At 35.5% G+C, this 72089-nt stretch overlaps 1 protein-coding gene across 1 annotated transcript; it reads right to left on the minus strand.

Annotated features, from left to right (window-relative positions):
• Positions 1-11298: 11298 nt before the first annotated feature.
• On the minus strand, positions 11299-43766 carry ZNF804B (zinc finger protein 804B). Its single transcript, XM_027450746.3, has 3 exons — positions 43572-43766; positions 21229-21359; positions 11299-18853 (listed from the first exon to the last, which is right to left on the minus strand). The coding sequence occupies exons 1-3, from the start codon at positions 43764-43766 to the stop codon at positions 15166-15168; spliced, it is 4014 nt and encodes a 1337-aa protein (XP_027306547.3). The 3' UTR covers positions 11299-15165.
• Between the last annotated feature and the right edge of the window lie 28323 nt (positions 43767-72089).

Raw genomic sequence — 72089 nt, forward strand, 5'->3', positions numbered from 1 at the left:
TAAAGCTGGAAGGGAAGACAATAAATATCTCTTCGGGTGAGGAACCTTTTCTATAAGAGAACCTACTTTTTACTGTTATGGGGTCTTAGTACAGTTTCTAACTGGCAGTGTGCAGAAACTGCAGGTTCATAGTCTTTGCTTCATTAATTTTCATATTTCAGGAATCCATGTTTCAGATGGCTGAATTCTGGAAACTACTCTTCATCATGTCTTTGTTTGGTGTACTGAGCAGTAAGGTTTCTGCTGAAGCAGATATCTGCTGGAAATTAGAAAAACTCAAGGTTTGGCCATGACCTCAAGTGAACTAAATAAAGATTTTCAGATGGTCATGGACAGTTATAAATTTTTTGATCAAGAAATGAAAAATATTTGTGATGTTTTTGAGAAGATACGCAGAAGTGTGGGGTCTTTTGAACACTTCTGGAAATAATCTGTTGGCCATTCTTTGGATGGATTTGCTTCCTTAAAAAATCATAGATCTTTAATTTTAACTTTCAGTGCATTTGTAAATGTTGAAAAAAAAAAAAAGTTTAGATGCTTTAGGTGAAATTTCATTTCATGTTGAAACATCTGAAACTAAGAAATTCAGAAGTGTCATTCGGACATCACTCTTTGTGTCACCTAATTTTCCATTATTTTGCAGAATCTAAGGAAGATTCTTTGCTCTGCTTTATGCATCAAGCTCAGAGTTCACTCAAAGTTTCTGTATATAGTCAAATCCCTCTAATGATTGCCTAGTGGTAGAAAACAAAACAAAACAAAAAAACATTCACTAGAAATGTTTTCTCAGTAGAAAAACATTCTGAGAATTTAACAGCTTAAGCTTGCTTTCCTCTTTTTAAAAGAGGTTTCTTAATTCTAGAGTACCTTGTACGTATTGTTTAGCATCAATGGACATTAAAGTATTCTTTCAATTCTCCAATGCGATAGTACTAGGTCAGTGACTTATTTCCTGCCAATCTGTACTGCTATTTTTAGCACAAATACCCTTGAACACAGTTTAAAACACATTAGACATTTGTTATCCCTCACATAATATGCATGAACATGATTAATCTGTATTTAATTGAGACTAAAAGAGAAACAAAAAGCAACGGAAAACACTCTGTTCATCCAGCAATTTATGTAAACCAGCATTATTTAAACTATAACACATCATCTAATTTATCGTTGACGTTGTAGAAAAGTGTATGTTTATACTTACCCACAGATATATTAGATATGTGCATCAGTCTGATGTACGACTCACAATGAGCTGTGAATCAATGCAGAAGTTCACTGAAATATGTGGAGATTAGCAGAAGGAAAGGAGCTAACCAAAGGCTGCACATGATCAATTAGCATAATGCAAATTTTATATTTACAGTATGTATAAATTAGATGTCATCAAATGTATATTGAAACAAAACAAAACAAAAAAGTAAAAGATTCAATTGCAGCATCTTATTTCTAGCAGCAGGAACTTGATTTTAAAAACCCTGAGGGCCTCAATGTGAGAAAAGCTGACATTTTACATAGATCTAAAATGCTGTATACTTTTGCACTGTGGCAACTTACACTGGGGAGAGAGAGATCACACTAGAGGATGTCTATGTTAATGATTAGTCAGGTGTAAGGGATAATCTCCTGAGGGACTCAGCAAGGAAAGCAGAGATCTAAGCTGATTAAAATGAATCAAGACTGTAAGAACAGATCTTAGCTAAGGTTACAGAATGTTACTAAAGCTAAAGTTACAGAATGCTTGAGATCTTTGATTTCAAGCATTACTAGATTGTGAGCAAATCTGTTCTGCACACCTATAGTGGCAGCAAAGCAGACCAAGCTGCTAGCATGAAAACTATTGGATAGCATAAGAGCCTGGACCTTTCCAAGATCTATACAGCCCTTACATGCTAGAGTATTTAAGTTCTCCCCATCATGTTTGACAAAAGCATCCATAATATGCCTAAAATGTTAAAGCCTCTCTGATGTGTGACATCCAAAAAAATAATTAATTTGAAGACACATCACTGAGAACCAGAAAACCGGTATTGCATTCTTTATATTTGTGATTTGTGATCAAATCACTCAAAATATGAAATCAGCGTGAGGGCAGAAACTTGCTTCAGCTGCTGCACAGATATATTTACATATATGGTGAACAATGAAACCAGTGTTTATGTTCTCCAGGCTCACAAGTGTAATTGTAATAATTTAATGGAAATTGCACAGACTCTCTTGCACAGCTATGGCTTGAACCTTATTTTAGAGCTCATCATCTCATCTACATATCTTTGCATTACAGGTCTGGAAATTATCCTTCTTACCTATTTCAAAACAGAGGACTTCAGGTTATTTTCTTCAAAATATCACTATTTTGAGATCTTTGGCAGACCCAGACTGGTAGTATAATCCCTGAATTTATTGCTTGGAATTGGGCGGCTACAAGCTAGAACTAATGGCATAGGACTGTCAAGCAATTGTTTTAAAGACTACAAAAGGAAAGACCAATTTTGCATACAATGAATGTACTTCCTTTGTCATTTCTCCAGAAGTTTAAGTGCCTATTTGGAGAGATATAGCCAGCTCATGTGGTGTAATATATGTTCTGAGCACATTGCAATGAATTGTTAGGTCCTGATGGGAACTACCTGAGAAATTTTAATCTTCAGGCACTAACTGTAACAGCTTGATGGTTTATGTTTTGAAGATATCCATAGCTAAATGCGATATCCAGCTACTCTATCTGTTCTTCCAAGAGAAGCGTTCTGATCTTCCCCCTGTTGTATGAAAGGCCTTTTGGCATTCATACCATCTAGTGTGATCAGCTCTTTATGTTGCTAAAATGGCTTTTCACATACACAAATGACACAATTTAAAGGTAAAATCTGTAGTTATTTAGCTCTTAAAGCAACATTTTCATGTCAGATTATCTCATGGGTTTGAATGTACCCATGGAGCAAAAAGTCTGTGTTGAAAAGGAAAAGCATCTCCCATAAAGCACAGATATGGCAAGCAGCCCTGATTGCATACATCCTCCACCAAAGGAAATTTATGTGGATGTGAGGGCTGTCCTTCCCTTAGATTGTGTCTTCATGGTCATTTAAGCATGGCAACTCACATGAACTAAAGAGGGTTAAACTGAGCTTTCTGTCTTTTGAACAGCAATTTTCTTTCATAGAGTGCTTAGAGAACTCCATGCTGTTTCTCACTGACAAGCCAGGCTCAGCCTTAAAGCCTTTTCCCATGCAAGGGGACCAGCACAGCTTTCCCTCTTAGAGCATTCTTCTTGTTGGCTCCAGCCTGGCAGCTTTCCCTGGCTTACCTTACTGCAGGGTGAGCTTACTCCCAGGACTCCTACCTTCCCTGGGTGCTGCTTCTGCCATAACATTTTCCAGTACCATCTGTTCCCCAGTGAAGGGTGTGAGACTTCCTGTCTAAGGTCTGTATTGCCTTTTATTCCTTGAGGTCTGCAATATATCCACAAGAGCAGAGAGCTGGGCTGAGAAATGTCCTTTGCAGTGTTGTTTTGACCATATATTCCTTATGAATTGATGATTCATGGGAGAAGATCATGATATATCATGTTAGGCCTGTTTGAGACTATAACATTAATTCACAGAGTTTTGGCATGTCATTTGCTCAGGGTTTGTACCAGTTGCTTTAGAGGTTTGTCAGAGAGTAAAGACTGATATGAATAATATAATTTTCTGTAGTAATTGTTTTTTATCAGAAAAAAAATCTTGTTGAAGGCTCTATTATTTTGTTCTGCCATTTTCTTTCTGTGCTTAGTGTTTTATCTGTAATTGTTACTACAGATCTTTTTTGGACTTGCCTCAAGGATAGTCCCACATATTTCTTTGGCAAAACCTTAAGAAAAGTTTCATTGCTGCTTCTTTCATTCATTTCCAGCTGCTGAAGTTCACTAAAAACAGACACTCTATTGAATGTTTATGTGACATACAGAATACTAATGACCTACTGTTTAATACCAGCTAAGAGCAAATTAAAGCCAAACAATCTGATGATGAGGAAAGTATCTCTATCTGCATGGGGAGAAAATACAATGGAAAAATGAAATGCAACAAATGAATCTAGTTTATATTTTGGTACTGTGTGCAAATGTATATAAGAACTTAATTCAATTACCATATGAACTGAGAAAATAATGTGAAGTAAATACTGTGTTTAAATTTAGCCTTTTTCAATTCATTTCATAAATTGCTCATGAGCTGCTTAAAAATATGCTTGTCACCATGTATTTATTATTCACCAAGTACATTTCAGCAAATAATTATATTTAAATCTCATAATGTGCTGCAGATAAACCTACCTATATTTGAAATGTCTGTACTCTTTTGAATTCAGTCATGGCAGGTATTTAATTGGCAACTGCTATAAATTAATGAAAATAAAGATTTTCTATAATTTCCATCTTGTTCTGCTCCTTAAGCAGGAGCAGTACCTGACTTAGCATGAAGCGACAAAGCTATAGTGGCTTCAATTTTGACTTTCAAAAAGTTCCGGATGGCCAACACATAACAAAATGTACCTTACGTTGATGATCTATTTTGAATACTAAGTTGTATGCACATAGCCTGAGCTTCTGTGTGGATGCATCCTGCGCTCAGTGTTGAGAGGAAAACACTTAGCCAGGGTGACTCCAGTGATCCTGAGGAAAGCGAGGTGAGCCTGCTGTAAGGGTGCATCTCTGTCCCTCTTCAATGTGTAGGCAACACAGCCTATCCATTTTATGTGATCCCATTCACATGAGAGGAGTCTTTCATGCTGTATGCAATGAGTTGATCTTGTGTTATTTCCATAATGCAGAGAACTTTCATTGGCAGTTCTGTTAATGCACTCAGGCATATTTATCACACATACTGGAGGTGAAACTGTACCTTGGCTTCTAGTTTGGAAAGCCCTAAGCACTGGGTTATAAAAAGAGAAGAAAGCAGATCCTAATACTGGGGCAGTTTTTAGGCAACTGTGTATTTCAGCCCATGCAGAGTGGCACAGGTCTTCTGCAATGCATCACTGAGCTTCTAGAGCCCATCACTCTCAAGCCAGCATTTGACTCAATGTTAAATTCTCCATAAATAACTACCGAGTACACAGTAAGTTTCCTAGTCCTGAAAACTGTTCAGCTCCCACTGAGTTACATGATGAATTAACTCTGGAATTTGTGAAGGTCGTAGAAATTGCAAGGACGAGTCAAAATACTTTTCTAACAGGAGCTGACAGCTAGGACTGGGATGTGTTTCATGCAACGTTTTAAGTTTTCCAGGCTGCCAAGGAGACTTTCACAGAACATGTCTGATCATGTCTCTATCTAAGAATTTCTAAAGCCAATTTCCTGAGAAATGCATGAGAACTCTTTGTAAAAAAAAAAAAAAAAAAAAAAAAAAGAAGTTACATATTAAACCATGTATTCTAACCTGAACACCTGTATTGCCTATAATGCAAATTAAGTGGCTAAATCTCTTTGCTGTACTTTGAAAATATACCATTGGCATTAGACTGATGCTGTTCTCTGCTTTCCACTGTAGATGAGTGACCTTAGAAAGAAAAGATCAGAACATTTTTAATCCAAGTATTTATTGAATTAGCAACAGGAGAAAATATTCTGTTGCTTTCAACGTTCATGTTACAAGGTTTGCCATGATCACAGTGCTCCAACTGTGCAGATAGAAAGGATTTGTGTTGCATGGGTAATAGGAATTTTACAGCATGATTAAAGTAGTTATGTATTTTACAGTTCTAGAAGGATTTTTTAGGCATATATTAATATATATTTGTAGTACTGAGACATGCTGAGAATGTTTAGGGTATTTTTTACATTTTCAATTTACAATTCATTGTAGCTTGACTTTTTTATTTATTTCTTTTTCTTCTATTTATTTATTTTATTTTTCTTCCCCTGCAAATATTTGCAGTTTTTGAGTCACAAGCAGTCTGTATTGCCTGGAAATGCCATACCACCAGGCATATCCATGTGTCCAGAGATTTCAACAGTGGTCTTTCCAGTAGTTATATGGAGAGAGTATCTAGACTTGTAGCTAGGAAATTGTTTACTGATGCTCTGCAGTGTGTTCCCTATATCATCTTCTATGGGCATTCGGTTCAACACAGTACAGAAAATGATGTTTTTCCTGTGAGACTGCTGCCTCAGCTACACCAAAATGTTCTTCTCTGGGAAATTTGCTAGTTCATTCCTCAAAACTATACCCAGATGTCAGTGTTCTGGCAAAGACATTCCTCTGTCTTGAGTCAACTTACTCCGCTAAGAAGAACCGTATTGGTCCTTTATGAAAGCAGCCACTCCAGTTTCTTAGGGCAGATATATCAAACATTATCAAATATGCTGAATGCTAATTTTCTAAATTATCCTTTGCAGTTTTTCATTCCTTGGCTATTTCAATAGAAAAAAAAAATATTAAAGTTACCTCTCTGTAGAAAAAATACTGATGAAAACCCAACAGATTTTTCAGTCTGGGAATTTCTTAATATTACCATTTTTTCCACTCAACAGATTTTTAACTAATCATTTAGACTACCATTTCACTAAGAATACAAAATTTCTTGAGCTTCAAATGGGACTGTAACTCAGTTTCCCTATTCTTAAATGCAAATGAAACAGGTTCACCAGGTGAAAGTGTCTTATGCTTTTTGCTTATACTTGCTTAAAATTAGCCCATAACCTGCTGTTTCAAATATCCCCAGTGTAGGAATATGTGGATGACATCAGTCAGAGTAAGAACTGGCCTAATGTTCACTGAAAAGCTAAACATATTTTTTGTGTATTTTTTGAAACATTTGTACAGTTATTCATTATTTTTTTATTATTATTATCTTGCCCTGCTTGTCTCCAGACTTGACTGGGAGCAGATGTGGAAAAAAATGTATAATTTTGGAAAATGTTACAGCCTACCAGGAATAAATAAAAATAAAAATAAAAATAAAAATAAATAATAATAAACTTACCAGAATTTTTTATCTTAATTTTATTGATGTCAGTAATTCAAAAAGTTATAAAGTAATTCAGAAAGTTATAAAATAACTTTCCTCAGTGCTTTCTGCACTCTCTGGAATCAGCCTACTCTTTGTCAAACAAATTCAACACTGCTCTTCAGGCTTCGCGTGTGTCTTCTGTTTTACCTTTATCATTCACAGACAGCCCTTGTGCTCATTTGCTTCCTTCTGCTTTTCCATTTCAGCACCCCCACTGGCCCACAACATTTGAGAGCCTCTCTTGTGAAAAGCTAGTGGGGGCCAGCAACACTGAGATGAAAGATAAAATTATTTTCAAATCATAAGCTCCGATAGCCTCTAATAAGATTCATTATTATACTTCACCTTAACCCATATAATTTCCTGTAATAATCACATAAGAACTGCTTATCTAACACATTATTTAAGAAAAATAAAACTAGGGAATTCAGCATTTGAAAAAATACAGTTATAGAACAGAACCAAGAGAGAGAGACTCATAGGGTGAAAGCTCTTTGCTAAGGATTAAACCTGTAATATGTCAGCAGTAGATATCAGTGCTATAATTACAGATGATATTAGTAAAACAATTAAGTGTTTTAAGTCACAGAAACCTTTCAAGAAATTACTAGTAAACTAAAAAGCAGGCCAAAGGTCATCTCATTTAATTGTCAATTTTTTTTCACAATCGATTTCTAAAATGTCTCAGGAAGAGAGATATAAGTGAACCCTGAAATCTCTCCTCTGTACTGCAGGTCTTGGTTGCATGCTATGGATAAGATAAAAAATCCAGGCCTTCTGTGTGAGCAGGAAACTTGTCCCAGCTGAGAACTAGCAACTTTAACAATATTTAGAGTTAAATGTTCTCTCAAAATGCTTAAGTTTTTCAAACTTGGACATCCATCTCTAGATCCAGCTGTTTTCATTTGGAACCTGAATTAACCTTATGAACATGTAAGCTTGTGAACACTAGCTGCATCTCTACCTTTAATCCCATAGCTGCTCCAGTCCTGCAGAAAGCAAACTCACTCGAAAATGGAACAGGACTTAAAATGGAGCATTTCAAAAAGGATCGCTTCCCAGACAGTCTTGTGTCAATACTGTATTGCTTTATGAAAAGTGTTATAGCCAATAGTTGTGTATGCCCAGTGAAAAAAGGAAGACTTGATTCTTTAATAGGTGTATTAGCATGTATGCACAGGTTTCTTTATAGCATAGAAGAGAAGACGATCCCATCTTTCAGAAACTGTAGCTCAATGTGTACTGTTTTTTTGTGGTTTTTTTTTTTTTTTGCTTTCTCTTTGAGTTTTGCATACCTGTGGTCATGCACCTCAGCTCAAACATTTCTAGTATTTTCAGCTTCTCTGATGAAGGTAGGACTTCCCACTTCATAGTAATGTAGACAGTTCACAGATAAGCATTTCCTCAGAAACTGACACTTGGTAAATGTGAGGGACAGGAAAAGAAGGGAACTTTTATGTTAGCATCGATTAAAGAGATTTTATATGATCTGGTATGATTGAAAGCAAAGAATTTCTACTACTACGGTAACAAAAAAAAAAAAAGTGGAATGATTTCCTACATGTACATCCTCCCTTTTCTGATTTACATGTGGCATTCTTTGTTGGGGTAGAAGTTTCTATTAAACGCAGTTGTAATTCCTTAAGAAGACACACCCTCATCCCACAAACATGCATACACATAACAATTTCTATTAAATTCTGTAGAATTTCTCACTAGGGTTTTGCAGAACGTAGTTGCTCCATAAATTACTTGCAAAAACAAGAAAGTAAAATATAATTCAATAATTTTTGTTCATACATTGCTTTATATCGAAATAGTTTACAGCTGTCTGAGACTAACTGGTTCAATTCATTCACAGTGATTTATTTATTAATGTTGTTGATTTGCACAACAAAAACTGCTTGGAGTACACTGAACTGTTATATAGAAAGTTGATAAATATATTTAATTTATTGATTTGCAAATGGCAAATTTATTTCATCTAAAAAGTTTATCGGTTTATAAGAATGAAATATTGATTTTTGTGTGCAGTATAAGTTTTAGATGTGCACTTAAGTAGACACAACAGAACTGCTTACATTGCTTTGTGAAAGTCTATCTAGCTTATTGTCCTTATTGTTATTTTGAGGGGTTCATGGATAGGTTATAAAAATGAATTTTTCCAGATTCTTCTTCTAAGACAGTCATGTATCTACTTTTTGACTTCTCAGTCAAAAGCACTTTTAAACGGATTCACAAAACACTTTTAATCAGTAGATCTTTAGAATAAATACTCATTACCATAACTGTAGATTTATTTCTGCCTATAATTTCTGCAATTGGCTATTTACATGTATGTTCTGTGTTTTCTGGTAAAGAAAGCAATGTGTTTATTGAACGATAATGAGAAGTATTGTAAAACTCCTACACATGTATAGATGAATTGAATGGTGAGTTAAGGCTGAGACTGATGGTGCTGCAGACAGAGAGAGAATTTGTCCTGAAATGTTCATGAGTTAATTCCTCTTAGCCCTGGGGCTGAGAAACCTTCAAGCACATCACATCAGTGTTCCCCAGTCTCAACAAGTCAGTTCAATGACTTGCAGATTCCCTGTTATCCCCTCACACATTATTTGTGTCATTGTACTGAGTTTCTAGTAAGAGCAATGTTAGGAGCTGCACTTATTCTTTATGTCTACATAGAGTTTATATTAAGATGCCTGTATTTACATAATAAGGCTAATCACTGAAGTGAAAGACTTCCCACCAGAGTGAAGGAATGATTTTGCTGATATTGCATGGGCACACAGGTTTTCAAACATCATCTATGAAGAAAATAGGTCTAGTAATTTTACAGACTCCCTTCTTGTGCTGCTCTTCTCCTTTCTTCCCCCACTGTATCTCAATCCTATTCCCTTCTACAGCTCTGCTGATGTAATTGATCATGGGACTAAACAGTGAATTGTAACACTGTAGGGACTCCATCTCAGCCAGACCCAGTACAATAGAGTCTCTAAATACCTGCTTTATTTAGTTTTCCATTATTAAGTCAAATAAAAAGCATATATGTTTTCTCCATAAAGACTCTCCATCGAGTAATAAGATACATTTCAGTTCTGGAAAACATTAATTTTTGATTTTCAATGAAGTAACTGTCCCAAATGTAGGTTTGGCCTGCATAGGTGAATCATGGTATAGACATACACATAAAAACAGGTTAGGCTCAAACTATTAAGTTGATCAGGAATTCAAGGTTTAACAAAGGGCGACATTTACTTGCCCAAATTATGTATGTAAGATTTCCAGAATAAAATGAGCTTTACTTGATGAAGAACATGCTCAAGTGAGTGACAGTGTATGCTTATTTGAATGAGCATGCACATTGCCATTTGGGAAAAGTAGCTAGCTTGACCACAAATAAGAAGGTGTGAATAACTTTGTTTCTTCACATATCATATCATACTCAAAAGCAGTATCACATTTTATTTTTTTTATTTTTTTTCAGCAACAGGCAGATGAGATCAGATCTCAACAGGAAACCTAAACCTATTGTAACAATTAATGCTGTTAATGTTGATTTGCTGAGATTTCAAGATTTTATTGAATGTCTGAGTCATCAGGTGGGACTGCATCACAGATTAATTTTGTCCCAGATATTAGCTAAGTTATTTCTAGCTATGCTAATAGACCTGAAGGAATATGACATCTGCCACACAACAATCAAAACACAGAGTTTTATCTATTGTGTATACCCATGCAAACTCATGCTATTCCATTACCTCAACCTTTACACTTACCTGGAGACATGAAACTTCTGAAACTATCTACTGATGACTATATAGAGTCTTAAAATTATTACTAGTAAAACAACAGCAGCTGGGAGGCTCCAAAGCTAGTAACTATATGAGAAGACCGAAATTCTTCCATCACAGAGCTTATAGTATAAATGAAAGATAGAAGAAAAAATATACAATAAACAAACTGAAAGAATACAAGGTAAAATGGAAATCATAGACTAAAGAGAAGATAGTTATCATAACAAAGATAAGTTTTAAAGAATGTTTAAAAATTGAATAAAGAATAGAGTGGCTTCTGGGATCCTACTGTTAGCTTCTTTACCAAAGGACATTCTACACAAGCAATAAGAATCATAACTCAAATGCATTATGTGGGGAACCTGACAAGTGAGTTTTGAGTGTAATTCTAAACTGATTAGTGTATAAAAATATCCAGGGAGATGTTCCTTTAAAAGTGCTTGTAAAAAAACACATAGATAAAATCATTTTTTAAAGGAATATTTATTTTCAGTTCAATTTAAACAACTGACTTTTGTAACACATACTAAAATCTTTAGGAAACATTCTAAGAAATTCAGAATTATAGCCACAGGGATAAATTAAATGCATTTCAGTTTTGCAGATTAAAATACAGAATATGTTTGCATCATTCTGCATTTTATTATGTTGCTGCCTTTTGGTATGCTTTACATTAAAAATACATGACTGACACTCTTTATACCAGTAAGCCATTTTATTGGAAAAAAAAAAATATTATTGCATTAAACTACATTCCCAGGAATTATTTGAATAACCTAAAAAAAAAGCCGCATTGCATGTACAATAGTGCAATTCACTTAGCTACTGTATAATATAAAACACTTTATACAGAGAATACAAAACAAAATTACTAGTTTACATATTATACTAGCCAGAGTATTATCCAGTTTTAAATATAAACTTAACACTTTTAAAATCAATCTGGTCAAATGACATTTTAATGCAAATTTGAGCAACAAATATACATATTAAATGTATTCCAGAAGTGCCTCAGTTATGGGAAAAAAAGAAAAAAAAAAGAAAAAAAAAAAAGAAAAAAAAACTGTCATCATTGTGGAACTCAAGAAACATTAGTTATTGGAATTTTACAGTATGGATGACCTATTTTCTTGGATTATGGATGAAGAATATACAATCAAGCTAAAACAGTTATTTAACTTTGAGTGTATATATCTTTACCACAAGGATTCTGTAACTCTTTTAAAAGTTAGTATAACTAAAATCAGAATTGTATCATGGCTCCATCCATCAGGCTCAATTACGCTTTTAATAATAAACATGATGCATGTTTAAAGAATATTACTGATGAAAAATAAAATGTCAGCAAGTAGAGCAAATACATCATCTCAGCTGTGCTGATAATTTTATTACATTTCTCCAAGAAAATCCCTTCTGTGTATTAAGAAATCTATTGGACATTCTCTTCATTGATAGTCAATGACTGCTGTTTTACTATTGAGTTGTTTCAGTCACTTCTTAATCTCTCTCTTTTTTTTTTTTTTCCCCTCTACACCTATCAAAATCCCAATTCCTATTGTTCCATGAATTAAATTCAATTTTTATTGTCTATTCATTTGCCTTACCAGATCATCCTTGCTGGTATACATAATGATGAGTAGATATCCTATGATTTGTTTCTGTCCTAGAATCCCATTGTATTTTACATACATTAAGGGTAATGTGTATGCTTCCCATAAATGATCTACTTATTAGGATGTTGTTAAGTTTCATTTGATGAGCTTTTTGCTGTAGGAATTTCTACAATATTAATGTTATCTGCAAGAAAAAATAATGAAAAATATGTATTAAATATGAGAACAGTCTGATTTCTTTATCACTTTTTTCCTCTCAGTGTTAACCATTTATGATCCAAACGTACTAGTACAGACAATAAAAAATGTCACTTTATCTTGAATGGGAGAGAAATTGTGCCAGCAAATTGGCTTTTTTTTTTTTTTTTTTTTTTTTTATTATTTATTTATTATTTTTTTGTGGTTTGAAATGCATCTTTGAGGTTGGTATTAGCCCTGAACTGGTGGTAGGGGCTGTTCAGTTCAGTCAGCTTCTTCTAGAAGACAGGTTGACTGTGTTCTACACTGTTTCTACAGAATTATAACTATTTTTTCCAAATGATCCTCTGAGAGTATGAATTCACTCTGAGATGAATGAATTCATTCTGAGTACTAATTTTCAGAGCTGATAAGTTGTATTCAGTGAGCTATATTTGATTAACAGAAAACAGATTTCAAAAGTATGTAAATAATATGTAAATTCAGATTTTCAGCAAAAAATAAAAAGTAGAATTTTAAAACCGTGGCGATATGTATTTTTTATGTTAAAACAAAACAAAACAAAACAACACATATCTGACTTTCTTAATTATGAAACAATAATTTTAAATTTAAAAAAATCCCGACAATTAAAATAAGAAAAATTAAACCATAAAGATAAGTAACTCCAAATTATCATGAACCAATTTTGCTAATTAAATGAATAAATCAGCTGGGAATGCAACCAAAACACATTTGATAGGATCTGGTTTCACCAGCCTATTTTTCATTACAAAATATTTTGCTTCTATTTAGTCTCCAGATTTTTTTTCTAACAGTTTTTCTTTGATGGCTAAAATGTTAAGCAACCAAAGAAATTTTGACTTTGAAAATCAACTACAAAGCAAGCTATTGCAATTTGTAAACACATTCAAAAAATTTGGCATAATACCAGTTTATGCTGAAGCAGCTGCTTTTAGAAATTAAAACACTTCTATTTTACTGCAATGGATCAATTTAGTTTGATTAAAACTAAGTCAGAAAATTGGTCCTAAGTTGTATTTTAAATACTGAGCCTAATTGCAATTCTCAGCTTCTTCAGATAGCTGAATGTAATGGAATAAAATCTTCCAAACATTTACAATGTGGTTTATATCAATTCTGAAATCTATTAGTAATTGTTCATTACATCATTGCAAATGAATTGAAATTATTTCAGATGTTTCAAATCCAAATAAACAGGTATTGTCTGTCAGACACTTCAACGTCCAATTATATTGGGAGGCAGGTCCATAGTCTAGCCACAATTATGATCTTAATTTCTTGCTAAATATCCCATATTATTTTAGTAACATTATAAAAATATCCAAAGTATGCCATTCAAAGAGATTTCAACTACGCATTACCCTGAAGGTTAGATGCAAGCAAGCCTTCAGTTTGCAAATTCAAAATTTGGGAAGCCATGCTAGAAACTTGGCATGTTTGCTTAGATTCAGTATACCTTGTACTTATGAGAACTGTGACATGCTTGTTCATGAGACTTGACCTGGAAAACCAGTTTCTGCTCAAAATTTTATTTCTGTATTTTTATGAATTTCATTGTGATGTTGTAAAACCAGACAATGTTATCTGTGAAAGGGGTGAAATATATTTACATGTACTTTGGGCAAGACTCTCTCCAGCACGTCAATGCTTTGTTGGCAAGAAAGAATTACCTTGTGGGCCAGTGACGTCCAAGGTTCAAGGCCAACACTATCTGAATTGAAATTCTGGGCTGCTGCTCCCAAACCTGACATACCTTGTGCAACAGCCACAGCAAGCAATGCCAGAGAACTTGGTTTCATCATTTTCCCTCTCCTGCCTTCTTGGAAGCCTGGCTAGGGAGAAAATTATCAGTCTGTGCCAGCAAAGAACCCCCTACACTAAGGAAATATTTTTGTTATGTGTTTGTGGCCAGACTACAGTCCAAGTATTATATCCCAGCAATAAGATCACTAAAGTAACTTTGAGATGTTGTGATGACCCTGTTCCTCCAATGTTAACTCATCACCTGCCATTATGAGACTCTCCAAATTATGACTGGGAAAGAGAACAAGGTACACGTGGTCCCAAGTTCTATTTTTTTGGCTCATTCTGAAAGGCCTTAAACAGATCAAGCGTTACACCATTCCGTTTACATGTTCATAAAAGCAAGCCTTTGAGATGTGTCAAGATTGTACTACCTTAAATTGTATTGCTTGAAAATCACCTGTCATTGTTGATGTTCTTTGTCCTGTTCTGCCTGGTTGATGTGGTCCTACTGACACTCACAGGCTTCACTTCAGTGTATTCTTTCTAAACTTTCTGCAGAATGACATTAGCTGGACCTTGTATTTCTTGAGATGGTATCAGGAAAGGCTTTATAACTGCTTTTATACTGTGATATGAGAAACAAATCAACATTCATATGCAGCCAGAAAACACTTGTACTTTAAAATATTTGCCATTGTGTACAGTAAAACAGTAGATTTTCCCTCAGATACATGATTGAACACTGGATATCTTTTTTCTTTAAATTTGTTTCTGGAGCCATGGTGCAATTGTTTGGGCTAGTTTAAATAACTAGAAACACCAAAAATTTCTTTTATTGTAGGTAACTGTTGGGTCTGGCTAGAGCAAGAATGATGATGGGGATCTTGACCTTGGAATAACGGATGAACAATGGGATTTGGGTGTATAGCAGGAGGTGTGGCTGCATTCATGTGTGGTGTAAATAAGGCTGGGATGTAAGCAGCATGTGGCAGTATGGGGAAGTTCAGTGGGGAAGGGTGGGTAGGGGTGGTGGAGACCAAGTGCAACGGGTGTCCTGCCAGCAGAGCAGGGTGGGCAGGAATGAGGGCTGGTGCTAACGGAGAAAGTGATATAGGGGTGAAATGTGCCTGAGAGAGGGGATGGAGGTGTGCCAGGGAGAGATGGCCACCATGGGGATGTACAGATGCTGAAACAGCAAAGCGTTGCAACAGTGTATGGTGGATGGTGGTGACAGTAGCATGCTGCTGAACAGGGATGGTGGGAACTGCTGGTGTTGCAGAGAAGGCAGCTGGTCCTGGGGCAGGCAAAACTTTCAGGTGTTTTGACAGAAGTTGTTTCTGCATATGCTGCTGGGCTTGCAGCTGCAGCAACCTGTATTTGTCTACTTCTTCTGGTGAGAATGTTATAGGCTGCTGTGTGAAAGGAGGGGAGATGGATTTAGTGTACACTTCCAGTTCATTTACTGTGTCATTGTAGTTCTGCATAGCATTATCACAAAGAGAGTCTGAACTGCCTTCTGCCTGGTTAGAGTCCATGTTTACATCATGTAGTTCTTCTTTGGTCTCTGTTGAATTAGCAACAACAGAATATCTTTTAGAGGAAAAAGCACCAGGGAAATCATTTGGTACTGGGTCACAGCTTTGTATAAAGGGTTGAACTTCATTAATGAAGAGATTGGATTTTTCCTTTATTGCTGTGCTCCTTTTTACGCTCGGGCTCTGATAGCCTGTTCCTATTTGAATGATGTCTTTAAAAAGACAATGATCATAATCAGTCCCCGTTGAACAAGCAACATTGGTTATCTCTGAAGCTTCAGATTTGTTTCTTTTCACACTGCATTCCAATGGACTTTCATTTTGACCTATGTCATTTTTACCTGTGCTTAGCAGTTTCTCTGGCAAAGGTAACATTGCCGTGTCACCTACCGATGATGAAAACTGAACTGCAAAGTGACTTCGTGAAAGATCCTTTAATTCCATACCACAAATGTTTGAAAATCTCTCTGAATCACGCATTTGTTCTTGGGTTTTCTTGGACTGCACTCTTTCCAACAATAACTTGGCTGTCAGTGACTTTCTTTTTCCACATATGTCTTTTTCCAAGGTTTCAGAAGAGCGGGTATCAAAGTTTTTTGTCTGGCTGTTTACATTCAGAAATTCATAATGTGTAGTTCCATCATTTCCTCTTTTCGTGTTAGAATCTCTTTCTGCGTCCTCTTTTGTTTTATTCTCACAGTTATCAGTCTCTTTTGGGAAGAACCCTGCGCTACTACCTCTTGATATTCTGCTGCTAGATGAGCTCTCGCTGCTTCTTGATTCTGTGGTGGAAGAACTTTTGGAGCCATTGTAGCTTCTACTTCTACTGTGCACTCTGCCAAAATGCTGGTGTCTACATTTGCTGTGTTTAGATCTATCTCTGCGGTGTAAAACTTTATGTCTTGAACATCTTTGATATTTAATTGTGCCCCTCTGTGTGCAATTTCTACTTCTGTGACTTCTAACATGGCAAAGATAATTATCATATGCATCATCAGAAGTAAAAATACAGTTGTGCTTTCTGTGTTTACATTTGTGCCTTTCAGCTGTCTTGCTTTTCCTTTTGCAACAAAAAAACAAATGATTTCTGCTGTGATTATTTGATGTGGGACTAGAGGAACTGCTCATATAAGTACTTGTACTGCTAACCGAAGTGTCAGAATAGCTGGAATGTCTGTCAGAGGAGGACTTTTGAGGAGATGGAAATCTCCAGCATCTTGTAAAACTTCCACTTTCTTCATTTTCTGAATACCTGCTGTTCGAACCAGATTTATAACTAAGGAAACTTCCACTAGAATCTTTTCCACTGTCACTTATGTCACTGCTGCAGCTGGCCACATCTTGAATGGATCTGCAGTCATTTTGGTTTTCGTGATTTTCTTCAGAATAAATTAAATGACATTTTGCAGCTTTAGTCTTTTTAATCCTAGACATAAAAGCAGAAAAGGAAATGCTTTCATTTCTAATGCTCTGTTTTTTTCTTTCACAGCTATGGAAATGATGCTTTAAAGATCTTTTCTGTGGTGTTGTATGAAGACCTTTTTCTGTCATATAATCCTTTTCCGAGACATCAAGGTAAGCAGGCACTTTGGGTATATTTTCATTCAAATAATCTGAAATATACTTTTGACCATTTTTGTTTATTTCTTTCCCTATGTCTGACTCAGCTTTTTGCTTGGCCTTTCTTGGATTTAGGGAACCTTTCATCTTCTTTGGTTTCAACAACTGATTATCTTGTTCATTTGACATTTGCTTATGTTTTATTAAACCTGAGGCTTCATTTTCATCTGCAGTCTTATTTATAGAGTACTCTTTACAGCCTTCTTTGTTTGTTTCATGCTGTTTACCATCTCTGTGATTTAAAGAGAGTCTGAAGTCAAAATACAATGGATTACAGCCGTATGAAATACAGGGCTCAGTTTTTGTAAACAAAAGTAATTCTGTGGGCCACTGCAGAGCAGTGCTGCCATCTTTGCTCACTACGTGGAGAAAAGGCAATTCCTGGGGCTTAGCCTCTTTAACCACAGTCTCTCTAGAATGCAATTCTGTATTTCCATTTGTGGTTTCTGAAACCTCCAAAGATTTTTCTCTCTTTACCACCCCAGGACTGTCATTAACGTTGCTTGAAAATGTCAGCTCAGGCACTGGCTGCTGTTGTGGGAGCTCAGGTAACTGGTCAGACAGTTGGGCATTGCTGTGCTTGGAGGTGTTTGGCTGTATACAAAAACTGTTAGCTTGGCGTGAAGGTGAAATGAGAGTTTCCAACAATTGCTCAGACTCATTCAGTTTACTCTCTTGATCTGTTTCTCTAAGTGAACCTGAAAAATCCAAATTTGAAAGCTGTATTTTGATTTTGGAAAATGAAGGATGAACACCGACCTTTTCTTCTATTTCTCTATCGCTACTTTTATCATTTTCTTTTAGCATTTTAAGTTTCACAGCTCCATGACTTGGTGCACTGTTATCCATTTGGTCTTGTGGAATAGATGGCCCTTTCTCCAGGCCTGTTTTTATATCCTCTTCCAAAAATGTGCCAGAACGACAGCCCTCAAGAGCTTGCTTTGTTTTATGGTTGGGAGATTCACTACAATCATTTCCTTCTTCAGAGTTCTCACTAAAGACTGATGCTGAGGACTCAAGCTTCAAAGGGGCTTTTTTAGAAAATGAAAAAGACACCCCTGCTCTTTGAGAAGCATTGGTGCTATCTGGGAACACATGTGAGACTTGATTTCGAAGCACATGGCGCCTTTCAGTAGGTGAATGGTGCCTGCTTATGATAAGCTGCTGTTTCTCTAGTATACTGCTGGAGAAACCTTGTCCTTCACTTGCAGTGGTGCTTTGAGGACCAGCTGTGACTGTGCCACCCTTGTATAGGAAGACTCCATCTGGTGACTGCTGCTTTTCCATGACTAATCTGGGGGCTTTAAGCATTGGTCCACTTCCAGTGATGCTGTAAGAAAATAAATAAAAACACGGTTGTATTAATTAAGTAACTAAATTAAAATAGAACACACATTTGGCAATACATGTTTGGTAAAAGAGTGCCACTCATAAGACACTTCCACCCATAACATCTGCAGAATCAGCCTTTGTAGCAGAAAAGGCAGTATTCGGCTTGCTTCATGTGTGTGTGTAGGTTAAAGAGCAAATTTTATTTTACCTTTATATTATTCCACAATAAATGATTTTGTGAAATATTCAGAGATATTAGTGCTAATACTATTTCCAAACATTGGTGGGGGAAAGGACACAAGGTGGAGTTCCATCAATATTAATGGCAACATCAGCACTCTCATTATCGAACACCATTTGACTTTCTTTGTTGTATTTTTTCCTCCTGTATTTTATTTCAATTAATTACATTCTTATTTTTCCACTAAACTCTGATTTTATATCTGGGGTTTACTTTTCCACACTTTTAAACAAAAATCAAAGTATTCTAAGGAGAACTTAACAAACATGGTGAATTGTTGATTATTTTCAATTGATGTTTAAATATATGGAATGACTGGAATGACTACTGTTTTTTTTCCATTAGAGATGAGATGTACATAGCCAACAAAAAAATGTTATTCAAAGTAATATTTTAAACATGCATTTCATTAGATAAATTATCTACTTTTGCTATCAAAGCCTACAATTCACTTACATGAAACAATCATGGAAGCAGCTTCAGTAAAGAGTTTGATTAAAAATTAGAAAATATTTTAAACATCTGTAAGTAAATTACAACTGCCAGATCTGCATAGCAGTTATCTATAAATAGGCTAGCATGTTTTATAAGTGCTATAAAAAAGCATTGATCTCCAGCAGTGGGAACAACATAAAGACTCCCTGGGGTAGGGTCACCTCAGAGTAAGAGAATATATATGCATATCTGAGAATGAATTTGCATTTGCCACAAACAGCACCAGAAGATACAAATCCACCCTTATTTGTACATCAGGAAGGAATTCTGTCTTGTAGAAAGTATATAAAGAGATCTTTTTGAAAGTCTCCTTGGAATAGCAAAATAAAGTTTTTTTTTTTTTTTTCCGCAGTTTTTCTGTGCACCAGATTAACAGTAATTTTGTTGTCAGATTGTATTAGCTTGTTGTAAAGTACCCTGCTGGAACCTGAGACACAGTATTCAGGGACAATAACAGTTGTGTGTGTGCACAAACTTTTGCCTAGCAAGGCTGACTTTCTGTCTTACCTGAACAACAACCAAGATTGCACATCTCAGCCATCCCTGAATTCATCTGTCGTTAACAACAGGAATGGCACATGCTGTATTTCCAGGTTCTCTGTAATGGATATGGGACTTGTAGCTCTTTCTATAAGCAGACCCAGTTGTTCCCTTCCTGTCTCATTCAGACCTGATTTTTTACTATTGATCTTATCAGTCTATCTGAAACTACATCTCCAACTACATAGACATAAAGGCATTTTTCCACAGGCAGTTACATTTTTTTTTCAGTAGAACTGTATGAAAATGGAGTTGTAACCATAAAAGTGATACATTAACACTAAACTGTTATATTTCAGCAGATTACTTAAAAGCAATTACATTGGCCAAAATGAGTGTATAATAAACTCTCAATGTTATTATTTCTAGGGTACTGTAAAGTTGATATGAATTAAAAAGGATGCCAGTTTAATTATCTAATTAACTCATTACTGTCATAGATTAACATAAACAATTGGTCTGTTAGCAATCTATTCTGCTGAAGCATTCAGTGTCATTAAACAAAGGGGATTTCTCAAATGTAAGGCTTTATTATTGTAAATTTCATACTGTATCTTGATATGCATCAATAGAACTAACAGTGCTGGGTAAACTTAACTGACTTAATTACTTTTTTTCCATTCACATAATGATATTTCCATTAGTGTACAAAGAAACTGTGAGAATAATCTCAGTATATTGAAAATAATGAAAATGATTCGCAGACCAGGCACGAGCAGACCAGTGTTAAAAGGGTGGCTTTCCTCTCATGTTAGCTTACTACAAAATGATAAGACATTTATACTAATCTACATGGGTCAGTTCTAATAAGGTAAAATGGTGATATAAAATCATCTCCAAACCACTCAGTTCAGAACAGATTAGATTAACTGGTTACAGGAGGGAAAAACACACACCCTCAAATAGCATGTAATTAATTCAGGGACTTTCAATTTTATGGTTTACAGAACAGGAACATTAGGAGTTGGGGATAGCTGAAAGCAGGTTATGATACATGCAATCTCTGTCCATTACAGAGTGTAGGAGTAAAAATTTGGAGATTTCTTTTGGGATTGAGGAAAGTGGGCATTAAAATGTAATATGTTTTAAACACTTGCCATTCTGATTGTTTCCGTAACTCTGCGAGCTGGTGGAGCCGCTTGAGTGCTTTTTCCTGTTTCTTCTCATCTTTCCATGACTTTGAAGCCACGTTTCGAGCAAATTCCCTTTGTTTCAAATCTTTCAATCTCTGTGTGAAAAAAGCAAAAAGAAAATGGATTACATATGTAAACAGCATATGCATTACCTGTAACTCAATTTATTTGCTTTTGGTGAAGCTAGTATATAAATGGACAGAAAGAATATACTTAAAATGCTATCACTCTAAGAAGATATTGAAAATTTTATTTTTGCCCAACAAAATAATATGATCGAGCCATCACTACTTAGCTGATATATACCCATTTATGAATGAAACCTTCATTCATAGATGCAGATTTTAATTATGAAATGTATTTGTCTTATGCATGCACATATCTTCTGTTGTGTATAAATACATGCACAAAACTAGCCTCCATTTAATTCAGTTGGAGTTCTCCTGTCATATTCAGTCAGTTGGAATTCAATCCATAGCCATATACTGGAATAAATCTGAGTTTGTGTGTGTATTTTATATATCTCTATACAAGCACAGGTATGCATGGATGTGTATGTGTCTCTGTGTTGGTTCTGTAGCTTTTTAAGACTGCATTTGTAATTTAAAGGAGAGAACTACTGTCTGAAACATTACATCAGGAAACTCTTTTATGGGTATATTCACAAATTTTCTGGATCACCTCATACGCCTATAAGTCAGATAATTCCTACTGGAGAAAGCACAATTCTTTGCCTTTATTACTTTTTTATTACGTGGTTTTGTGGTGCTGGTAGTGTAAGGCAAAGTGAAATAAAAGAAGACCAAAAACAGAAAGTGTCAAAAATATCCTCTAAAAAAAAAAAAAAAAAGTGGTGCTATCTGGGCATTGAGTTCACTGTGCTGTCTAGTCTCTGTGGGTCATGCCCAGCATTATGACCCACCAGGAACATGCACTTCCCAATTCACATCCATATTTCCATGCCTCAGACCAGAAATACCTTGCTCCCCTCACCAACTTCCCAGCACCAGTGTGTGTGAGAAGGGAGCTCAGATACACTGAGTCAGATTTCCAACTGGAAACCTTGATGACCAGGACTAAGAGCTGAACCCCGGCATCCACTTGCCCCTCAGTCTGAAGGAGGCCCTGTACCTCTCCATATACTCCAGAACTGTAGCATCAACACTAAGGAAAGCTGATTTTTCCATGAACGCCAAAGAGCCATTTTTTTTTGCAAGCTAAACTTGAAGAAAGACATTGGTATCACTGTCATTTTTAAACTGTTTTTCTGCTGCCAACATCTTTGTCTACTTGCCTGCCTACCAGCACCTAAAGATCAACATCCTAAGCACTGTCATCACCTCATCTTCTACAGCATGGCCAAAAGCACAACGTGCTTCAGAAGAATAAATTGCAGGCTGACCCAGGAAGGTAACAGCAAATAATAATTTGCACTGCCAGGACCTCATGTCAAAGTATATGTCTCTGAAGACGCTGCATGGGGCTTATATTTCCAGAAAAGGCAGAATAAGCTGCTCAAATGTCTCACCATGCCTGCAGACCACTACACAGGCCATTGGACATCTGTGTTTGAGGTACCAAGCTGAAGATCCGGAGGCCTTAACATAGAGAGTGTCAAGAGAATGACAAATGCATGAAAGTGCATTCTGGAGAGAGAAATAGCTTTTGTCGGTAAATGAAGACAAAATGAGTATGAAAAAAAAATAATAAAAAGGGCAACAAGAAAAAAAAAGCTGTGTTGTTGTTTTATAAAATCTAGAGATGCTAATTTTTGTTTTGTTTTGTTTTTCTCCAGTCAAAATTAGAGAAATATTAAGTCATCCACTTAATGGTGATGGCATAATATCACAGAGAGACACACAGGAACCCTTGAGGGAAAGAGGTGATACAGGCTCTGATTATGTTTTGTGAAGCTTGCTGGAAAGCTGTGGTAGTTGTGGTGGGTATCCCCCATCATGGTCATGTCAACTCCACTTCAACTACATTTGCGAAAAAAGAATTGAAAAATAAATTAAAAATACAAAAGTCAGACAACATTTGTTGGGAGAAAAAAAAAAAAAGTTGTGAGACTAAGATCAGAAGTTTCTTGTTTGCTCCCAGACTTCTGGCCACTTGTGCTTCTGAGCACTGATATGGAGCTAGAGAGAGCTGGTCTGTCCAGCAATCAGCTGTCGAGGGAGCTTAAGAGCTGTCAGTGACCTGCCTGATGTCTTCCCATGGACAAACTCCCTTGGGTGGGGAGGAGAAGGCCAGAAAGGCAGTTGCTCAGGCAACAGGTGCAGCTCCAACCAGCAAGAACCATCCTGCCACCTGGTGCCTGTTGAAAGTTTAACTGTATTAAAGTATTAAAAGAAACCTTTGCAGTCTGTCTAATCCATGTATATCTCTGGAAATCCTCTATCAGCTGCGACTTTTGGTATTTCACCAAACTAGACTCCAAAGCAGAACATCTGCAAAGTCCTCTTTAAAACACTTAGAATTCAGTTCCTTAGAAATAAATGTTTGTTTGTTTGTTTGTTTGTTTGTTTTTTTCCTGTCCCCCTCCCTGTCCATCTGACACTTTCCAGGCCATATAGCATTCCATTCCCTCACCATTTTTGCCTGCAGTTTACAATGAATTAGACAAATATTTAAGAAAACATTACTGCTGGTCCAAGAAAGAAATTTCTTTTTAGTAATATGTTAAAGCCAAAGCAGTAAATTAAACCAGAGAATCTTCCCAGAACAAACTTTCTGTCATCTTTCATATATACATGAGTGTACAGATATTTAAGCAGTAAAGATTCTATTTTCCATGAAAAAACACACAGAGTCTCGAGTCTTATTAGCATCTTCCATGTGAAGAAAGGGCAAAGAAATACATTTGAGAAGTGTCGTTTAGTGCCGCTTGCTGTGTTTTAGCTGTCACCATGAGCTGTTTGGTATCACACATAAAGCATTCATGAGGAAAAACAGAAACAGTTTCTACCTGTCAAGGAAACAAAGAACAATGTGCATGCTAGTCCTATGGAGTGCAGGTACTGCAAAGCAATGCCATTTCACTTCTTTGACAGTTAGGATGATAATCAACAAAGCAAATGGACCAACACTAAGAATAGAAATCCTAGCGGTATTTTTTGCTCTCTAATGGCATACAGAATGTGTCAAGGAAGGAGAGAAAAGAATACAAAAAATATAGGTAAGCATAGCTAAGAACTCATCAACTGGAGATAAAAACCAAGAAATCAAAGGCATCTACAGTCTGAGCAGAGAAAGGGTCTCTCCCTGCTCATGCCCTCATCAAAACAAAAAGCTGCACTGCTAGAGCTCCAGTTAGGAATTGTAATGAAATTTGTCATCTATGTTGGATATACTACGGGACTGCCCACTGAACCTGCAAATGCCATGGTTTTCCTCACTAATAACCTGTGCCAATCTTTTGACAGGCATGCAAATATCTTTCACAGGTGGTGAACAACAGCATGCAACAGAGGATGTACCTGAATGACAACCCTAAGCTCAGCAGGTGTGTTTGAAAATTAACATCACTTTACATGGCAATTGCATTTTTCATGTAATTAGGTACTTAACTGGGCATCCAAATACAGGCACGTGTAATAAATTATGATTTATTTAATAGCAATTTAGTGTTCTGTCCTTCACCTGCTACAAATATCATTGCCATGGATTTATGTTTCATATTTAGACTCACGTTCTGTTCTTTCTGTTTTTCATGTAAGTGTGCATGTGGATACTGCCATATCTAAAAGTAACACTTTATTTATTTTATTTTATTTTATTTTATTTTATTTTATTTTATTTTATTTTATTTTATTTTATTATTTTATTTTATTTTATTTCATTTCATTTCATTTCATTTCATTTCATTTCATTTCATTTCATTTTTTTAAACCCACACAGAATATTAAAAGACCACAAAATAATTTTCACTATTATGGAACACTTTAGTTATATAACCATGTCTGAGTCACATTGGCTCATCTGTATAAGACTCACTCAAAAATTGCTGAATATGTTATTTTCCCCCTTGAACTCTGGTATGATTCATCAGGGGATGCAAATGAGTCAATGGAGTTACATTTTTGTTATCTTCCTTTGTTAGCCAGGAAACATCAGTAGCCAAATACTATACCTGTATTGTACTACTGTAATTTAGCAACTTCTACCAGATTTTTTTTTTTTTTTTACTTTTTGCTTTGTTGTGGCCAATACACCTGTAGCATACTTACCACTGACTGCATTTTCAGTAATAAGGTTAGTTTCTTTCCAGAGCTTGATCCTGATTTCTGTTCCTCCATGTGAAGAGGAGCATTTCTCTGGATTGTCATTAATCTGAATAAATTTAGACGCCTGTGGCAGTTTGGCAGTTTCTTAGATTTTCTTTACAACCACTGAAGAAAAATTAGCACTTTTAGGGACCTAATCACCTCATCTTAAGCCAGTGGGGTAAAGTGAGATGTAATTTCTTTCTTTTCATTAGGTACAGAGGGTATTAATGGAGACTATCTCAGACATGGACCACTTTTGATAGAGGAAGAGAGTGTGATTGGCACATTGTCACCGCTACAGGTAGTATTCATTTTTTCTAGGTTCCATAAAAGAGTAGTTTGTATTAGTGTTACTTTTGGCATACATAAAAGAAAGAAAGATTTCTGGGCTTATTAATTTTTTAATCTTTTTAGGAAACCATTGGCAAGATCAGGTTTCTATAATCTGCATTTCAAATTGATTCATTTTACAGGGGATATACAGAAAAATAAATAAATAAAAGAGAGTGAGTTTGCAGTACTGGTTAAGAACACAAATACGTTGAGAAGCATAGAGAAGATATTTGTTCTTCTTTCACTCCTGATTTCTTGTCTTGGTCATTTTCCTGCCAGATTTCTCACCCCTCCTTCTCTAGGTGGTTGCTGTCTTCAAGAACTACTTTTTCTCTTGTTCACTTTCTCTCAATTTAAGGACCAGAGGGAATGTAGTACTGGGAGACAGTTACTTCTTTTGAGAATTCTGCCAGGGGTCATGTTCACCTCATTATAGAGATCTACTTGGGAGTCTCAATGTATCTCTACTTCAGATACTGGGTCAAATAAGTGTTGCTGCAAGTATATTTAGAAGCAAATCATGTTTTTGTTCTCAGTGGTGTAACTATACGGATATAAATAGAGGGCAGGTTTGGAAAAAAAATGTTTAAATTTCATGCATTAAATCAGAAAATATCAGGTCAGATTGTGTAAAACAACCTTTTACACTTACATTCAGATATTTTATCTCCGAATATCATTCACATTCAATGTATCTGATAAAACATTCATTGCTATAAGGCACTGTAGCTCCAGATAGAAACATATGCATCTCTGCTTACTTCAGTCAGCTTCATGTATATGAGGCCTGCCATATGTAAAGAGCCTTCTCTGAATTCAAGTCCGTAAACTAAAGTGTTTGAGTGCATGACTGGCTTAAAGAGTGATTTCCACTTTGCTGAAAAGCTCCTTAATTGAATTCTAATCAAACTTACCATAGAAGGGTTAAATGAGGAAAAAAAAGTGGAATGTGATTTTCAGTAATTATTTTCTTGCCTAAGATTGGAACTAAGTAAATTATTTGTAAAATGATTTTACAATGCAAACCATCAAATTAGAATGATAGTTACTAGAAAACAAAATTAGACTTCATGTCTGAAGCTTATAGTATTAGCTATCTAACTGAAATACAGGAAACAACAAAAAAGAAATTTGCTTTTACTATAATAAATAAAATCCTAAAAATAAAAATGAAGGGCTATTACATACAGAAATTAACCAGGAGATATGAAACTTAAAAATTACCTGACAAATTGTCATGTTTTACACATAAATAGTTAAAGATCCCTTTGAAATGTTTGATAGTGACTATTTTTGAAGTATATTTTATTATAGCCAATCATAATGGATTCAATATTGTTATCAGGAATGAATGGAAGATAGAATGAAAATATCCTTGCGTGATTAGGTTAGTGAATGAGATGACAGCAGGAGGGGAAAAAATCAATCCTTAGACATGCCCATCAATGAATGAGTTGTTGACCACAGATTCAATTGAAAGAAAAAATTACAGCCAGGTGTTTGATCCTGATTGTGTTCCTTCATAGAAACTGCTGCTAAATCCTTGTAGAAAGAAGATCTGATCTAGTACAGTGGGGCTTGATACTGAAAAGAAACGGGATCTACCACTTCTTATCTGTCTTTTCTGTGGGAGCTTCTTACACTTCAGCCAGATCAGTGAATATTCTTGCTACATAAACTGATTTCAACCATTGCCCAAAGTATGAGTTTGGACTAATGAAATTCAGGGTATATTTGTACAGCTCATGAGAAACCCCCAAGTAACATTAAAACAGATGGATTGCAGGGAGGGCATTTCTGCAGGGTAAAGGATAGAACAGGCACTTTGTGGCAGCAATTCACTCATTTGAAGGACTGAGCTATTTGTGGATTCAGCATATGCTCCGCTTGACCACCCACATTTATATCAGTTCCAATGAATTTATTGTCATATGGTCCAGCAAGCTGGCTGTGTACTGTACTATTTGATTAGACACATCCAGTGTCATTTTGGAATATAGAGTAATTTACCTTGTAAAAGGTACATTTGAAAGATAAGAATCTTGAGACAAAAACTGTATCTTCACTGCATGTTTATATACAACCTGACTCATGGGGTCTCTGGTGCTGATTCTCAGTCAGAGAAAAACATGAGGTCATTTAATTTTTTTTCCTTCCCATGTAAAGATCTCAAAGAGAATAAAATGCTATGACTATTTTGTAAAATCAAAATTTTCAATATATGTTATAATCTTACTTTAGAAATTTTTAAGCTTTTTTTTTTTTTTTTTTTTTTTTTCCCAAATTTTTGAATCCTATCTCACTATTTAGTGTTTCTTTGTTCTGGCTGTAGCAGGTAAAATATAATATCACTTACATTTTAAGGAAAAGAGTCTGAATTATCCAAGAATTCAAAAGGTGGGTCCAAAGTATGGCGTCAGAATTCCTTCAATGTAGTCATCAGACTTTCAGAGTAACAATAAGGATAATAATAGACATGATTTTACATACATTTTATATGACGCTTCACAGAGACAAATCTCAGACATCTTATGAAACAGGCACTTTTACCATTATACTATTTTGCAAATAAAGAAATGAAAGCAAAGAGAGATGGAGTTACTTATGAAAAGAATAGGGAAGAGGCTAAATCAGCACTCACAAATGTGTGTTTAATTAGCACATCTTACTCTTTATAAACCCATTGGAACAAGATGAAAAATGCCAGACATCTGAATTAAACCTGCCATGGTTTTGACTGGGATAGAGTTGATTTTCTTTGTAGAGGCTTGTATGGTGCTGTGTTTGGGATGTAGGATGAGACCGATGCTGATAACACATGGATGTGTAGTTGTTGCTGGCAGTGCTCACGCAGAGGCAAGGCTGGCACGCTGCCCAGCCAGCGAGGGGCTAGGGGTGTACCAGGAGCTGTGAGGGGACACAGCTGGGACAGCTGGCCCAGACTACCCAAAGGTGTCATGCTTGGCAATAACAGCTGGAGAGAGGAGGAGGAACTGGGGGGACATTCGGAGTGATGGCATTTGTCTTCCCAAGGAACTGCTGCACTTGACAGGTCCTGTTTTCCTGGGAGTAGCTGACACCTGCCATGGAAGCAGTGTAGCTGACACCATGGAAGCAGTGAGCAAATTCCTTGTTTTGTTTTGCCTGTGTGCACGGCTTCTGCTTTACCTCATTAACTGTCAGTATCTCAGCCTGTGTGTCCTCACACTTTTACTTTCCCCATTCTGTCCCCAATCCCACCTGAGGAGAGCGAGCAAGTGGCCATGTGGTGCTGAGTTGCATGCTGGAGTTAAAGCATAACAAAACCTGAATTTGATTTTCCTGTATAATCAGTTGATTCCTAAGGACTGTGATAGTGATGAAGGAACTACAATAAAGCATGAAATATACCCATTACAAAACGTGCTATGTCCACAGGTTACATTCAGGAAATCTGAATCAGCAGACCACTACATTGTGGCTTTGTACTGCTGTGCTAGAACAAACTCATCACTAAAAAGAGTTATTTTAATAAGCACTTGAGATAAATGTATGTTTTCTGATAGGTACCTTTCACTGTACTTCAGATGAAATTGTATTTGGTCAGGGCAAAGGGTGAAAAACAGTATGTCCATGACGAGTATTAAAACCAACTATAAACAAAAGTCTCATCAAATGTCTCAAGGAAGTAGAAAATTGCTTTTTCTAATAAGAAGTAATACATGTAGCTATCCATAAAAGACTTTTAGGTTGTTTTCTTTATTCAGTCAAAAGCAAAGAATTTTTTCTCTTCTATTTGCTTAAAGTAGACAGATGTCTTCTGGAGAGCTAAAGGTAACCAGGAACAATACCATAACAAAATGGCTGATCAGAGTAAAGGAGGTATAATAAATGATATCTCCATGACATAAGATTATTATTTGACAACAAGAAAGGCCACAAATGACTTTTATATTCATCTGTCTGAAATGTCCCAATAACACAAAACAGGGGACATCCTTTTAAAGAGATAAACTGATAAAATCAAGTTACTTTGACAAGATCTATTTTACATAAACCAAATTAAATTACACTAATTACATTATAGTTCTTTAATACTTTGTGGAATCCTGTATCAGTCATGCTAGCATTTTCCCTGGCACTGATGTCAGGATGACAGATTTTCTTGTTTTTTCTCTTTAAACACTATCATGGTTTCTAGCTTCATGCTACTTCCTCTAGTGCTCTGAGACTTATTAAAAATTCTCTTTAATGGTTATGAGAGTGTATGGCCATCTCTGGCCATCTCTTTCCCACTGTTAAGTGTAGGTTACCTGAATCTGATGTTATAAAAATATTTAGTTTCAGATTATGCTGTTTAATATTTTTCTTAGCTAATGCTAGAGCGGTACTTCACAATCATCATAAACATCAGAAATGTGACTAAATCATCTGGCTTTGTCCCAAGTATAGAACAGAAATCTGTATTAAATACTCTTTTTCTACATCACTGCTGACAAGTAACTCATTTCTATTTGGATCAAAAGATTCTTTATGTCCTCAATATACTTTCAGAAACCTTCTTGCCCTTACCTCTGATGACTACAAATTTTTCCTTTGCCCTTTTTACTTCCTCTATCACTTTTTTTCCATTTTCTTCACTTCTGATTTATGATCTTTACTATCCATTTTTCCTTTTTCTCCTTTATTATAAATTTAAGCCACAGAGAATTGACTTTCCTTCTAAACAAGATTAGCTGTTTATTACCTATTTGGTCTTTTTTCAGTTGTGGGATTTGGGTTCGTAAGATATCCGACAAACATTCTTTTAAATTTCTTATGTTTCTCTCACATCTTTCCATGTCAATTCCTCCTCCTAGTCCATTTTGCTGGCTCTTCCACCTTCATGACACCAGCTTTCTTATGTAAGTGAATGTTGCAGTTTCTTTTTGGTTTTATTTTTGTTCTTATGCCATTTGCACTTACTAAACTCAATCATGTAATTTTTTCTAAATTTCCTTTATGCCTGTGTTGACCATCATGATACTAATAATATGTAAGTTAAAGATCAGCTTTATAGAGCCCCATAATGTAGATGAATATACATTCATATACCAGATACAGTAATTTGAAGCATTTTTGTACTATTCTTGACAGAAGGGAGGTCCACAGAGGCAACAAATTCAGATGGATAATCTGTTAATTTTAATTTCTTCGTGCATGGGATTGGAATAGCAGTTTATGTTCCAGTCCTTGGTTTATTTACAGGAAGAGATGAACAGATGTCCCATTATTTTTCCAGGGTAATTCACTCTTGCCACAGCCTGGTGGAGACTTTGATTATCTGAGAAAATCTTCTGAGAACATATCTCAGTAAATTGTACTGATTAAAAATGATTATTTTGAATATCTATTTTTATTTATTTTCCAAATTTGTCTCACATAGTTATTATGTGTTGTGTCTTTTGATTTTAGTGCCCTTTTTTCCCTCCACTTGACCTATCCATCTCACTTTCCAGTTCATCAGCATTTCCTGCTGAAATCACAAAAGTAATAAGGTGCTTCCTAAGCAAATTCATTGTGTCAAGGTAAAAGATAGCCAAACCGTGCAGAGTGACTGATGTCTTAATTTTCTAGTTTATAAAGGCAAAGACATTTTGGCCTATCCAGCACCCTTTTTATTGCCACTTGCTTAAAATATTATTCATTTGAAATTTGTTATTTGTATTTAGTTCTCTTGAACATATTGCTGTTGTAACCTGCAGTGCCTAAAGCTTTCACTAAGATGGAGCTAAAAACATGCACATGGTCAAGATATGCGGTTCAGCTCACTGGTGTGTAACAGATCACTGAGCTGCAACTTGACACCTTTCAATTGTGATTCCATAAGTTAAAATTAGTTTAATGCTGCTCAAGAAAATGTTCCCCGGAAAGAGGGTGAAAATGAACACATTGTACTTTGTGGAAAGTAGCATTTAATGTCCCCCTTTCCCTCTTGCCCATGATCTAGATTCTGTATTCACCCTTCTATCAAATAATGCTATAAACAAGCTAGTTTTTGATGTAGACATGGAAAGTTTTTAACACTATAAAGCTGAATCAACACTCCCTGTTTCTAAAATATTTTATGCCACTTCTCAAATTTTGAGTAAAGTTTATTATTTGCTCTCAGAAAAGTTTTATTGCTGTAAAATTTGAAGTTGATCTTTTATTTATACAACTGCTTCTTATTCTAGTTCTCTATACATTTCTACTGCCCTGAATTTGAGTTATTTCTTTTACTGTAAGTTTGTGTGCTCAAATCGAACCACAATCCTCTTAAAATATGTACTATCTTATACAAAACACGGTGAGAGTAAATTTATATTCTTTGGCATAGGTGAGACCAAAATGGAGACAAGCAGGGCAACTAGATCACGTTATAATTTTAATTTCTGAAAAAAATATTCCATTGTTTTCCAGGTATTATTGGTTTAGTTTTTAGAAAGACCTTGTGCTGCTTGATGTACTCCAGAAATAAATAAGAAATAAATATGACAAATGATTTAAATTTGCTAGAAATAACAGAAAATCACTATAGCAATTACTGTACTCTTCTCATGTACTCTAAGTTTAGATTTAGTGAGATATCACTCGTTGTTTTGCATTTATGCAGGTCCAATTTATGATTGTTTTCAATCTGCAGCCCAGAATCTTCATTTTCTTTTTTAACTATGCATCAGGACATTATGCTGTGTTAAATTTCAAAATGGAAAGGAAATCAGAATCTGATCTGGGTTACTGAGAGCCATAATTATGTGAATGAATTGAATGACATGTGTAACCCAGGCTTAAACAATATGAAAGGCAGAACTCAGAAAAAAAATGTCATTGGAAGCTGATGAGGAGACTGGATTTTGCACTGAAGTGAAGAACAAGATGAGATTAATCTGAATATTCTGTGTTCCTTGAAAAATGAAATAATAAATATTAATAAATATTCATTTAATAATTTTAATAAATTACATTTAATAAATAGTTTTATTTTGCCCCATAACTTTATTTATTAATTTACCCAATAATTCCTCTATTAATTGTGACTTGCTGTTCTTGCACACAGTCAGATCCTTATCTAATTTTGCAGGTTTACGATACGAGTAGTAAATTACCACTCCACATATCCTATAGAAAAAGTGTAAATACTGAGCAATGCAACATGACTGCATTTGCACTTTTAAACATCAGTATTTAGAAATGTCTGTTTTGAGGGAAGCAGAGCTAAGAATCCTTCAACATGCTAAGGTTTGAAAACAAACAGAAACATCGACTACAAACATAAAGTCTTCTACAGAGTTCCTGGAGGGTTATGTCAGTTCCTCTCTACTTGCACATTTGTTTAAAGTGCTTAGCAGGAAACTTTAACATTTGTGACTTACATTTTAATCTTACTGGAGGAAGTACAATTTTGAAAGCTTATTAAAAAAAATGAAAACGTAAACTGTTTCCAAGTGACTTGATGTCAATTCATCTAAATAACAGTGGAACAGAAATGCTTGATAAAGTTATAATTTTCATAATTTGTTTTTACCTCAATAATATTAAACATAATCTGTGCATATATTAAAAATCCCATTTTTAAATACTTTCAACATTGCACTGTTGAAACAGTGTATTTCAATCTTTATGAATTATTTCAAATTGTTTTAAACCAAAACAAAGTAAAACTTTCCAAAGAGAAATGTTCCTGAACTTCTCACATTCCTGGCAAAGCATTCTGCTTTAAAAATAGTATTTCCTGTTGGAAAAAGTGTTTAGTAGTTAACTTTGTGTTAAGGAAACATTTGTTTTTTTATGGTCCCATCACCTGTGTTAATATATTTGTTTGGTATTCATATGAATATCATCTATATTTCTCTAGATATTCCCTAGCAATTTGATATGAGAAGGTGTTTAAAGAGCCCTCATCTTTGTAATGGTTCCTGGTGGAGCCTAATTATTATGAAATTGCTAAAGCAGAGAAATGATAATTAGTCTGGGTTACCTCCTTTATTTTTCCCTTGGAGACACGTTAACATATGTTAATTAATGCTTTTAACTAAGAAAAGGTAATAAATGACTAATCCCACCATCTTTATTGCTATCTTGGTGATGTACAGAAATGTTTCTGGTTTGCTTTTAAATATTTGTTTCTGTTATAAGTGCCCCTTAAAGACATACAAGGTACATTGTACATTTCCTCAAACAAACATCATTGATTTGCATGACTTTAAAGCTCCACAGGAGTCAATTACGCAGCTACATTCTTGCACATTAATTACTGCAGATGGTCAAAAATGAACAGAGCTATAATAGATGAAGATTCTAAACAGATGTTTGTAGGGCCATGTATACCTTTGTGGGTGCCAATGAGATTAGAAGAAATATTCTTTTTCCAGGCAAATATGAATAAGAGTACAGTGTTTAAAAGTTATGCAGAAGCTAACAGAAGTATAATTTTTCTGTGAACATCTGATGGTGCAACATTTTGTTAGTGAAGTTAACTGCCCAGTGTCTCCAAAAAGCTGGTCATAGCAGAAAATTGCCATAGGTAAGATATGTAATCTTGTTGAATAGTACTGTATTCTACAAGTCACTCCACAAATATGAACTAAAGTACTTCGAAATGTACAATAATCAAAAACAGTCATAGCATCTGGTAGTTCTTTCTTTCTATCACCTTGAAGAAAGACTTGTAGAGCCTGACCTTAGAATGACTGATTTCTTCAGATTCTCTGATTTCTCTCTCTCTCTCTCTCTCACACACACACACACACACACACAATCTGCAAAGTATTTGGCTACAAGGAACATTACCTAATGTTCATCCGTCTTTTGAAGATGGTACAAGAAATATACTGTAATCTGTGGTCAGCATTGCCCAGTTCTTATTCATAGTGAATAGATACTCTTATACGAACAAGATTTTTACATAGAAGTAAGTAGTTAGAAGACATGCTGTATATCCCATTGCTTTTGTCCTTGCTACTTGTCTTTAAAAAATGCAAAAGATATCTGAATACAGAAAAAAAAAAAAAAAAAAAAAAAAAAAGAACAGCAATGCCCACTATCATTTATCTAAATAATACAGGCACAACTCCAACCAGACTGACCTGGAGATTATCTAAAACCAGGAATAATCATTTTAATATAAATGTCTATGTTCTCCATATTTATTCTATTTTCTTAAGTATTATCCTATGTACTGCATGTATTAGCATGTCAGAACAGAGAACCAAAGAGGAATACATTAATTTTAATCACTACTTTTTACACAGTATGAAACAACATATGATTGGCTCTAAAACATTTTCTATTGGAATGGTTTGCTTCAGAAAGACTTTGTTTCAAAATCTATTGAATGTACATGTTTCTTCATATTCTGGGTCAGGAAATTATAGAACAAAATTAAACTTTTAAACTATCCAATCTGATATTTTTGGACAAAATTTCATATTTGTCACTATTTAATTTGGGTTTTGGCATAATGTTTTTGTTTGTTTGTTTGTTTGTTTTAACAAATCTAGTTCTTCAGATTCCTTGCTTAGTTGAATAAGCCATCCATTACACTGCATCACCCATTCCCCCTGACTGAAAAATCATTTATAAAACTAGTAGTGAAAAAGAAAGAAAGGAAAGGAAGTTACAATAACCGGCATCAATGTAGAGCACTTCCTCTACCTAATATTCTGGTTATTGCTGTCTTAAATGCCAAAATCTGATCATACACTTTTGTAATTCCTTATATAATGAAATTCTAAAGAAATATTTTACAGTCATTGGCCCATCATTAACAAAGATGAAATTGAGTTTCCCACTTTTTTTTTTTTCCCAATGTAAAGAGGGTTAAATTGCTAATTTACATGCTAATTAGCATTCATTCTAAAGAACACCAAATGTAATTCCATAGCATCTAGCATTTAACAATTTAGCTTATCTAGACATTAAATTTAAAATTATTTGCAAGAGTTTTTGTTGAGGACTAATGATTAAAGGAATCTCATTATTCTAAGCAACACGCAATTTTAAAAAGATGAATACTGCCAATTTAGTTACTTTATCACCAAATAATAAGAAAAGAGCCAAGCACTGGAAGGGCAGCAGGTTCAGTAGTTCTTAATAAGACCCACAGATTTGTAAGTTTAAAATAAAGAATTGTTTCTGATGACATTTCTTTGGAATCTGTTGCCTCAAGTCACCCCCGTTTTCAGACTGTGCTCAGTGGTATTTGATAATGCTGCTTCTGCTGCTACAGAGCTACTCTGCTACATGTACTTGCTGTAGAGTGCAACTGAGGCATCTCTATGTAGTATAGCCCAAAATGCATTTAAGAAAATATTGCATGATATTATAAACTAAACATTCAATTTAAGGTCACTTCAAGCTGGCAAAATAAATTCTTTTAGTACAGTGATGCAATTGAATTATCATATTGTTTACATCCTTACATTCTGCTTTTGCTCATATGCTGCCTTTTGCTTAAACTGTGATGTCATCCTCTGTTGTCTTATGCTACCTTTATTTACATCAGTTTCTGTGATATGACATAACTTGACTGTCTGTTTCATTGCATCACTATTTCAGCATTTCAAAGATGCTGGATTGCAGGTACCCTGAAGCACACCAGGCATGATAAAACCATAGGTTTGTAAAGACAGTATTTTTCTATTTCTGAATAACAGAAAGAAGCATCCAGGCCAAGAGGAAAAACTGTTTTGGTCTTACATTATCTATCAGTGGAAGAAGTTTGAATTGTATGTGAGCAACATCATTTGCTCATGTTTTATTTGTTTATTTTCAGATCCCAGTGATTTTTAATGACATGTACTACCTTGGTACTATTTTCAATATACAGAAAAATATTTTGTGCCCATATATCTGTGGTGTTATGTTTTTTTTTTTTTGTTTTTTTTTTTTTTTTTTTTTTTTGTTGTTGTTGTTGTTTTTCCCTTCTTCTAAAAAGAATTACCTTTCAAAACAACCTCTGATTTTCATATATCATTCTTTGTTGATTCACCCATTTCCTCTGCTCTCAGTGGAATGTCTTCTCTTGTGCTTTACTCTGTTATTTCCCCTTATTGATGGATTATTGGATTATTTTTGCAGGTCTTTGCTATTGTAAACATCTCTCTCTCTCTCTCTCTGTTTTTTTTTTTTTTTATTTGTACACACCTTCATTTTGTCTTCTAATTTCAGAGTGATACTTCCATGAAATTTCTTTCTCTCTTCATCCACATATTCTAATAATTACTTCATAAAGCCATTTCTGTTGCCCTCTCATTTCACATCGTCAGTTCATTTGTAACCAACAGCTTTGTCCCTTTCACAAGATGGATTAATTCTTCAGTATAGTCCGTCTTCAATACTGAATAAGGGAATTTTCCTTAATGAAAGCAACATACAAGCCTGAGATTAAAGATCTGTGTTAAAGAACAGTTGCATAAAAGTATCAAACATACAGTTTGATATACAGTCATCCATACAGTTTTGATTCTGGTGCCTTGTCACTTTTCTATGCTTTACTTTGCAAATAGTCTATATATGTTGCAATTTACTAAAGCCTGGGATCCAGAAAGAAAATTTCAACCCAAGCACTGAAAGCAAAGAAAGCTGGGTCTTAAAATACAAAGTGTTTGGAAATCTTAATTTTTATCATGGTGAGTTCTGTATTTAATGGTCCAATAGAAACCGTACGATAGTTTGTTTTGTAATCAAAACTAGTATAAGAAAAGGGAAACCTAAAAGAAGTTAATTCACAAAAATAAATTATGAAAGAATGAGAACTTGTTAAGTCAATTATGAAAAAAAGCAGTGAGAGAAAATGAAAACTATTCATCAAGAAATTGTCCAAAACTTGCTCATAAGGAAGTTACAGAAAGAATGAAGTCATTTTGGGGAGGATGAACAAGAACACACACTGCAAAATCAATGTACGATGAAAAGTTAAGAAAGTATGAAACTATGACTGAAATTAGATAATGAAATAAATAGCATAGTCATAAGTAACAATAAGAAAATCACTGGTTTCAGAATGAGCAAGAGCAGGCAAAAAAAAAAACAAAACGCAATGATATGGCAGACTGCAGAAATGAAATTTTTCCTTTTAGCTTTGCTTTTCACATGATAGAAAACAAGTCTTACGCCAGAAATTTAAAGAGTATACTCTTTCCAAGGAAAGCTATACTTCAAAAGAAAAAGCAGAGAAAATCAAATCTGTATGTGTAGCAGAATAATGAATAAAATAACAGCTAGGAATTATTATACATTAAAAAGCAAACACTTCTTAAGAAAATAAATATTGTGATGAAGTGTCTTGCATCCACAGATAACTATTCTAATTCTCTAATGGTAATAGGTAAAACATAAGCTGGAAATAGCCTTGTATTGCTAAATTGTCATTTCACTGAAATTAAAAAATAAATCATGGAAAAATCTGGGCAACTGTTGGCCATATTGAATTATACTTTCAGTATGTTGTTTTATATGTCAGAAATATCTAACCTGTGGCAAATACTTGTGGCAAATGTTCAGGTTAAAACAAAAACAAAAACAATAAGACAAAAACTGCCACACATACAAAAATTCTTTCTTGGTTCAAGTCCACTTGTAAACCAGCTGTTTGAGGGAGTCTAATATCATATCAGTAGTTCTCTTGCTCTATTCCTGATCATTAAGTTTTAATGCAATCATGATTCCAGATTTCTTACTAGGGATGTGACAAATGTGAAAATTCTTTTTAAAACATATATGTATTTCTTAACAAGCATCAATCTAAGTTGATTTTTGCAAGGTTAGAGGAATAAAATGCCAATGGTTGCAGATAACACTTTTCTCTAACTTTGAGGAAGAAATGCTGAAGCCGTTTGCTGGCTAGATTATTTTCTGAGGAATACACAGAGATTTAAGGTGTACAAACTGGCCTTAAAAAGCAGTATAAAAGGAACAGTGGGTCCACCGATATCTTGAGGGGAAAAAAACAGAGACTACACAAATGCATATAGTCATGCACCTTCATGCCAAGGTAGCCCTTTCTGTTTTGATTAATATGTTCCTACAACTACTGGTATTTCGTCCAGAAGGTTTCTTGATGCTGTGTTTGCCTTTGCTCCCAAATCCTGAGGTGAACTCTCTTGGATACTGACAAACCAGTCTGCTTTCCTCGAAATGAAAATTGTTTCGGTACTAAGAGGTGTGTACATGAGGGCCAAAATATAATATTTTTCTCCAATAAACATACAGATGCTGGAAAATAAAGACCTTAAACATGAATGAACAAAATCTCAGTCACTCCTAGATCTTTCTCTGTGCTTACTTATCTGTGTATTTTCTAGGTGTTAGAGACAAAGCTAGCGAAAATGTAGGCATATTTACTATCTTTGATGTTTAACAGTAGCTAAATCTCCATTTGAATTAGAGTTTAAATCCACAAGCACCATAAAGGCTTAATGGCAAGTGCCTACAGCTGTACACACTAAATCAGACTTTCATGTAGAAGATACTCCCAAGTGCTAGTATGCATGGATTTAAATACCAATACATACATGTGAACTAGTGTAAACTGAAAATTCTGTTCACCTACTTCACAGTAATATGTGTTTCAAGAATACTAAAATTCATTTTTTTTTTCATCTGAATGAATGTGATTAGGCAGTATCTCTAAATTTTGACAACTAAAAGAGCTGTTTTGTTGTCAGAAACCCCAAGATGGCAATACAGCCTTGTTTTTCTTCGCTGTTTATTTCTATTATTATTATTATCACAATTATTGTATTTCAGTACATGGAACAGATTTGTAATTTTCTCCTTTGCTGACATCTGAAAGCCTAGCTGATTGCTAAGGATTATTTATACAAAAGTGGAAAGCTCCCACTACTTCTACTTTAAGTGAATGGATGAATGCTATGCATGACCTGGAGGTATTAAAAGATTCCAAAGATTCCATTTAATAGCGTTAACCAAGTAGACATCTCTGCTCAAGTTTTATTTCCTTTTACAGATACAAGTGACTTAACAATCCTATTAAAAAGTCTGTACTTACATATTACTTTTTCATCAAAGTGTAACATGCATTCACATGTTATATTTTCAGGCAGCAGTTTGTATTAAATACATAAAAACAACTTTTGAACAAATTCATACCAGGACCCTTTGCAGTGTTCAGATAATTTCAATAGAGCTGAAATAATCAGTTCTGATGCAGTCAACTTCTCTTAAGGAGAACACCACAAGCAAGTGATAGCAAGCATTGGTGCAGGCACCTTGATGCTTGGATGAGAGATACTGCAGATTTACCAAATGTACTACTGCCTGTGACTGCTGCTGAAGATTGACTGATGCTGAGTATATAAAGTCATAGGTTTCATAGCAAAGAAAAAACACAAAAGAAAAACACGATTGCAAGTGGGCTAGCTGGTATGTGCTGAGGTAGGGAGACATGCATGCACAGGGCTGTATGGCAGTGGAAGATCAGGAGCAAAGGAGTGGTTCATTCTGGGGTACACCTTTATTCCTGCCTCAGCCTTGGTGCAGTATCAAGCTTAACAATGGAGAGCTCAGGTTAAGTCATGTAGCAGTGAAGGCTTCCATTGAGACTGATTGTGAGCTCATTATATCCAGACTTGCAGTGAGAGAAATTAATTTCCAATAACAGATAATATCAATGAGAAATGATTACAGAGTAGTGAAGCAGAAAAGACACCGGCAAGATTATGTAAGACTAATTCTGTCAAGACAATCAAATAAGAGCTGCTTAATACTCAGTCAAAAGTACTAAATGATATATAAATCACATTAGACCCCTCCAGGGTCATTTTAGTGTTATGAGGGTACAGACACAGATGATCTTGAAGGATCTGTGGTTCAGAAAATTTTCCATCAAAGTTTTCTTTGTATGCACATGTATGCATATATGTGCATATACATGTGTAGTATTTGTATATGTATGCATGTATGCAGTGTGGTGAGAAAGAAAGTATCCCTGAGTATATTGCTTGAGAATAAGTCAACACAACAGAAAGACTAGTTGCACAAACAAGACCAAATTTGTATCATAACATTTTGCAGTCTTCTGAGGACAGGGAAGGCAATGGCTGTTTGCCTTCCTGTCAGGAATGCAAAAAAAAAACGATTAGGTCCAAAATTCAGTACTTTCTGCTTTAGAATTGGTTGAAATCATAGATAAGAAAATAGATCACAAAATTAATTCTATAAAACCATAATATTGGGAGATTAGAGTCATAAGTCTTTGAATAAAATCTGTTTCCTCTGGAAGAGAAAGAAAAGGCTTATGCCAAAGTACTCTGTGCAATATTTTTTTTTTTATTTTTTTTCCCTCTGTCTTTATATCTTCTCTAAAGAGCATTGCCACTTTAATACAGATTTCTAAGTAGAAGGGGAATCACATGGGGGGACTACGCTATATTGTTAGTGAAATCTAAAGAGTCCCTGACTTTAATTTAATCTGCAGTAGAAGAACGGTGTTCAGAGCATATCCATGTGTATGACTAATGGTATCCTCAAATATCTTCTGGGAAACATAAAGTATACCTTAGGAAAAAGAAATTTTTCTTGTGGCTACTACACCTCCTGGAGCAAACATTTTGAAGCTAAGCTAACTAAAATCACAGGAAACTATAAATTAACTTCTGTCTGAAGACTAATTTCATACAAGTAAGAAGAATACATTTTTTGTGACCAACCACAAAAGTCAGAGAAAAGGCAGCATTCATGATATTCCTAGAGGCAAAGTAATGCTGTTCCCAGATGTGGCTGAGCAGTCAAGAAGGGGAAAAGGAGATGAGACTGAATTACCCTGTCACATCAGGAGAACAGCTAGCTAATCCTGCACTAACTGAGCTTCTGAACTACATCTGAAAGGGCATGGTGGGGTGAGCTTGTACTGCCAGATGATATTCTGTATGTGTGGTGCATTTCCATGCAGATCCTTAGTTCACAGTACCATCAGTATGGCTGATTTTAAAGCACTGAATTTACCTACAAATTAAAGAGAGTTTTATTGCTAAAACATTCCCTTTCATAGTGTGAAGGTGCCCAAACCTCTCTTGCCTGACAGCACAAACATAGATGGTGCATCAAGCAGGATGTTTTATTTTGCATAAGATGCTCTCTGCAGGAGCTGTGGAGAAGAGGGAATGGCAAAAATTGATCCATCTGAGATCAGTTGGATCTCTGACAAGTAGAAAATCAGCTGAAGGGTGAAAAAAATATTTCTAAAGCAAATGGGGATTTTTAGGGATTAGTGTCACATGTTTAGGATCTGGAAATGCATTTGTTTTGTATTATTAGAACCATTTTTGCAGATTAATTAATGGAGCTGGGATGTGAGGAACTGCCTTTGGTTTAATACATAAATACACTAGATTAATCTAGCTCTGGTTTGAGTGTGATGGGCCAGAAGAGCCCTATTAATGTCCATGAACAGCTGACCCTGGGCTGGTTGAATTCAGCAGGATGGTTCATCATGATGAGTGGGCAGATGTTAACCAGCTCATTCATGCAGTGCTGTGATAGGTGTACACAGAAAATGCCAGGATGATTTACATTCTCTATAATACTGCAAAAGACAATAAGATTTCTTGCAGTGAGAGTGAGAAGTTTTGCCTTTAGTGCCATTTGTTGTTCTTAACATTTACTCCTTCTAGTTCTGTAGAAGAAATACCTGCAGCTTCTAAATGATTCATATATTTGCCCAGACCCCCATGTACCCAGAAGAATGTACCCAGGAGACACTACACTACCAGTTTGAATGTACACAAACGCATGAGAACTTGAACTGTGTAGCACATGTAAGAGAGAGTAGAAAAACAGTAGAAAAATGTGCATTTATTGAATCTTGCTACAGTTCTAACTTACATATTAGAATAACCCATATGATTAGTTTCATCAGAGGTTCAGAAATGTTCATTCCTGAACTTTGTCAATGATTTTTGTTGATTTCTGAAATTCTTTCAATAATTAATTGCATTTTTCTTATATAATGACAACAGGAATATGCAATTTGCTAAAATTAGAGGAAAAACTAGGATGCAGAAAGCAAACATAGAATAATAACAGGCATACATCAGTATCTATCACATATAGACCCAATTAAGTAAATGCAAAAATGATGACAAATGATTAGCATCTATTATCTTTTCCCAATAATCCAATATATTGTTGTTCAATAGTAATTGCCATTTTATATCATGTTCTGCATGTAAGGCAAAATGTATTCCGCCCTGAGAATCATTGTGAGACATAGATTTCAACCTCAGAAACATATGCTTTAAAGAAAAGAAAAGAAAACAAAACAACAACAAAAACAACCAAACACAAAAACTACTTTCCTGCCCTTGAAACAGCATGACCAGCTTGAAACAGCATGATCTTATGCCTTCTGAATCTGAAAGAGGGACCTGGATATCTGAGGAAGTGCTTCTTTGTCCCCCTCTAGTTTAGAAGTAACTTCACATTTTAATGTATCTATTTCATTGTGAATATTGGTATTGAGCACCTATCTAAAACTACCATGATCTTTCAGACAAAGGGGCTTAAATCGTGATGAAGATTAAAACAATGAATATTTTACACTTGATTTTAATGAAAAATAGTGTGTGAAATTCAAAAGCATCAAATGTTAACTTGTCTTCTACTGGAGTGAATTTAGAAAACCCCACAAAAAGGAAGGATGAAAAATGGGCAACTGTAATATCTATGGATATTTGTCAGGTTTACCTGCTTGTGAGCATGGTCATAAGAATTGATGTGGTTGTCAAATTCTTGGTGTTTGTGGTACTGCTTGTCACACAGTTCACAGTAGAAGTTAGCCTTCACATCCTCCAGAGCCTTGGCTGCAGCTTTCTCCTTCTCAGCATAGTCCTGCAAAGGCAGAAGCAAAGGGAGACACTTTGCTACAGGTCGTGAGCTCATGCTGGTTTTGTCATCTGCATTAAAAACACTAGACTGACCAGAACTGCTAATTCACTGGGCACCATCTTAGTATTAAAGTACAGGCTGAAAATGTTTGGGTTTTAAATTGGATTTAATTAAATAGTTGTATTTCTTGCATAATTATTCTTAGCACTCATTTTAGGTACCGTAGTAAGCAAAGTATGGAGAATTAAGGCACATTAGGACACTGCCTGGCTCCTGGGTAGAAAATCTGAATAATGAGGATAAACTCTTTAAAATCACTAGGAGGATGAATTAACTTCCACAACACTCCTGGTTGGCACTGCTTCTGAGCCTTTGCTCTTTTGGATGTTGCTCAGAAGAAAGAAACTAGTTTTAGCCTGATACTAAGACATATTTTCTTTTGTGTTCTGCTTTCTACGTCACATCAAATATTCAGCAGGGCCAGACAGCAGCTGGCTATGGCTGGCTGAGATTTCCCTGGAGCAGTGCCTCTGCAGCAGGAGCCTTTCCTGTGCCACCGTGTCCCTTCCCCAGGGTCTATACACCATCCCACCTGAGCTGCATCCTGCTGAATGCAACCATCACCTGCCAGAGACAGACCACAACCACTGATGCGATCTAGCACAACTCTCATGCTGCTGTAGTGCTGGAAGATGTCCAGTCTCAGGCAAATACAGATGAAAAAAAGGGAAAACAAGTGGTTTCTCCCTCTGTCTCCTCACTGACTCAGGTAGGTTCTCTGGAGGGTCAGGTACTTTACTTTCAATATATACTAGGTACACAGAGAAAACTTAAAACATAAGAGCTATTAGCTACTAAACTACAAATACTACACTTAAATAAAGGTCTTGATATTCAAAACTGGAAGAAGCCTTTGCTGATCTTATTTCTATTACAAGTCCTACATTATCTTATTATTATTGTTACATTTAAATGTTTTACTTTAGAGTTTTATAATTCTGACATAGAAAAAAAATAATGAAGAAGTCATTTAAAGCAATTCATTTTATATTCACATTGAAAAGTTAATATTACTTGCATGTGTAAGCTATTGGCTGGGGTTGCAGTAATTTATCATTTGCTGTATCATTTTATTCATCTAAAGGAAAGCATATTTTTAACCACCAGACTTTCCATGCTATGCAGACATAACTGTCTGGTGTCAGCATGGTTTCATCACCCTGCCTGTGACAAACTGTAAGTATGCCAAAGCCTGGAGATGCTGCCTGGTTGGGACACCCTGCTCCTCCTCAGTCACTGCCTGGCAGGAGTGCAGGGATCAGGAGGGAAGCCTTTGTGCAGGACAGATCAACACAAGTGCACTTGTGTTCAGCCTCTCTGGAGGGAAGAACTTTCTTAATGAAAGTCATGAATTTTAGGCCTGGGACTTGACCAAGCAGCAGGAATGTTGGCTGTCCGTATGACACGTTAGATCTTTGGATGAGTTTGTGCTGTGAGCCTCCTAGCTTTGCCCTGGTTTATAAGCCATCAGGTTGGTATCAGTAGGTCTTTCTCACATGGTATCTTAGAGGCTGGTGTTGCTAGTGAGAGTAACTTTACCTAAACTAGCCTGTCTAGAAGCTAGGTGTATGACCATACACCTAAGGCAGTACTCTAAGCTTCCTCTATAAGAAATAGAAAAATGATAGCCACTGCCAAATGATTAATTTCATCTTCTTCAAAAGCCTATTTTTGGATGAGATGAAACTCTCTCCAGAGACACTAACTCTGTCAACCACTGCAAGGCTCTAAATTACTAACCTGGCCTACATCCTTAATTTTTAGATTACTGAATTCAGAGATAATGAATTCTACATCATATCTCTTTATATTCAGTTCCAAATCTCCCCATGAACCTTGTGTGAACTGACCAGCTTGAAGACAGGAGGTCAGAGAGGGATTTTGTACCTGGAAATTAATTTTACATCTTAGAGATGATGCCAACATCATGCAGGTCCTTCCCACGTGGCAAATATCCAAACAAATCCTTTCCTTCCATGCATATGGCTCGGGTGGATTAGTATACTGTGGTATACTCAGATTGGTCATTTCTAAAAGCAGGTAGCCTATTTCACTTCTCCACTTGAGAGGCTGCTCAATCATGGTAGTTAGTACTTGATTATGTAAGGGGGAAATATTCTTGCAATTAAACAGTTAAATAGCTTTTATTAGTTATTTAAATCTACAAAGCCCATTAAAAAGTGATACTTTTCAGCTTATGCTTCAGATCCATTGTTTTGCTAGCATTAATTATTCACTGGGCCTTTGGTATAATTAAAATGCATAAATTAGAATGTGGATGCAATAGCATTAATTATGCAGCAATGCCTTCCTTGGAAGTCAAGTGTTGGGGGCAACATATTTTTATTTTAATCTGGAAAAAAATGTAAGTTTTACACTCACTGGCAGCCAGCCAAAGCATTTTTTTCTCTCCTGCTTCTGAACTGTCAATTAAATGTTTACAGCCTGCTCCATCTTTGTTTCTGTTGAAGAAGAAGCCAAATTGTTTGGGGTGAACACACAGCATTACTCTCTGTGAAGCACAACTGAAACTGCTGCTCATGAGCATTCCAAACAGCCAACTTTATCTTTCTCAGCAGAAATTAATACAGTTCCCTTAGCATAACGATGTTTTAAAATAGCAACAAGGCAGCTCCCAGGTGCATCCTAAGATAATCACAACTACCTCCATTGCCTTATTGCTTAATTATGCTTGTCTACCATGGCAAAAGATATAATTTCCTGCTTGCTTATCGATCAGATGCAGGGAAATTGAATGCAACATCACATACTTTAGAAAGGTCGTGGGTTTTTATTTCTCTGCAAAGGCATAAGAACTTCTATCACTACAGTAAATTGTGCATAATCAAATTAATTTTCCCATTCAGACTATTAATATCATCTCTCTTCAACTATAGAGTCCATGGGCCAATTTTGGCAAAATAAATGTGATCAAGTGAAAGAAATGTGCAATTACATCTGTAGAAAACATATGTGATCATAAAAGGTTTACTACGCTAATGTAGAAACAAGAAAGTTAGAAAGATGCATAAATGTGTTTGAAACTGGGAACCAGAAATGATAATGAACATGTATGTCACAGTCTCATAGATTTTATTCAGGATCATACGCTACTTAAAAATGTCATGTAGCCTGGGTAAACATGAGTAAGGTTGTAAGTTAATGTAAATTAATACCTCTGTCTTTGAGGCATGGGCAGCTAATAGTAAGTACAAGCTCATGTCAGAGATGTAAGTAAATGTTCCTAGAAACCATCAGTTAACCATCTGCTACGTTGCTGGATGTAGATAAATACTGTATTAGGATAAATGAGTGCAGAATACACCTGATTTATTTATTTATTTTTCCTGGAAATGCGTAAAATGGCTCCATATTATAGATTGTAATTACATTCACATCAATTTGGCCCACAGAGGCACATAACTGTAATAAATGTTTATATATGGGATTCATTTAACAAGAATACTTCTATTCACATTAGGTTGGAAGTGCTTCACTTAGCAGTTACTTTTGCAGTAGCTTCTTATTGTGAAAATTCAATTAATGGTATCTGACTTTTCATTTTCTAATATAGGGAAAATCAATGAAAAATCCCATGTAACTGAGTTTTCTAGAATGTTGCCACTGACACGTAGTCAATTAAAAATCATTTGTTAAATCCAGAGTCTGTAAAAGATATTTAATAGACTGCATGGCCATTAAAGTATGCTGATCTAGACAAAGCAATACTACACTGCTTGCCTCAGGAATTGATAGTAAATATATCTGCTGTGTTCAAACAGACTAAGGTGAAAAGTAGGTCACTTGATACAGTAAAACTTTCAGAAATAGCTTTCTATAAACCCATGGATTTCTACAGATATTGTGGAGTAAATCCATAGTGCAAATAGAATGTGAGAAAAAATGTAGCATCATTAGCCCATTTCTGGTCACCTATTTCTATATTGGAATAGAAAATTAGTGATAAGACATCTAACTGTTACGTGAATGCAGAACTCAATGACAGACTGGTCTTTTTAGATACATCAGCAAGCACAGTTGTTAGAGTTTTTGTATCTTTTATATAGTTCTATGAATCAGATTAGATAATGAGTGCTAGTATTAAATACTGCTGCCACTACTGAAGGGCTCAGGGATTCTCAGAATAGAGGCTAAAGGATAAGAAGGACATATATAAGCATGTGAATATGCTACAGAATTATATTCTACATTAGAGAATTTTAAGAGATTCATTAGAAACATACATGATGAAATGAGCTATGGTTATGTGTGAAATCTATGAAAGATGCTAATTAACAGTGCAGGGTGCACAAATGTTTTAGAGATCAGAATCAGAATTCAAAATGACTGCAATAAGCATAAGATATAGTAAGATAAAATTCAAAAAGATGCTTCATTTTGGAGGGTGAAATCACATCCACCAATACTATATTGTGAATAGCTGAGTAAACAGAAATGCAAAGAAAAGGGTCCAGGAGGTTAGAGTAGAAAAGAAATTAAATGAAAGTCAACAGTGAAAGTCAAGGCAAATCACATTCTGACATGTTAATAGTAGTGTTATATGTAAGATGCTGAGGGTAATGATTCCACTTGATTCAGTATTGGTGAAATGTCAGCTGTAAAATACTATTGGGTACATCTACCCCAGCAAATAACTTTCATCCTGTAACCTGGTGCTCCATCATCCCCACTCTGTGTATGATAGTTTATTCCCAGACTTTCATTTCAGAGTAAACTTGCTATATCCTTTTCAGACAAAGCTGAGCACAGTTCTTGAATAACATTCAGTTCAAGAACCATGCTATATAGGTAGCAAGGATGAGACTTTACCATGCTCTCCATGCCCCGTATAGTCCCCCAACAATCATCTTCCCCCACCTTCCTTTTTTTTTTTTCTTTTTTTTTCTTTTTTTTTCTTTTTTTTTTCTTTTTTTTTCTTTTTTTTTTTCTTTTTCTTTTTTCCTGCATCTATAGCATCATAGATTTCCTAAAGATCTCTAAAACTCATTGGGTAAACAGAAACAGGATAGAAAACAGAAACTAATCAAAGTACATGTGTGCAATATGAAACTTGAGGACCATACGAATCTCCCAATACTTGGATGTGCAACTGAACATCAACATTGTTCAATTAATCAGTTTTTCCCTGAATGTTCTTTTTTAGCTGGTCAAGATTCCAATGCATTGACTACAGAATTTTCTAGGGAAGTTTCACCATGGAGATAGAATGAAAGACAAATAACTCTGGCTGTGATAGATACCCTCTTACAGTAGGCATGAATGGTCTTCTAACCATCTGAAACATGGACAGTATGTCCATAATCACGTGTCTGCTGGCTGGTAACTTTTCAGTTCATCTAAATAGTTTTCACCTCAGTGGGCTCTTCTAGGGAATCCTACCCACCCATATTCTTGAAACTGATCTCAGGGGAAGCCAACAATATGGATTTTTTCATTTTCATTTACCCCGCACGTTTTACAATCCTCCACCTTCAAAACCCTATGCATATTTTCTGTGGAATCAACATTGTGGAGTTTCAGTTATCTACTGCAAAGGAATATTTTTTCCTCAAAAGCAGCAATACTGTTATTCTCAGCTGACATATAGAGGGCAGACACTAAATTTTGCAAACAAAGATCTTCATATTTTTCACACTCAGCCTATTCCAGCAGCATTTTCAATTATATCCACTTTAATGGGCCTGTGGAATACTGAGACATGAGAAGTGCAACGCTTTTAGCAGATCCAACGTGATTTTTAGAGTACAAACGTCCTAGAACTAATGGGTAAGATCCATCAAAAAGCTGTAACTTTAAAGAGTCATAAACCTACTAGGAGTCATGAACCTATTCCTAACTCATTCATTAACTAAGTCAGTGATGTTGATTAGAATCATCCTTACAGAATATATGAATTTGAAGAAATGCACCAGCAGGACCATTCAGATCTTCCACAAATCTTATATATCTAATACCTGTTGCAGCTTCTGGTATCTTTTATAAGGGACTTGTACTTTTTTACTTTTTTTTTTTTTTTTTTTTTTTTTTTGAGAAGTAAGGCTTTCGTAAGACTTTTTAAACTTTATAAATGGAACATAACAAAACTAAAAATCTTCATTGTGGGAATAAGGTACATTTTTCAAATGTTTTAGTGTGATTCAACATCTTCACCACCATCACATTTTCAGAAATCAGAAGAACTTGAGCAGCTACATCTATCAAACCCTTCTAAAAAATTTATCAAAAGTTGACCTGCAAAGGGAATTAGGAAACTAGGTACTTAATGGAACGTAACATACAAAATTGTATGTATACACTTTATGAACTCAATTTAATTTTAAAGGAAATACATAATAAAGTGAATCTGGGAATTTAGATCATTTCTGATTGCAAACAGTAATATTTAAAGGAAGTAATTAGCAAATTAATTTATTTAAGTGAACAGAACTGCCTGGAATGCCATGTAGCACAAAAACAGCTCAAATAGGACATTATATCTAGGATGGAAATAATATAAAAAGGAAAGAAAGCTAAGTCACCTGCCTTCTCTCTATTTAGGCTAGAATCCAGAAGGGGTTTTTTTTGTCATCTGTGGAACAGACTTAAGAATAGCCTACATGTTAAATTAGAGGCTTTCTAGAAACCTTCCTTATTTAAGACAGAGTATTATACGTTTATGAAGGGAAGTATATGATGTAATTGACTCTCCTAATAGAAGAATAAATCTGATTTGAATATTTAGAACAATACAGTTACAGTAATCCTGCTTAATGATATGTGAGGCTGTCTGGTTTTTATGTGTGATTTTATCTATGTCCGATTTTATCTATGTCCGGTTAAAATTTGACTTGATAATTTGAAAATATTTTCTATGTATGAAATAAATACATTCCAAACACTAATTCTGCCATGAAAATAAATATAATTTCTGTTGTCATTATGTACCTAGAGCATCAGTCCCAAAAAGATGAAAAGACAACCTGTGAACAAAAAGGTTATCAGAACTGTCATAGTTGGGATATGGTTGTAGAGGCTGAAACAACTTCTTGGATAACAGTGGCAAGGAATGTGTTTGTATGACTGCTAGAATTATAATCCTGGCAGTTAAATGAAAATAATAAAAAAAATATGGGTAAGGAGAAGAGAGACAAAGCTGGTGAGGGGTCTGGAGAACAACTCTTACAAGGAGCGGCTGAGGGAGCTAGGTTTGTTCAGCCTGGAGAAAAGGAGGCTCAGGGGCGACCTTATCGCTCTTTATAAGTACATTAAAGGAGGCTGTAGTGAGGTGGAGGTTGGTCTATTCTCCCATGTGCCTGGTGACAGGATGAGGGGGAATGGGCTAAAGTTGTGCCACGGCAGGTTTGGGTTGGATATTAGGAAGAACTTTACCGAAAGGGTTGTTAGGCGTTGGAATGGGCTGCCCAGGGAAGTGGTGGAGTCACCATCCCTGGAGGTCTTTAAAAGAGTTTAGATGTTTAACTTAGCGATATGGTTTAGTGGAGGACTTGTCAGTGTTAGATCAGAGGTTGGACTCCATGATCTTGAGGTCTCTTCCAACCTAGACAATTCTGTGATTCTGTGTAAAAAGATAGAAAATGATAGATGATCTCAGAACATTAGGAGTTGGAATGGGGTGCTCAGGGAGGTGGTGGGTGTCCATGGGGTGTTTAAAGAGTGGTTGGGCATGGAGCTTAGAGACAGTGTTTAGTGGGTGATATTGGTGGTAGGGGGATGGTTGGACCAGCTGATCTTGGATGTCTTTTCCAACCTTAATGATTGTATGATTTTCAGCTGCCTTTGCTGACTGGTGTAAACCTAGACTGCCCACTAAAGCTTCAGCGAAGTTATATTTCAAAATGACTAACTTAAACGGTAGATAGAATAGAGATGTGTCTTCTAAGTTGGACAGAACTGTTCCTGTTATGTAAAAGAAATAGTGCACCACTCACTTTTTCCTCATAGTCCTGCTTCTCTGCACAAATATGAGTCCTTCAGTGAACCTGACTGTGACATTACTGTCTCCCTTCCATTTGAAGTCAATCCCTTCAATTTGTTCACTATTTCATGCTACTTTCTCTCCCCTCCTTTCAAGTGATCATTTCTTTTACCTCTTTTCTGATGAGTGAGGTATTATCAATTAATCTGAAGAGTGAGTCTTCCATTTATCTCTTACTATTCTCATTTTTCCAACTGCAATTTTTGGAGTACAATGCATGTTCCAGCACTGAATTTAATAGATTGTGCAATGTCATATTTCTTTGTCTGACACCTCTTTTCAGATGAAACCTACTTGACATAAGTTAAGATCCTTGTACAGTTTGACCTTCTTCTATAGAACACAACAGAATGTAACTTATATTCAGCGTCTTTCATATTAAAGTTAAGTCAAAGCACTTTACAATAATGATATTGATCATGCAGCAACTGTGTGGGAAAATAAAGCATGTGTTGTGAGAACAGAAAAGTTATCACACAACTTATCCTTGTCTTTTAGAATATTTTTATATTAACGGCCTTTTTCATACAATACAAACTAATCACATCAGATAACTTTTTTTTAGTCTTTAATACCAATAACATTAAACATTTACATCCTCTCATTTACTAGTGTTTAACTCTTTCTTTGTAGGTATCATAATGTTAAAGCCAATTCATGTACAGCAATTCAATACCAGAAATGGATGTCTAATCAGTGGCTTTCTATTGCTCATAGCAACAGGGAATAACTGCTAAATTTATGACAAAATATTAATAAATGTTTACTAAATCCAGATCAGTCAATTAATTTACTTGTGCTAAGTATACTTGCAATCTACTTCAGAAATATGCCTTACAGCGTAAACATTAATCATACATTAATTGAACTATATGCAGACAATCTTCTCTTAAAACTTCCCCTAAAACCAGTGCCAAATCATTTTATTTTATTTATCTGATGAAATTTTTGTTTGTTTGTTTCACAGAATCACAGAATTGAAGGGGTTTGGAAGGAACCTCGAAACATCATCGGGTCTAACCTCCCCCCTGCCAAAGCAGGTTCCTTAGAGCAGGCTGCCCAGGTAGGCATCCAGACAGGCCTTAAATATCTCCACAAAAGGAGACTCCACAACCTCCCTGGGCAGCCTGTCCCAGTGCTCCATCACCCTCACTGTGAATAAGTTCTTTCGCATGTTGGTGTGGAACTTCCTGTGCTCTTTCTTGTGACCACTACTCCTTGTTCTGTCCCTGCAAACCACTGAAAAGAGGTTGGCCAAATGCCTCTGTCTCACACATCTCAGGCATTTATACACATTGATGAGATCCCTTCTCAGTCTTCTTTTATCCAGGCTGAACAGACAAACAAGGTCTCTCAGCCTTGTTTGTTTTTCAGAAGTCAGAATATTTCTGTACATTAGCTTCTCATGCAACCTCCCCCACACACGCATTTTTATTTATTTATTTTTTTAATCAGAAGCCCAAAACATTGTTTTCTTTCACCGTGTTCTATGAAATCCAAATGGAAAAAGGAAGGTTACTTACATGCACATATACCACTCTTTCTCTGCCCCTCCCCAAGTGCATGTACCTTGGTTGTAAAATTCAGTGTACTTTTTCATCAACTCTGGATTTTTATACGTGTCACAGTTCTACACATCTCAGCCACAAAAACAAAACAAAACAAGCAAACCAAAAAAACCCATACCACCACCAAAAAGAAACACCACACCCTTTCATTCCTCTGCAAAGGGAAAGTATAAAATTTGCATTTTGATTGGAAAAAAAATGCATGGAAGGGAGAGGAGGTGAAAGGTAGAAAGAAAAGAAGGAAGGAAGGAAGCAAGAAAGGGAGAAAGAATAGAAGGAAGGGTAGAAAGGATAAAGAAAATAATTAATACTTTTTCTATCACTTTTTTAGCAAAATGCCTGTGGCTTGAAACCCACCCTGCAGCACATCAACCAATTGAAAATTTGTTAATTTTTCAATAAAACTGGACACTCAGATTCAGATTAATAGCAATTTTATGTTAATTTCCAAAGTAAAACTACAGCATCCCGTTCTGAAGAACTATTACACAGGAGTAATCAACCAATAGTAGAGGAGACTCTGTGCCCAAAGGGAAGACAACAACTTTCTAAAATTACTTCTGTTTGTTGAATGCAAGACTCCAGAACAGGTCCAGAAGCAAAAAACACCAGTTACTAAGAGACCGAAAGAATTAACATGAACACTTGATTACTGACTGTAGAAAACAATTGTTGACTGAAGACATTAATTTGATTTCTGTCTAGCACTTCCAGACTTAAAACTGAATTAACGTTAAAACAAGAAAATCTACAAACTCTTTGAATTGTCTACATTCTTGCATCATATCCTCTGTGCAAACTTTTCTCCATAAGAGAGAGAAGTACTAGTACACTAGGTGGTGTCCTCAGCAGGGGGGACTGAATGCACTACTGAAATGACTAGAGATGCATAAGAAATAGTGACTCAGTAACAATGAGCCACTTTACAGTTTTCTTTACAGTTTCCATGTTTGGTGTATGTACCTCAGTTCCAGAATCCCTTTAGCCCATTGCATCTTAATTGATTTACAGCTACATCATGTTGTGGCTTTTTTCAATTCCTCTAATTTTTTTTTTTACTGGTCCCTCCCTCCCCTTTCCTTCAAGTTACAACCCACAGCATAGACAGAACCCTACCTGCCACTTTCTATGTTTACCAGGCAGTATAATCAGCACTGATGTTAATAGATCAGCAGTGAGTCTGCAATGTGTTCAGTTACTATATATATAAAAAAAAGCTAGTCAGAGAATTTCTGTCCTTTGCAAGAATGTTGAAGAGACCCCAGTGCTGAGACACCTCAGTGCCACTTACCAACTCCTCCTGTTCTCTTAACCAGGACGAAGACTTATTGCAGAAGGACATGAAAGGCTACCTAGAAAATTTTTGCCTTAAGTGCTCCACTTAGTCTTCGGCTCTTGGTGAGGTCCCTTTCCAGGAATGGGGTTACAATGAACCAGAGGCACAGCTACCTCGGCCTTAAGGCCAGGGCCAAGCCCAGTCCCCCATGGCCAGAGATGATGGATTTTTTTCCACTGATTTTAATGGGAGGATGGGAGTCAGCTGAAACAAGCATATGAAGTAGAAAACAAAGCAAACAAAAGAAAAGATGAAATGTAGATCCATGGGGGATTTCCTGAGATATTAAAATTATTAAAAGGGAGACTGAGAATACTGTGAAGAGGAAAAACTGGGGGGGGGGAGGGGGGATAGGGGAGGGAAGAAAAGAGAAAGAATAACAGGATGAGAAAAAGGAACAGAATAAAAGAACAGAATAACTTTACAATCAAAAACTATATATATATATATATATAGTGTTTTTTTTTTCTGCTGGAACGTTTTTGAGAAACAGACTAATATGGTACTAAATTTATAGAAAATATTTGTTGTGGTTTTGAATTCACCACACATGATTGTTGGTATAAGCAGTAACATTGTAGAATACAACATGCAATTAAAAAACAAAAAACAAAACAAAAAAAAGTTTCTGGGGAATGAAAGATATTAAATAAATGCTATATAAATACTATGTTGAACAAATAAAAGATGATCCATGCTTGTCTGCCCTCAGATGAATAACCTATATAACACAGAGCTAATTCTATCCCAAGTGTTTGGGCAGGAAATGCATTACCCAGACGTAACAAGCACTTCTATTGCTGCCATGGAGACATGACGCTTCCTGAGACAACAACTCAAGTGGCTGATTACAGTTTGATGCTGTTTCATGAGGCCTCCTGGGGTGTCAATTAATCTCATGAATTTATCGAACACAGTGGAATGTTAGAGGTTCTTGATTTCAGGAAAATGAGCTAGGCTGGCATCTTTTAACTTGAAAAAATATTTCTGGCATCTGTTACAAGTAGAATTGTGGGGTTCTCAACTCCAAGAGTACAATCATTAAATTTCTTGCCTCATTGCATCACATTTCTTAATTTTCAGATTTTAAAACCTAACTGAATTTATACACATTATGGACTTGCTAGATTTTTATTTATTTTTGAACTGTGATTCTGCATTGAGAATGTAATGATTTCAATGCTACAGAAGTCAACAGAAGTATTTGATTTTAGATAATCTGCTAGAGCACAAAATCTGGAGAAACCACCTGTTATAAATCAGTGCACAATCTTATTAGATAGCACATTTGACAGTGCATTTCATTAATGAATATGAATACTAGTGAGTGAGCTCTAACTCTTGATCTAATTAAAATAAATGACTCAATGATTTAACAATGAAAGGGTGACATTTCCTCCCAGTATTTAAACCCCACATAGTAAATGGCCTGTTCTTGACTTAAATGCAACAAACAAAAAACTGTTTATAATCACACTGGTTTCCATTAAAAGAAAAAAAAAATCTACAAAATATATGAAAGCAGAATCAAAAAAATGGTACTTTCTTACAGCAGTGTGGTATGTCAAGACTTCACTGAATGGCTACATCATAACAGGGGCCAGGGGCAAATTTCAGTGTTTTATGTAACATCAGGCATATGTCAACTGCCTGTAATCAATGTGAATGTACTTTTTAAACTATTGCATATTTCAGACTCAGTTGGTATTTACTACATGAATGAGAAGTTTAACCAAGAGTTAATGTGGAAAAGAAAGATTTGCACACTAAGTACATTAAAAAGTTTAAGGGAAATATTTTATATGGTGTTAATTGTTTCCCTTCTGTTTCCCAGTTATTTGCTTCCCTTCTGCACAAACTCTCCACTGACTCAGTTTCTAAACCTCATTATTTTGTATACATCCCATTGACACTTCCCTGCTTGCATTTTGTTTTAAAGCAACTTATTTTGTTACATTTCCATCACTGGTGATTTTGCTCTACTGCACTTAACTTACATTTCTGAGCAGCTTTCCCTTACTCTGTCAGTGTACTGTCAGGAAAACCCAACAGAAAATTGGCCATTATGAGATTTGATGTGTTAATGGGAGGCTGGATTCTTCTGAGCTGGCTCATGATCATATCAGTAGCTGTCTGACAGGATGCGCACTCACAACCATCCCTCACACGTGTGGGGAGTAGCATAGGTGCTCTGTAGAAACATCCAGGGAATAATGCTTTTGTCAGGTCTCATTTTGCTCTATTTAGAGGTATTCTTCTCTATTTTTAATACAAGTAATATACTTTATGGAATTATAAAAGCAGAAGTTCTGACTCGATTCATAAGGATGATGACTAGACTACTCTGGAAGCAAGTTTAGAGCAATTTAAAAACAATCAGGCCTTCATTTGTATCACGGCAGGGATAAGAGGTGAGAGTCAAACTTCATATTAGCACTTATTGCTGTCCTGCAAATTTTCTTTTTCCCATTTCACAGCAACACCGTTCCTAAATGCTGGACACTCAACCATATTCAGTGACCCGTATGCAGTAAATTCCAGCTAAGAATTCAGTAGGAAATGTTTTGTATATTCAAAATACCTTATCCTGTTCCAGTAGAATGATTGTGACAAGTTTTGATGGAACTACCACATATACTTTATAGAGGGGAATAAAAAGCTACCACGTCCATGTTCATATGGTCATCTCCATGGTCATCTCTAAGTTGATTTGTCATATGTATGCATAAGCTTTTATTTAATATTCAAAACATTATTCTGAAGCCTGACTGACTCCTGCATTGGATGTGCTGCTAGGACTTTGGCCTCCCCATACACAACTTTGCAGCACCAAAATTGTACACGTCCCACTGAATACTGTAAAATGTAGTGTTGAATTAAACATCACAATTCCTTATAGTGAGCCTGGTACAAATCCAGCATATGGAACGAGACACTATTAGGTAATACCAAGACGATTCTGGAGCTTGTCTCTCTGAAGTTAAATAGCTAAGCAGTTCCTTGCAACGTTGTTTGCCCCTCCTTCATGTCCTGCCCATAAAAGATGAATTTTGTGATCAAGCTGGGAACATAGCACTGCACTTATTAACATCCCTTTTCTAAACTCTAAGAGGACAGACACACTCAGTACAAAAGCATAGTCTTCTAGAAATACAGAAAAAGTGACACCAAACAGTGAGATGACATGAATAAGATTTGCCTGCAGATTTGTTGTTGTACCAGAAATAGCACTCCATGTTCCAACCTTAGCCCAGTGAACTGCATGACTACATCTTCAATAATTTTCTGAGGGAAGATATCTGGAAAGCACAGACACATATGACAAAGAAGATGAAGATGGTTGGAAAATGAACAAATGACAAAGCGTAAGAGAACATTAGGAAGGCAAAAAAAGATACTCGATACCTGAAAAATGAACAAAAGAAAATCTTTATACTAATTACCTAGTATGAAAAAAAGACAGTACACTTATATACATGCTTCAGTCTTTCTGTCTGATTGTTTAGTTTACACAATATATATAGTTTTTGTAGTATAATATATGTAGTAAAACTATGCTACATATTATGGAATTCATATTGATAATATATCAATACAATATTATTAGTATTGGTATTACTGTATTGTAAATACTATGTATTATTATATGATACCATTATGTATAACTGTAAATTAACATCGACATATAGTTGTGTGAAATGGATAGTGATATTTCAAGTCATAAAATTCCAATGCACGTCCAAGTTTGTGTTGAAAATTTTATAGTCAATTTCTGTATTAGTATTCTTCATATAGCATTCTGTTACTTAGGCTAGATCATATGCATTATGAACTAAAATACAAGCTCAGATACATAGGTATGACTTTACAAGAAACAGAAGCTAGCATCACTAAATCTAAATAATGTTGCAACATTATACTTTGCCTTAAGGAGAAATATTGTTGCTACTACCTCTGCTATCAACTAGGCTCTGCTAATGAGTTGCATTTTCACGAGTCACTTCAAGTAAACCTATGGTTCCTTCACTTCGTGCATAGTATTAATATCCTGGAATTTACAGCAAAGTGCAGGTTTTATGGGAACAAATATTTTAGATTAATCTGAATGAACAAAATTCTTGCAAAGATTTTCCCTTTTATGTTTAGTGCTGGAAAACATCTTTTTGCAGTTCTCTTCATTTTTATTTAAGATATCATAAAAGTGGAGGCTACTTACAATAATGAGAGTTTATGACAAGTTACATATTTTAATAATACCCACATTTATCCCTTGTTTCTCCTTTTCAGATTCTAACTCAATTTAACAATGAATATCACAATTTGTGGTGCTACTCAAGATAAAGCATGCAGAGTTCAATGAAGTGAAGTGATTTCTATAGTAGTTACTTTTTAAAAAAATCTATTCATAAAACTCATACTTAAATCCTGGCAAACCTTATCACAACTGTTCAAGATGTACTGTTCTAAAACAAGCACTTGCTTGGTTATGCATGCATAATAAACTGTCTCTCTTACTGAATTTTCTTCTCCTTACCACTTCTTAATTTGCAAATGTAATACAGGCTTGCATGCAGAATAGGATAATGAAATTAATGTCATGCTTATATTTCCAATAAACAAAAGAGGAGGCAGGATACAATAAAATAACGGAAAACTAAAGTGACAAAGCAAACAAGATATTCATGCAACAGGCACAGCCTCAGACTATTTCATTCCCATATTACTTTATTCAGAAATTATGCTCCTGCTCACAAATTTATATAATCAAAAAAAAAAAAATTATATATATATATATATTTTAATGCTAATTGCTCACCAAGACATATTCTGAAGCCATCTCATTTCTCCATAAATAGATCCTCCATTTGATAATTAGTTGTATTGCTCTGAAATGTAATGATGTGACACTGGCATCCAATTTTGGGTGAAATTCAACCCTGCATAGAAAACCTGCTTGATATTCTTTGTACTCCCTTGGGCAAAAATTAGGAACTTGACTAGCTCTCTTCACTGGGATGAATTCCATTTACAATGAGAGTCTGCATGCAGAGTATGGGAAAAGTTTTTCAGAGTTACTGGAAGAAGCTGTATGTAGTCTTGTGTTGAGATGGATAGACTATAGAAATCTAAAAGCTTCTGACAGGCTGGAACCTTATGTTTAAGTACAGTGTAATTATTATTCTGTTATAACAATATCTGTTATATATAACAGTCAAATTTCAGCCCGGGCACTTCATACAAAAGACTCAAGAATCTTAAGGGAAAAGGAAGTAAACTGTAGCAGATAGATGAGAAACTTAAAATAGTGAAGTTTGAGGTGATTTTTTCCCTTTAATATATACTAGAGATAAAAATTAGTTGTCAAGCTGTTCTTCAGAGAGGGTGGCAGTGTCTCTATTAGTATTTTGACTCAGAAAGAAGTGAGCTTTTGAAGCAAATCTAAAATTTTTCTTCACTTCCAGTTTGTTGGTTTGTTTCTAGGAGCAGATTCGGTGCATGCGGCAGGCTTGCTTTCAAAGAAAACTAGAGAAGACCTGCCCTGGCAGACTACCAATTACTTTCCACCACTATTGGAAACATAAGGGTCTCGACTAATGTTTTAGCCTGCAGACACTTTTGAATGACATGGGGGGGGGGAGAAAGGGGGGGCAAAAGACCCAAATGAGCAGCCTAAATCGAAGGTCTTGCCAAAGCAAAACCTCTAAACAACAAGATGGATGCAAGTGTCTCAAATCCAACTTCTTCAATTCATAAATCTAATCCTAATCTGTATTATTTGCTGATGTAGACACGAAACTCAAAACAAAGTAGAAACTTCTGTTTGCAACTTTTGTACTACAAAAGTTGGCCCTGATTCACCCACCCAAACTTGGTAAAACACAAATGTGTAGCAGCACATCAGTAAGCTATTTGTCAGCACATTGTATTATATAGCACTTATGATAGCTGGGTTGTTAGGCTCATTTCTGGGTCTGAGGTTTTTATATTAAAAGTGGAAAATATTGTTTTATAAAATGCATTAATATAAATTTCACTGCACAGCACACCCATCAGCCTGTGCCTGACCTGTCACCAAAGAGATGGGGTGAAACAAGGGGGCTGCTTGGTGCAGAAGTGAAGGACAGTACTCTAGCAACATCTATCTTTAAGATAGCAGTGAAAAGAAAGTAAGCCCCCAAAGTGTAATTGCTCCCTCTTGCATTCAAGAAAAGTGTCATCTGTAACTAATGTATTAAGGTGACAACACTTAGAGACTGATTTTTCCATCAAGGAGACACCAAATATAGCTTGGGTTCTATAAACTGAACATTCTGATAACACTGCAGTCAAGTCAATTGAAGCAGAACTGGTACAGAAACATTATCAAGCATCATTTCAATAGAGTGTGGCTGTCTTCCAGAGGTGCAAATATCATTACACTACAGCAAAGCAGTCTATGAACTAGATTAGCTGAACAGCCGTTATCAGCACTCAGGAAAATAATATCAGTGACAGTGACTTCACCTGCCTGAGTGGTTTAAATGTCCTGCCTTTCCATACTGATAACACTTGGCACCATTTGCAGGCTGAAGAAAGCATGACTTTGTTTGATCTAATTATAGAACCATAACAATTTTTGATAGAGAAGAAAAGGCATATAGTCTAGGTCAACTTGTCCATCTCTCTGTAACTGCATGAAAGTTGCATGCTGAGGCACCTGAAGTGTACTTGAATAATGCCCTCTTTTCTGCTTCTTTTGTGCTTTTTTATTGGTTTTCTTAGGTGTTTATTCAGTCTCAGGGAAGCTGAGTTCCCCATTTCACTGACATTGGAGTGTTTACATAGGGCAAATATTAGTAATTTTTATATTTTTATTTATTTTTTAACAGAGAAGAGAAAGAAGAAAGGTGGTATTTTTAGAACCATCAGAAACATCTTCCTTTGTGATTTAATCTCCCTAACACAGTATGTCTTTATGGAGAGGCACACTTTGGCTTGGTATGGGCAGGTGCTTGCCTGCAGTGCAAAGCTGGCAGTCTGGCTTGGAGGCAGCCAGGAAAATTATCTTTCCAGGTGATTTTGAAATGATTCAAAGAAAAGAACAGTTCAGAAACAGAATCCTCAATAACAGAATACTCATTAAAGAAATTATGCTTTCTGTCCTCTTAGTTCGCATTACAGCATACAGAGTATATATGCTAAGTACACTACATACGTTATATAAAACTCTAAACTATAGTAAAGTAAGAAGATTCTATAGTAAATTAAGCAGATTTTTTTAAGCTTTCCAACCACCCCTGAAATGATTTTTTACTTGGGATATCACTGTAGTAGTCATTTAATTGCCAGTATAGTACTAATTTTACCCTAATTACAGTAATGGAATTTCACTAACTATAGTTTTGCATAGGGTGAATTCTGTTATAAATAATGATGTACCATGCATGCCATGTGTATGTGATATAGGATAGAATTGATAATTGATAATATAGCAAGACCTATCTATTTATAAAAATTTGTACTGATATAACACCATCATTAACTTTGAACTGTATCCTCAGATTTATCTGAGGCCACCAAGAAGTAATTTTGTATAGCATAGTACATTATCAGGCTGCAGAGTGACCTACTATGAGTGCACAGTAGTAAGTTTGCACAGTTCCATTAGCTTGCTCAGTTTAAGTACAAAAAGATCCAACTACTGATTCAATACCAGGGCAAGAAAAGCTAGAAAACAGATGCTGACCTTCAGCACCCAGTGAGTATTTCTGTACTCTGCTTTCCATTATCCTGGAGGGCATTCTCATTATCAGCTCTAAGCTCCAAAAAATGTTTTCCTAAGATCAGTGAGGCAGAAGGCACTGTAAGGATGTTCTCTCCCACAGACTGCCAAAATATTACAGCATCTGAGTAACAGAAGACAACTTTAACAAGATAGTCATACACAAAGCCTTGCAGTCATTAGTGCAGGCATTCAGAAAGGTAATAATTTCAAGACTGAAACACCTAAGTACAGGCGTTTAAATGTGCACTGTCTAGGTTCTTCTATCACTGTCAATTGAGGGCTGTGTTTTGAGTTAGCTGCCCACACATGCCCAGTGCTACCTGACATGCGTTGAGCATTGTTCTGGAAAAACATCAGTCTGCTTTGGATCATATACCTTATCTTTCTCACCCATGTGGAAGTTTGTACCCCAGTTGCTGATGAGGGCAACCACCTCTAACACCTTGTTGGACCTATCCATGTGTAGACATCTAAACTTAGTTGTTTCAGCCTGGGGTTGAATCATATCTTGGAAATGTGATCAGGCTCAGGAAAGGACTGAAACCTTTTTGGGTCCTTTCTGGTGACGCTGTGGCTGACAAAGGAAAGAGGTCAACCCTTTTCCCTACACATACCTGCAATTTAGATGGACAATTTTCAGTTACTATGCAAAATAGCCTGGATGAAATCAGTTTCATATGCATTACTTCTCAAAAAATCTAGTATGGCTACTGAAGTCTCAGATAGATTAGCTGTGAGACTGCTAAAAAAAAATAAAATCAAATGGATTTTATAACAAGAAAAAACTTTTGGTTTATTTTTATTCTGCTCTTGCTTGGATAGTGTCAAAATATGTTTTCAAATAAATAAATTTCAAAAGAGTTATGGTTGGTTTTATGTTTACATGCAGACTGATGGACAACAAAGAGTACTCTGGTTTTGAAAATTAAAAATATGAAGATAATAGATAGTAGAGTTCTCTCCAGTACTGTAGATATCGTTACTAGACATCCTTTTGCTAGTGCTCTCTAAATTCCCACAGCTCAGTGTAATCAGAAATCAGAATAAAAGCAAGCACTCTTTCTAGGACCACTGACCAAAAGCAAGTATGCTGTTCCATGGAATAAAAAACAAAGCTGAAGATGCCTTCCTCCTGAATCTTCAGTGTGGGTATGTGTTAAGAATTCAGGCTTGCATCCTGTGAGGTAACACTGGCTTCAGCATTCACAAAATTTGTTTCCCCAAAAACATTAAACACAGAAAAACCTTTTGTCTGAACCACTCTGTGGTTGTGGAAAATACAGTTCTATCTAACTTTTGCAATTGTTCAATAGCTGTACTAATTCACTGGGCCTAAGACTCATTTCTAGTAGGTATAGAAATACTACACACATGCATTTGTATTACATGAGATGGATTATGTAAAACACCACAAATTGATACCAAGAGGCAAGAAGAAAATATCAGTGTAAAAGCCCTATCGGGGGAAAGAAAAATGCCACATCTTGGAGAAAAAAAAAGGTACAGCTAAGAAACATAATGAAATACAGTGATAAAATAGCTAGACGATTATTGAATCTGGAAAGAATACAAATAAATTACTTTTAAAAGGGGAGTGAATGAAATGTGCCAGAAGGACCAAAAAAAAATGGACTGTTACTGACTCAGTCATTTCATTAAACTTCTGAATGTTTTCACGCATTTTAATTTAATCCTTTGTGATCCTGGCACTTTCAAGCAGGAGTTTTTCTACCCCTCCCATAAGATTTCATTTTCGCCTCAGGATGATGCCAAGACAGTAATATACTGCCACTAAGTTTTGACTGGGGCAGCTCTTCTTCAGAAGTTTTTCTAGAGCACTTTTTCATTGTTATGCTCTGCTTTTTATATTTTCTTAATACTTTGCAGTTCTCTTTAGTCTAACTGGGCTAACTTTGTGTATGTGCAAGCATATTTCCAGCTGCAGGCTGCAAAATCAGCGTGCAGCTCTGGAGAGGTCTGTGAAGAACCGACTCCACTTTCTAGTTCACAAATCCAGTCAAGTAGTCTTAATTGTAAAAATGTGCATAAAAGACAAAAGGAGTATTCATCCATGCTGATGGCTGTTTCCAATCTCTCCTACATCTCTGGATTGAGCATTATAATAAGGTGAGGTTAGAGGGAGGGAAAGACTCACTGGTCTTGCCAGTAAAACTCTTGAACCTGTAGGAATGTATTTGCTATTGCATAATTACATGAAGATCAGCATGATACAAAGACACAATTAAAGCCCCTCTTTTTTTCAGAATACATATATATGTGTGTGTGTGTGACTGGCAATAGATTTTCTGTTGTATGGAATTTGGTCTCAGAATAGCTATGAATGCTTCCAGCACTGTAATAATGAAGAGATTAGATCAATATGCTTTTTTTTTTTTTAATTTAATTTTGTTGTTGTTGTTTATTGTTGTTGGTTTTTAATAGGATTCTTCATTGTACACTAGATCATCTCTGCTGATTTTAGCATTTAATTACAGTATTTAATAATTATTCTTTGTTCCTCTACAACCTTAGAAAATACTGAAAATAATGGAATCAGAGGCGTTGAAGTACTTGTCTCTTGACACACAAGAGACTAGAGTGTCTGGTTTTGAGCCAATAAGGTTTGCAAAGCTTGCAGCTTTTTCTAACCGTATCTTTCTTTCTGGACTGTAGCACTTTCCTGTAGAAAAATAAAACATTAAATCATATTTTATTCTGTCTGTTTCACAACACTTTCCAAACTTTCACAAGATGCAAATCTGAACCAAGAAAAATGTCCAAGCACAAAAGCATGAAGATGAAGAAAATAATTTCCAAAGCCAAAATGGGACCTAAACACCATCATTCCTTGCAGCTGTTGCTGGTGTACCACAGGAACTGTCTCTGAATATGTCCCTGATTAAAAATAAGGGGTTGGCACATGCACACACTCACACACTCAGAGTGTTCTTACCATGCCTCTGACATAGACATGTCCCCTACCTTCTGTGGGCTGAAGAAAGTGAGCTCACTTTTAGCAATCTCTAGCATCTAAAAATATGGAACATCTTATTTTAATGCTCTACTGCTTTTATACAGGTATGCAGTACAATTATACTTTGTCAGGAGCTTTTGGAGATTTAAGAAATCTCAGGTGTGAGCCAATACCAGGGACCCCGCTCATAGACAAATGTCACTCCACAGTCTGTTTCAGAGGCATCTAGGTGTACCTTGACCACATTGATGCAATCATGAAGGCACAGTGGAAGTTCCTATATGCTAAAACACTGCACAACATGGTGAGATGTCGCAGCAGTTTAGTACAAAGTCAAAACAGTAGAATCGAAAGGCCTTCTTTCCAGTCAAGTAAAAGATGTAAGATAAAGAGCTGTGGCCTGAACTGTCTGAAGCTGCAAGTCTGGTGATAATACACTTTGAATTTGTTTGTTTTCACTGGTTCAATACTTCCCCATCCAGATGGCTCTACTGTATCCAATATGGAAAATGAACTAGCTATAGCAAGTCTTGTAACTGCTAACACTTTAAAGCCAAATCTTACCCAAGCATCTACATGTATTAGAAGGGAAAGAATACTGCCGTAGAAGCTTTATCTATCTATCTATCTATCTATCTATCTATCTATCTATCTATCTATCTATCTATCTATCTATCTATCTATCTATTTTTCTGATGCCCTAGCAAATTCCACCCAGCAGTTTTCTATAGCACATAGTACAAAGAATATGCAGAAGTGTATAGTTTTGTTATGGTATATGTTTATCTATAACTAGAAGAATGTTAACAACTACCTGTGAAGACAACAGTGGCAAATCAATAAGTGATACTAAATGGCAAGTAAAGACATTGATCTGTATATTATGAAATTGATTATGCCAGCATTTGCTGTTTGTGTAGTTCAATATTTTTAAAGTGAAATGCGAGATTTAGTCTAGTGTATTATTATTTATCCTGTATTTCATAGCTTACTTTTTTTTTTTTTTTTTTTTTTTTTTTTCTGAAGATTTAATGTCAGACCTTAAAACATGAGGTAGAAGAACAAGTAAAGTTCAAATAATCGGTTGATTTTCCATGCCATCACATGTCCTCTTCTACTCTCCTCACTAACCACACAAGAAAGTCACCTTGCTGTGTATCCCCAAGCTACAATGACAGCTAAATGATGGGAGGGCACTGAGGAGTGTCCTGTGTGGCTCTCCTGGACTCCTTGGTCTCTCAAAGTGTTAAGAGGGGGAGAATATGAACATGCAGCTATATACAGTATTCTTTTCTTGAACCACTACCACTTCATCCAGTCTGGAATATGGCACTTGCATGTAGTATTTCCCTCACAATTCACTGTTCAGTAATGTTTCCCCTGGTAGTTGTAAACCTCAGTGACTGGAATCCTCAGGACTGAGATCACAGGCATATGTCCTTCTACTGTAATCTAATTCATTCTTCTTTTACTATTTGGATGAGACGTAGTATTGCTGTCCAATGCTGTGCTGTCCATTGCTGCATCTGGGCTGAAAGAAGAAAATCCTTAAGATGACTGATTCAATTACCTGCATCTTCAAAATTGTGTTAACATACCCCAAGTTAAAACAGGTCTTCAAAGACTGGACCAGATATCTTTTGAGGTCTGTTCTAGCCTAGGCTGCTTTATGGTTCTGTGATTCAAAAGGTACATTTTATTCTACTCTCTGACCAGCAGCAATCCTATAGACCTCTTCCCAGAAGCTCAGAGATGTCAAAATTAGGGAAAATTCCATACTATGTTCACACCAGAGCTAAGTATGTATTTATTATATTTGTTAAACTGTTTATTTCACCTTTCTCCTTCATTCAGCTGAAAAAAATAACTATGCTACCCAATGCAATATTAATTTGCTTTTCAGTTTAAAATAAGGACATATACTGCCCGAAAGAAATTCCAGTACTTTCACTGTTTGAACTATTGTTGATAATGCCAGTGAAAGGTAAATCATGCATTAATGTTAAAGAACTTCATATTTCAGTTTTGTTAATCAAACACATGTTAATTAAATCACGTTTCATTACACTTTACAGGTTTTAAGCAGCACACAGTACTCTTAAGATTGCTGTGGAAGTTCACATTGTGAGAATGGCAGTATACAAAACAGCCATTTTTATTTCAGCCACTGTTCCTTTATTTAAATGTATGTTCATAGTTTTAACAATCAGTGAAGACTTTGCACAAACAAACCAATTTCACTTAAAAAAAATAAATAAATAAATTAAAGATGTCTAATCTTATACCTCTGTCTTTTTCTCTTCTGGCCCCATTAATAATCATTAAATAATCTAGACGAAATACAAGGAAGAAAGACAAAACATTGCTGTTTATGATCTGACTAAAGATCAGATCAGCCTGTCTCTGTTGCACTAAAGCCATTGACAATGGAGCAAGCAATTGCTCACATTCCATTTGATATTAGGTATTTTTATTTTAATCTACTGCTTTGCATCCAGAGCTAAGATCACAAGCTCAACTCTCAGGTGCAATGATACGTTATAGTTTTCTGAAGGGGGATCTCTTAGGGTTTTCCTTTTTTATATTATTATTATTATTATTATTGTTATTAGGTATGTACATAGATGTGTGTGTCAAAATATCCCAAGTAAATGGGAGAGATTTGTTCTAAAAACTCAGCTCCCAACTTTTAATGCTTTAGGTCCCCTTATTTATCAGCTTGTGTCACTTGTGTTGAGGATGTAACTGATTAAATGGCAGAAATGGAAAAACTGAATCCTTCGATTTCAAGGTCATTAAATGGATTCCTAGACTGTCAGGCTTTCTAAAATGACTAAAGGCCAAAATTCAGTAAGTTTTGAAACAACTTTACTATTTTCACTCTTGTTTTGAAATGAAGCTATTGGAGTAAGCCCAGTGAATATCCTTGAGTTATTTATCTATTTCTCCAAAACAGGAACAGGAGTGATGGGTAATTGTACTTGTCATGAATGAACTGTTACTTTAAAGTTTCTTCTTCTTCTTCTTCTTCTTCTTCTTCTTCTTCTCCTTCTCCTTCTCCTTCTCCTTCTCCTTCTCCTTCTCCTTCTCCTTCTCCTTCTTCCTCTTCTCTTTTAATCCATTTGTGTTGTGTTAGCAAATATGAAACAGATATTGAAGATTTGATGATTTACTCCTTTTAAAATTCAAAGGCAAAAATAATTATAATTGTTTTTATGTGGCAAGAAACACGTTTTGTTGGCTGTTGTCTACCATATTTAATTGTTTCTGTTCAATTGAATGAGCCTCATGAAATATCTGGTGATACTGTCCTAGCCCAACATTGACTATCTTCATATTACCTATCCTCCCTCAGGAGATCTTATTCTTCCTTGTTTTAAACTGACAATCTCAGTTTCATCAATAATTTTGGTATATACATATAGCTTCACACTTTCAGGATCTCACTTATGCTGAAGGACAGAAACCTATAAATATCCATTAAGTCATAAGGTTATTCTCCTTCACTTGGGAAACCTTTCTTTTGCTGTTATGTATTTCCCTCCCCCCTCCTTTTTTTTTTTTTTTTTTTTTTTTTTTTTTTTATTCTGTCTATATCCACCTGCTATCCTTTATATATTTAATTTAAATTATTAATAATCCAGGGCAGAAACCTCCTGGCTGTTTGTACAGTGTTTGCCATGGCTTCAAGCTAACACTCTCAGATAGTTACTTGTCATGGTTTTGTCTAGGATAGAGTTAATTTTCTTTGTAGAGGCTTTTCAGATGCTGTGTTTTGGATTTTTGATGAAAACAGTGGTGATAACACCATCACCATGTAGTACAGATAATCTCATAATTCCCCAAAGCTTCAGCTCTGACCTCCACATACAGGGTGCACTCCTCTTTCCTGGCTCTGTTCAGGCGTTTCTGTCAAGAAAAATGATGTGAGGTGACAAGGACTCTACAATGTATTTATGCCCATTCCTGAATCTACACTTTGCATAGTAAGTGACAGACAAGGTTGTCTATCTTCAAATTTACATGTCCACATAGACATACACAGACAAACACATGCACACATGTAGGCTCTGAGGCTCAAGTGTTACAAGAATTTGTTACTCCAGTGCAGATGCTCAGTTTTTGTACCACAGAGGACCATAGTATAATACATATCCCTACGAAGGTATAACTATTACTTGCATATCTGACTGGAAACTGCTGAGTACTGAAACTTTAGCCCTCAGTGGTACATGGTGAAAACTCATTCAAAATATTACAGCAAGTAATTTATTATTAATCCTACATGGATAGGTTTTCCTAACTAACATACAAAAATTAGATTTGGTCTTAGACAGGGTTATTCATTTTAGACTTCCTTAACAACCAATAGAGAAGTAGGTCTCACCTGAACCCTTCTTTACCCTTGTAAAATGGGGATCCTAAAACAGGTGCAATATGTATAGAGTTTATGTAGAGAGCTTGGGATGAAAAAATTAGACACTTGACTTTTACATGACTAAAATTAAATGAGATTAATCATTTCTGGGATTATTGTTTGCCTTGTTTTGTCTCTCTGCTTTTCTGCGCCACTATTTCAGTATTGCTCCTGAATGTCATGTTGTGAAGGTGGCCTATAGGGAGATTATGACTTTTTGTTTACCACTCCATTGCTAGACTTTGTAGATGGTTATCAAACCTGCCTTCTCAGTTGGCTTATTTTATTTTATTTTATTTTTAATCCTGGCAGAGTCTTTTAATTATATCTTACCCCTAGAGCTCATCAAACCTTCATATCCCTAATACTCTTACAGCCACAATCTAAAAAGTATTTAATTTTGATCATCTATAAGGGGTTATATCTCCTCATTTCTATGTGAAAACAGCAAATATTTTTTCCCAAACTTTCTACTAATCTTTCTGAATACTTGCATTATAAAACATAGGTCACCTCAACATTTCTGCTCACGCTCTAATATTCACGGATGCTGAATATCAGAACTGGAACAATGCTAATAATTGATAATAATTTAATCCCTTTCTACTCAGGGATAACAAACTAAAACACATTTGGAAACTTAATTGTTTTTGTAGATAGAGACTGAGATCAGGCACACTAAACATCCCCATATATTCTGGTTATTACCAGCATCTTCATAGCTGAGGTCATGGTTTGAGATACTTGCACAGCAGTTGGAAGAACAAACCATTCAGGATCATATGGCTTTGGAGCTAGATATGAAGAGGGTTTTATATGCACCATCAGAGATTTTTTCCCATTAATTAAATTATTATAAAATTAAATGGAAAAATTAGTCATTTTTGGAGGGCACATCTATGAGCACTGGTTCTTCGATTAAATAGTTTAAAAAGCATAGATAAATATTACCAAGCTGCACTTCTATTGCAAATATGTTCCTTAAAACAATCTGTATGTTAGGAAGGTTGTTTGGTTTTCCTGAAGTTCTTCATAGCAGACTGTTTGATCCCTTATCATGTCAGAGCAAGTAAAAGATGATTGCAGTGGCAAACTCTCATTTGTAACATCTAAAATTCCAGGTATGTTTATTTCCACTAGTAATGAGCAGCAATGAGCTTGTCATCAGGGTATTCTGCTCCAATTACATGTAAATTTGTATTTTCCCTTCAAAATTCTAATCAGTGCTTGCATATTTAAAAACAAAGTGCATGACAACTCAGAAATTAATAAGCAGGCTGATCAAAAGTATAGCTTCAATATGTTATCAAAGCAATAAATTCTCTAGCAGAATGTATAGCCTCTCTGGAACCTACTAAAACCCACTGATACAATTTTATAATAGCTCACTGTACCCAGGGCTTTCAGGAACATTTTTAAAGGGACTTAATCCAATACACTGTTTTTAATAAATATTTTTCAAGTCAATAACTGCAGATATTTCTTTCTCTGTACGAATTCTCAACAGGGAAAAATTCTACATTGATTCATTTATTTTATACCACATATAGGCTCCCTATTGCTATAGCCCAATGTTTTAATGTTGTAGTTTGTTTTAGTAGTATTTAGCAGTATTCTGACACAATTATTTTATTAAGGTTTTAAAACTTCTCAAAAAAAAAGGAGTTTATCAAACCGGTAACACTAAGTTTTCAATTCCTTATATAAGTTGTACACAACTGCCAAATCAAACTAGATAAGCAAACATTTTTGGTGTAAGTCCTAAATGGCACATTGAAGAATAAATCAAATAGTAAATATTTTGTTGTCACTTTGTCAGTTTGTGGTGCCAGGTTTTCATAGAGTCATATACCCATTGCCCATCTTGCATGGGCACAAACATAATGAAAAAGCACAAACTGTTTTGCCAAAAGTATGAGTCTGATTTTAGTTATTTGTACCGTTGTTTCTAGCAAGCATGATTGCTAATCAGATCAACAATAAATTGAATACCAATGTTCCCTTCCCTGTGCATTCAAACCTATTAGCATAATTATAATTATTAATTATTTATATTGCAGAAGAACCCAAGAGTCCTAATCAAAATCTGGCAGAAGCACAGATGAAGAGAGTGTTTCTGCCCAGGAAAGCTTGGGTAAGTTTTGTGAAGGAAATGACTACATAAACTTGTTGCTGATTAGAATTTGAGAAATGCAGTGACTGTTTAGGGCTTTCTCTAGTCACAAAAGTGTGCCCAAATGCAGTCAGATAGAGTTGAGACC

The sequence above is a fragment of the Anas platyrhynchos genome, chromosome 2 (genome assembly GCF_047663525.1).
Source record: "Anas platyrhynchos isolate ZD024472 breed Pekin duck chromosome 2, IASCAAS_PekinDuck_T2T, whole genome shotgun sequence".
NCBI classification, from domain to species: domain Eukaryota; kingdom Metazoa; phylum Chordata; class Aves; order Anseriformes; family Anatidae; genus Anas; species Anas platyrhynchos.

Excerpts from the sequence above, each read along its gene's own strand:
- ZNF804B (XM_027450746.3), bottom strand. The coding sequence starts at position 43,766 with ATGAGCTCACGACCTGTAGCAAAGTGTCTCCCTTTGCTTCTGCCTTTG. Across the intron at positions 21,360-43,571 it reads ATGACCATGCTCACAAGCAG|AGATTGAAAGATTTGAAACA; the intron begins GTAAACCTGACA and ends TTTTTCACACAG. Across the intron at positions 18,854-21,228 it reads TTACGGAAACAATCAGAATG|CATCACTGGAAGTGGACCAA; the intron begins GCAAGTGTTTAA and ends ATTTTCTTACAG.